We start from the raw sequence: 72,089 nt of genomic DNA, 5'->3' as shown, positions 1-72,089 counted from the left end.
TCCCATTTGGTTATTTAGTGACTGTGGTCCTTCACAGGGTGAGGGTCGGAAGAGAGGTTTTGAAAGGTAGCAAAACACATTCATCTAGAGATGGAAGCCAAATGACACCAGTTGTTTCTTTTTTGTGGGTGAAGTTCATTGTACTCAGAGGCCAGTAATCTAACAGACAGGTAACTAGATCATTCAAGATCACACAACCAGTCAGCGAGGAGCTGAATAGCCTCCAAATTAGCACATTCTGTGAGAGCCTGGCCTTGACATGACATGACATGAGACAGACAGCGGTTTACTGCACGCCATTGGCTCCTCCTTCTCCCCTCTCCGGTACCTGGGTGATTTATGACGATGTATTGCTGACAAACTCATAGATAAGTCATGGAAAATGAGGCCACGAGAGAACAGTTTTGGCACAAATTGGTATTCAATACCACAATGACAACAGCATATATGCGGAGGAACCATTCATCGTTGAGTCACAAGTGCTTAGTTTAGGACACAAAATATAATTGCAAACAAAATGGCGGATGTGTTCTATATGAAATGAAGATCCACAAAGCATTCACTGCTGCAGTGTGTCAAAGATATTGAATTGTACTGTAATTGCATTTATGTAGTGTTTTATTACCCCTGACAAAGTGTTGAAGCACCTTTTCAGCGAGTAGCACGCTTCGCCAGAACCCTTAAAGGATTAGTGGTGAATTAGTATAGTGAAAAAGGAAAGTAATTTGAGTGGTGGATATGGTATTATGTTATTTGGATTGAGAAGGATAGTTGAGGGATGTTTTGGAGCTCATAGCAGTAGTAGCAGGCTTGGGATAAGTAAAAGGGAGGGGGAAGAGTCAGAGGGAAGGGTTTAGAAAGGCTAGTTTTGGGGGTGCAGAATAGTAAAGAAGGTATGAACAAGTTAAGAATTAAGTAAATGGATATTTCTAGAGTTAGTGACTAACCACATTTGCTGACTAATGCTATGATTTTACTCATGACAAGACACTTATGTATTGAAACTGTAGTTGTATCTACATGGTTAACTAAATGTTTGGCATATTCTTCTGTTTTGCTGTATTACCACAAATAGTACTTCCATTGCTTGTCATTTATAGAAGCTTTCTTAATGCATTTGAACTACACAATTTAAAATACTCCATGTTTTGGAATCTTGTTTCTTTGCAAAACACATGAATAAAACATAATTTTGTAATTACAAACGTCGTCATTTTTCTAATGTGTATAGCACCAATATCTTTAAAATACATTTCTTTGCAGGACATAATTATCTGTTTCTAACCACGGTTGAAATTCAGAAGGCCATTAAGGTTTCCATGAGACCATACTCACCAATCTAGTGATTAGCGAAGTTATAAACCACAACCAATGCCCTCCTTTAGGTGGAATCTATAAGTGGGTGGAACAACCTATGAATATTGGGACTGCATTAGATTGAAACGTAGACAGTTGGTCCAGTATATATAAAACCTGCTGCTAATAGATTAGAACTGGGAAAGTACAGAGAATGTGGATCCAGTCTACATAGCCTTGACATCAGGGACATGAATTTGTAATCTCTGGTTTACATTTATGAATATATACAAGGATATTATAGATCAGCCATTGGCTGCAGGTTTCTGCAATTTGCATCACACACTATTTTAAGAGTGTGATCACAAGCTTCATTCCAAATTGTGGAGTTAATTTCAAAGACTGCTTCCTTTTCCCGTGCCTTTAGAATTCTCTCCTATCACTGCAACATCTGCACTAATATTTCATTGCACCTCCTAGTGAATTTAATAAATGTTATTTTGCCTATTTAAAAAATACTACCTCATGTAATAAAAAGACACGAGAAGCTATTGAGGCCACCAGTCTTATATATTGTGATTTTGTGAATATTTACTATTTAGAACTTTTTGATAAAAAATGATGTCTTCAGATGAACTCTCCCAGACAGTTTTTAAAGGATTCCCCCACGTGATGAAGTTTTTGTACTACAAAAACCACCACATCAATTAAGGTGCAATTACGGATACTTTACTCACAAACAAATATCCATCACTTTTTTGGGAAAGTGTGGGAAACTGTAGTTGGACAAAGGCATCATATTAATCTGCTGCTACAAGAATAAAAACGGAAAGAACAGGGAAAATAAATATTTCAACGTCAAACAAATGAATATGAAATGCTGCTTCAAAAACAGAAAGTACACCGAAAATAAACACCATTCCACAATAATCAAAATGAACCAGAGACTTTTTTCTCCCCCCCTCCAGCCCCCACCCCCCACCCACATGGCTCAATCAAGGAAACAGATCAGAATGTGTGTGTGTGTCTTTGCGTTCAAGATAGTTTCAATGTATGTCTGCAGCTGAAAAGCCAAGGCATGGGGGATGAGGAGGGGGCTTACCTAATTATTCCTGGAAGCTTTGGGTTGTCTTGGAAACCAGCTGGGAAGGAGATCCTAATGCAGAGGCAACAGTGAGCCACGAAGATGAGGTTGAAAATAGAACACAAGGTGAAAGCAGCCAGGGTCAAGAAAGACAACTGGATCCAGTGAAAGGCAGCAGTGATGGCATAGAACTCTGTGGAAATACAGCCTGCATTACGACGGTGCTGGTCCATCTTTATTGACAAAGTTCACGGGCATTTCCTGATGTGCATGCTGCAGTCTCTCTGATTGGAGGACAGGCATTGAAGACTAGCCACATTTTGATTGGCTTATTTTGCCCTGACCTGCAATCAGAGAGGCTCCAGAGATGTAATTATTACAAACCTAAAACAAAACATAAATGTTTTGGATTCGAGGCAGCAGTGAGGCAGGTGAATGGGCAACCCCTTTTCAATGACTCAACGCCCCCCCTGGGGGTCGCGCCCCATAGATAGAAGACCTACGTATTATTAGATGCCGAAAAGGCTTTCAATTGCGTAACATGGGGACTTCTGTGGGCAGTGTTACGCCATTGCAGGTTTAAGCAAAAATTTGTCAAAGCATTGCAAATGCTATATCGTCAACCTGTTGCTAGAATTTGTACAATGAGTTTAGAGTCTATCCATGTACATATCACACGGGGGACGAAGCAGGGATGTCCCTGTTCCACTTTACTGTTTTCTTTATATATAGACCCATTTTTAACAATGTTAGAATGTAGCACTAGGATTGAACCGTTAATCTGGAGGCAAGAACAATATTGCGTCTTTGCGTACGCAGATGATGTGGCAGTAGTAACAACGAATCCGGCTACCGCTATGTCAGAAATAGAACTACTAGCAGCACAATTCGGGGGGTATCAGGCTACAAACTGAACGCTTCTAAAACACAAATTCTATGTGCTAATATAACGGGATTTGATGACCAATGGGTTGTGAATGAGGCCGTATATTTGGGAATTACGCTACTGGTTTGCTTGGGGGCATTGGTTTCGGTCAACTGGACATGTCTCTTGAATGGAGTGCGTAAGCAATTGGATCACTGTGAGTGTTTGCATTTGTCCATGGTTGGCCGTTGTAATGTCCTTAAGATGTTGAACCTTCAGAAAATGTTATACTTTTTGCGTTCAGTGCCATTGGAGATTTCTCGTGTTAATCTTGCATTACTACAATCTATTTGTGCTAGATTTTTATGGGCTCAGGGGAAATCACGGAGGGCAATGCGATACATGATTTTGCCTCGATTGCAAGGGGGATGGGCCATCCTGGACTTTGCCTTACACTATTATGTGTGCATATTACAACATATGAATATATTACTGACTGGGGCAGAACCGACTTGTATTGCCGAAGCTCCTTCTATCTATCAAATGCTGTTGGGTAGTGATGCTAAAAATTGATTGTTTATTAACCTCGATATGATTTATTATAAGAGAACTAGATTTAAGGTTCTGAATGCTGTTTATAAAGTATGGAAGGCTATTAAAAAGAAGTATAAGATAGAAAAGATATTGTGGTATACTCCGTTAACTGCTACCACTCTTCTTACATCAATATTTCAGGATCGACTGGTTGATAGCTGGCGTGCAAAAGGGGTTCATAATATCGGAGATTTATTTATTAACGGAGATTTAATGTCTTTTGATATGTTAAAAGAGCAATATCACCTATCTCGTTCTGATTTTTTAAATACTTGCAAATCCGGGATTATTTGTTTAAAGCCCGATGGAAAATCGTAGCTAACCCCCTAATTGAGGCTGTAAGGAAACGTGCACGGATAGGTACACTCTATACTCTACTATTTGATACTCTGGGAAATGATCTAGAGGTTCAAAATTTAAAATGGAAAAATAGGCTAGGGTGCCTTGGCACTCGGGTTCGAAACCTCTATTGCATTGGCTGAGAGATTGTTTATGTCAGCTAATCTTCATGCACAGCATTACAAGACAGTTTTAATCTATATTATACTCCAGCGAAAATTTCTAAATGGGGGGTTCTAATGATGGGAAGTGTTTTTGTTGTGGCGGTAGTGATGCTGATTTGGTACCTGTATTTTATTCTTGTGGGCATTTAAGATTTGTTTTTGATCAAATAGAGAAATTTTTAGTAGAGATCTTGGGTTGGCCTTTACAACTTTCAGTAGCACATGTATTGCTGGGGGTTGATGAGGTATCGGTTGAGGATCAACTACTCCATAAATCTCGGTATTTGATTTTCTTAGCTACAGCAGTGGCTAGGCTTTGTATTGCCTCAATGTGGTTGCAAAAGGATTCCAGATTTTTCTCAATGTTTAATACTGAATTTAGTCTTTATGCTTTGAAAGGTAGATGAAAAAAAACTGGGCTGTGAGATCTGGGGCCCAGTGGCTGTGCATATGAATGAATAAGACCCCTGTGTATATTCTTTTTTTTTCTCTATACGTTTGTTATTGTCATATGTATGTATCTGAATCTATGGAAATATGGTTTAATGTATTGTACTATGGTGTCTTTTTTTCTTATTTTGCTAATGTACCTTATTTGTGATTATGGATTATGAATAAAAAGATTTTTAAAAAAAAGTAAAATGAATTACTTGTGATTATTTTACATTTCCAATATTTAGTTTAAACAGTTTTTTAAATCGCATAGTTACCTCTCCTTTGTATTAGTGTCCTTTTTGGAAGTGTTTGTCACAGGCAATCAGTTTCATTCACAGTAAAGTGCAAGGTTTTTATTTTTATTTTTTTTAACGGTTTCTGAAAAGTGCAAGTCCATATTTCATACATTACTTATATTAAAAAGTGCTAATGCTTTGGTCTACATATGTCAGTTCCTCATCTGATCAATGTTAACACCTTTACAGTACTAAGCGTTTAAAGTGTAAGTGCTTCACAGTATATTACACCTATAAAAACCAAAATGGGTTTCATATACTTAACTATACACTCAATACGAAAAATATAAACACAAATTCATATAATTTCTTTCTGACAGTGGAAATTCGTTTCATGATCATTTCCTCATAATAAATAAGCTAGTGTTTATTTCAACTTCTAGACTTTTTTTTTTAAAAACCTCATATATTGCACCATTCACTTCAACAAGAAAGGCGGAAAACCACATTTCCTTCTTTTAGCATATAGTGATCTTAGGCTCCCTATTCATACCATATAGACTTAAAAACCATACTCATATATCAATGCAGCCACTCACATTCATTCAAAAAAAGTCCAAAAAAACATTCAACAAAAGAACATTCAATTAACTCTTTAAAAACAGAGCAAAGACTTAATTGGAGGAAAACATTGCAAGCCATGTTGTTAACATATAGAACTACACCTAACTCTGTGCCATCAGTGTCTCTTTTTGAATTACTGAGAGGGAAGAAGGCTGGTTGCAAGTCAGTGCCATGGTGTTTGAGGAATGAATGTTCCAAAAACACTGAACTGGAGTACAAGAAGATTAAGAGAGCTGTAGAAGCATACAAGGGGAGTACGAAAAAAAAGATGGATGAGAAAAGAGATACACCCAGTAAACGGTCTCAGGAAAGTGGTGACTAGGTGAGAGTGAAACATGGTGTGAATGTCAGGAAAGGAACATCCAAGTGGTCTGATCCTGTGAAGATAATCAAGTGTTTCAGGAATGCTGAGAAAGAGCAGGATGGAAATGTATGGAATTTATCTACAGTATCTTTGTGTAACAATTGCAACCAGCATGAAGAGGTGTTAGTGAATAAGTTTTGCCATAAAGAAGGGGGATGATTTTAGATGACAGTAATGTGTTCTTGGAAGTTCCTATTGATTCGGATGCGAGAGTGGTCTGTGGAGATAAATGTTCTATGGAACACTGAGCAGTGAGAAAAAGCATGGGGACTTGATGTACGCCTGCAAAGGTAAATGATTATTCGATAAGATAAGTTTAAAGATTATTTGTTATTGTAATTTGTGAAGAATCTAGTAAAATATGTGTTATTTTACCTCAATGATGCTTGTGAAAGAAAGTAAAGAAGGTATATGGGAGCTATATTTCAATGTGCTATGTTTTTATGTAATATTATATGCAGTTCATTTGTGTTTTGATTATGGTTTATTTTTTATGTAGTTTAATAGCAGTTTAATATGTCCGGTAAAATATAAGGGAGGTGTGGCATTCTCTGCATGAGCTTGTTTGATTCCATAATGTGAGCTTGTGCAGAGCATGCTACAAGGAAGAAGGTTAGTGGGGGGGCGGTGAAGGATGGTTCGTAGTGGCATTGTGAGGCTCCTGTTATAATTGTCACATCTTGAAATAAATCTTCACAACACCTGATTTGCGTCAACCTGTTTGGTTTGTTGTGCACTTTTACTGCCTCAATACGCGTACCTAGATCCTGGTTGCAAAGATGGGATGTGGAGGTCCATGCATCAATGTCACTCCTGCAGTCAAGGGAATGCTTTGGTTTCACACATGTGTTGATGGCGATGCCTTGGTTTCTGAAGACGAACTTCGGAGTCATGATGCATTGGTTCTGAAACCGAGGTGTTGGGTTTCTCCACGCTTGTCAAAGGGATGAGTCAATCGTCCTTCTGTGGAAGCAGGGATGCATCAGTCAATGAGACAGTTCTGGTGATGCTGTTTGGGCCTCAAATGCGATGCTCTGATTTTTGCTCCTGCAACATGGTCTATGCGCCTATTGTACTTCCGCAGACAGGAGGTATGGCAATTTAAGTGGTGCAAGAATCTGGGTTAACTTCCAGTAACCCAGGCACAGGAGCAGGGGTAGAGACTTTGATTTCCCTGTGTTTCAAGAATAGGAGGCAAGCCAACAAGCATTTGGAGCACACTTGGATAGGACAGCAGAGTAAACTCTCCTTCAGCAAAGTAAGAGAGTAGCAGGCCGCAAGGCAACACAAGAGAGGCCTTCCAGGTCAGCAGTCCATAGATGAGTCCCTTAAGCATCACAGAAGTCCTGACAATATGCAGTTGTAGATCCAGAAGTGCCTGATTTGAGGGGGTCAGATACCCAGTGCGTATACCCAAATGAGCCTTTGAAGTGGGGGTGACTTCAAAGAGTGGTCTTTGAAGTACACAAGTATCCTTTCAACCCAGCCCTGTCTCCAGACCAGCTTCGGGGGTAAATTTGTGCTTTGTGTAGAGATAGGATACTACCTATTGAGTGTGTGAGGTCCTCCCTTACCTCCTGCCAAGGAAGACCCATCAGAAAGCAGACGTAGGTAGATGGATATTTAGATACACTTAGCCTACCTATGTTTGTGGCAGTCTAGAGGAAATGCAAAAAGTGTAGCTGTCACCCACCCCAGATGTGTAATGAAGACAGGCTGCAAGACACACAGAGTTATAAGTGGAGAGAAATTTCTACTTTCTAAGAGTGGCATTTCTAAAACATTAATGTTAAATCGACCTTCACCAGTAGGGAGGATTTATGAATACCATTGCAAAGATTTAAAAGATGAAATTGCTGTCCCTTTCTACTCAGTAATTTCAACTTGAACTAAAAGTGTATTAAGTAATCCTCACTCTTACGTTATAAGAGGAGAAGGCCTCACAGTGTTGATCAACAAATTTAGTTTTTTGTCACTACCAGGATATGAAAACATAAAAGTACATGTCCTAAGTTTTACTTACACAGCACTCTGCCTTCATGGGAACCTGGGACCTAATTTAGGGGTGACCTTTGTGTAGTAAAAGGGGAGTTTAAGGTACAGCAAGTAGTTTTGAATGCTAAGTCAAAGTGGCATTTAACTGCACACACAGGCACTGCAATGGGAGCCATGAAACATGTTTTAAAGGCTACATATGTGGGTGGCACAGTCAGCGCTGCAGGACCACTAGTTAATTTAGGTTTACAAGGAATTAGATTGACCTAAAGAGGGTCACATACAAACATTTAGATAGGGCACAATCCTGTACCTATCCCAAGAATTGGAAAAACCATAGGTTAAGGAAAGAAAGTGAGTCTAGAAAAACGTTTAACAGGCAAGAAGAGTTTTGGAGCCAATTGTCGCTTGCGAATTAATAATCAATCTTAGCAAGTCTCGACATACAGTGTATACAGATTAATATGCAAAATAAATTTCATGCAACACTGTTTTCAAGCGTCAACATTTCGATCCCATGGCTCCTAATGAACCGGGATCATCATCAGGACTGTTTTAATCACTGCCTGTTTCCAATACGAACGCCTGTGGAAGTAAACGGGAGAAAAATTAAAGAATAGCATAAGGCATCCGCCTGAAATGCTGAAATAAACAACAATAGCAATAGCGAGGTCAATATGTGGCTGTCTGGCCACTCCTAATCAGGACCAGTACTCAACCAGCAATTTAGTCCTTAATTGTGACTGAACTGCATGCAGTACTGTCATGCAAGTGTGGGCCAGCTCGGGGCTCGGTGAAAGTTGCATCATCGTGAAGTCGAACTGGTTTGATCACATCCATGCGTACAATTTCAGATAAAGTGAGTGAGCGGAGTGACCAAGAATGGTGCAGTGAGTTGGTGAAGGTTCAGTGACTAATTGGCCAGGTTTCAGCGCAGTTCGCCGATAAACTAGAAGGTGACACGAGACGTCGGCGGAAGGTTCGCATTGTGACTTGGTGCAAACGAACATTATCAAAATGAAACTGTGGTGCTCGTGAGATCGGTGACATTTCCCTAGGCACTCAACGATGGTGCGTTGTGTCCGTCTGGTATTTGTGGTTTTAGTTGCGACAGGATGTGGGTGGTATAAAGACATGCCGGGTGATTGAAGAGGATTACGGCTGAAGTGAGGTGGCATGGTTTGTTTTATTCGGCGGTGGGTAGTTTGTCAGGGGAAGCACTAACCTGCCAATTTCCAGGGGTTGGCTTGGTCCGGCACTGTTGGGCATGAGGGGTGTTGCCGTGCCCAGAATTAGCGGTGCCTGAAAAACGGTAGTTACATTATGAAATCAGGCTAGTCCGGATGTGCAAAGAAAACAAATGCCGGGGCATAACCAATTACCTTGACAGGGACGAGTCCGGTTATAAGGACGTAAAACCACGAGTCTTCCTTAATGTAGGGGCTTGGATGTAGGAGTATGTTGCTCCTTGGATTGAGTAACCGCTTGAGTCCGCGGTCTCGATTGCAGAATTGGGGGAAAAGATATTAGAGGCGAAACTGGGGCAAGTGAGGTATTAACCTAGCGTTATGGAGGGGCAGGGTTGGTGCTTACCTTACTCCACAGTAGAATCGGCGGTGGGTGGAAGGTGGAAGGTGGAGACACGATGGTCTTGCTCCTCTTCTCCGACAGCGTGAATCCGCTGTTCAAGTGTTGCTCAGTTCCGGGTGGCAATAATTGGTGAGTTGCCTAAGATTGATTACTAATTCGCAAGCGACAATTGGCTCCAAAACTCTTCTTGCCTGTTAAACTTTCTTCTCGACTCACTTTCTTTCCTTAACCTATGGTTTTTCCAATTCTTGGGATAGGTACAGGATTGTGCTCTATCTAAATGTTTGAATGTGACCCTCTTTAGGTCAATCTAATTCCTTTTAAACCTAAATTAAATATTCCTCGCCCGGCTGGGCATGGAAGCTGAACTATAGTACTTATTGTGGTCTATAGGTTTATTTGTTTGTCTATTGCAATTCCCGAGGACCCTTGTTCTCTCTAATAAGCATATTACCCATGGTCCAAAGGTTTTCTCTGGGTTCCCTTGTTTATGTTAAAAAGACTTGAGCGCAAACGCTGGTTTGCAAGGTCTCACATCCCGTCCAAACTCCTCGGTTTGGGTCCCCTAGTACTTACTCTTCTACCCCACCGTTCTTATACTTACCCCACACGGAGAAATCTCCCTCCCTCCCTCCCTCTTCTCTCTAGCGAGGCAATTATGTCAAACCTAGCTCCCTTATACACAGACGATTATCTCAAACACTTGTGCTCTGGCCCTTCTTTGCTTTCAGATAATGCTGATATTTCCAACCAGATCAATACCCCAATACCAGAACAACTAGAAAAACTTAGGAAGAAGCAAGTCCGGTTGCAGCTAATGGTATTGATGCTGACGGACTACCTTAAGGCAGAGGTAATTCCCTTGGGCCTTCAGGTTCGTAATATACCGGGTATCTTTACAGATAACCCCAAATATACATCAAGCTTTAGCTACATAGGGACTACCTGTTCCCGCCATTGGTTGGCATTAGGTATTGACACCGCAACCGAAACATTAAAATCACTAGAGACAGAAATCGCCGATATCCTAAAACAAATCGAGGATTCTAATACATAGACTGAAAGCAAAAAACTCATAGAACAGGTAGATAAGACCGTTGCAGAGTTTTATAGAATTGAGCAGAATAAAAAATCAAATAAAGTTAAAAAAGACATAAAATCTTACAACATTGATGCAACCTACCCCTACCTGCAGAAAGACTTCTATACCAACAAGTCATATACCAATCCCCAACATAATTGACCCTGGGGAAGATACAATAGGCGGCAGAACCTGGTTGTGTTTTCCGATACCTCCGCTGAATCATCTGACAACTGAGACGCAGGCGAAGGCTCGAGTACATCGAGACGAGGGGGCGCACACCAGAATTCCAACTCTTTTTTACAGAGAGGCCAGCAAGAACTGCCACAACGGGGGCGGGTCAAGAAAGATCAGAGATGGTTCAACCCTCCAGGGGAGCGGAGGACCAGGAACAACTACTACCAATGTTAATGCCGAGCTCCTCGCAAGTTGATACAATCCCCATCTTTAATCTTACCACTCACTTGCTGGCGCAAGACGAACTCTCCCTCCTTAAAAAGGGCCTGACCTTTGTCCCACCGGTAGCACCCAATTTCATGGAGGTTCATACCGAGCTCCTACGGTTCTTCAGGCGGGTCCGCCTGAAGGCATTTTTTTCAAATTCACCCATCGCCTGAAATTAAGGCACATACTCCTTTCCGCCCCCCTCAACATTTTTACCATCCGCAGGTTTGGTACCACCAGAAGTGATTACGTTTGAGAAACTGGTCCTTAAAGACCTCTCAAACATGAAACAACAAAAGAGATTCATACCATATAACATCACACTAAAGGAGAAACAGGCCATCAGTTCCCTTAAAACCAATGACTCTATAGTTATTAAAAGTGCAGACAAGGGCGGTGGATTTGTCATACAGGAACTTGACTCTTACACTGCCGAAATTCAGAGACAATTAGACAATAAAGATCATTACCTGAGGTTAGCATCCAACCCCACCAAGGTGATTCAGGAACTGATACGGAAAGTAACAGCAGATGCAGTATCAGAGGGTTTCCTGACAAAGAAAGAATTCAACTCTAAATGTGAAAAGCCCCAGGACCCCGGCAATCTATACATTACCGAAAATTCACAAGAATATCACCAGCCCACCAGGCCGCCCGATTGTGTCAGCATGCGGTTCAATCCTGGAACCCTTAGGGGCATTTGTTGACTTCTTTATAAAAGAATTTGTCCCTCCCACAGCTTGCTATGTACGAGACTCCATGTCCATGATCAATTTGATCGAGCACCACCCCTTCAACCCCACTACCGATACCTTGTGCACCATGGACGTGGAGTCTCTGTATACTAATATCCCGCAAACTGCGGCACTTCTTGTTATACAGAAGACTTTGGACACACGCCCACCTCCTCATGCTATTCCCACGTCATTCATCTGTCAGTTACTGGAACTTTGCCTTACCCGAAATTTCTTTTCATTTAAAGGCCTCTTTTATCAACAAATAAAGGAAACTTCTATGGGTGCGATTTTTGTCCCAAATTTGGCCATACTGTTTATGGATGAAATAGAAAGGCAAGTCATCTTGGTACCTTCTAACCCCTTCTTCTCCGGTGTCATTATGTGGCGTAGATACATTGATGACATCTTCATGATATGGAGATTGGACACCAATGCTCTACGCCACTTTATGCACTGGATGAACAACAACTGTTCGGGCCTTAATTTCACCTCCACATCTGACAGTTTTTCCATAAACTTCTTGGACTTAACAATTTTCCATCAGGAAGGTGAACTCCTCACACGGTTATTCAGAAAACCTACTGAGAGAAACACGCTGTTAGAATACACCAACAATCCTCCCAGGGCACTGAGGGATTCGCTACCATTTTCTCAATTCTTAAGGATTAGGAGAAACTGCTCACACAAGGAGGACTACTTTAGAGAAAGTGCCATTCTGGCCAATAAACTCAAAGACAGGGGCTACCCCAGGAAAATTGTAAAAAACGCCTTGAAAAGGGCATGGTACCGCCCACGAGAAACATTGCTTGTCCCAAACCCAAAGAAAAATATGGACAGAATAGCATGTGTAACAACTTTCTCCCCCCTCTCTAATAAACTGAGGAAAATTATTTTAAAACATTGGCCCGTGATTAATGTAGGTATTCTAGAAATTGAGCGACCCCTATTCGCTTTCAAAAAAAGTAAGAATCTAAAGGACCACTTGGTCCGAGCAGCGCTCCCTAGTCCGAACCATTCCTCTACACTTGAAGCAGCATGGGGTCTGTCCCCCATTGTTGGACATGTCAAGTGTGGTGGATGTACTGTGTGCAATTTGACCATTGAAGGTAAAACACTAGTGTTCAACAATATTACGTTCAAATGTATCACTCTCACAAACTGCAATACAAGCAATGTAATTTATCTCATCCAGTGTCCCTGTAATAAAATCTATGTGGGTCAAACATCACAAAAAATCAAAACCCGCATCTGCCAGCACAGGAGCTGCATCAGGTGCAGGACACTGAACGCCCCACTGGTAGAACATTTCACGGAAGGAAAACATGACGAAGATGACATCCGCTGGACTGTTCTTAAGGCACCGAAACTACCCCAAAGAGGAGGCAGCATGACTAGTCTACTAAACAAAGAGGAATTGAAGTGCATAATAATGCTGGACTCAATCCAAAATGGACTAAACGGGACAGAGGATTGGACTTCCCTACTCTAAATTATGCACTTTTCTCTGCATATCATGTCAGCCTAAAATCTTATGCAGTTTCTGAGCGAATAATGACATTTAACTTTTAAACATTCCACTGCCGCCTGCATGAACTGGATAATTGATATTACTGCACGGAGTACATTAGGCCTCTTTTCTAAGTACAAACTATGAGTGAGCCTAAGGCCTTGAATGTATTGCTGCCACCACTGTCATACAGATATTCTTGTATAATCCTATGTGTATAACTGCTGGGCACTACAGGCCATCCCCTTCACTTTTTTGAGGACGTATCTTCACGCGGTATTATAACCTATGTTTTAACACCTATTACCCAATCACCGGGTTGCGCACAATAATCACAATCACCTTACCACAATCCATTCATTCCTAACCCTGAACCTTGCCTTGTTCGGTTTTAGATTGGGCTTTAAACCACTCCATCATGGCCGCCACAAACGCGACTTGAATGGTTAGTCCGTCTTCAGTGTTAGCAGATTCAATCCTAACCCTGTACCTTGCCTTGCCCGTCCCCAGATTGGGCCCTAAACCACTCCATCATGGCCGCCGCAAACGTGGCTAGAATGGCTAGTCCGCCCTCAGTGTTGGCAATTCACCAATTATAGCCACCCGGAACCGAGCAACACTTGAACAGCGGATTCACGCTGTCGGAGAAGAGGAGTGAGACCATCGTGTCTCCACCTTCCACCCACCGCCGATTCTACTGTGGAGTAAGGTAAGCGCCAACCCTGCCCCTCCATAACGCTAGGTTAATACCTCACTTGCCCCAGTTTCGCCTCTAATATCTTTTCCCCCAATTCAGCAATCGAGACCGCGGACTCAAGCGGTTACTCAATCCAAGGAGCAACGTACTCCTATATCCAAGCCCCTACATTAAGGAAGACTCGTGGTTTTACGTCCTTATAACCGGACTCGTCCCTGTTAAGGTAATTGGTTATGCCCCGGCATTTGTTTTCTTTGCACATCCGGACTAGCCTGATTTCATAATGTAACTCCCGTTTTTCAGGCACCGCTAATTCTGGGCACGGCAACACCCCTCATGCCCAACAGCGCCTGACCAAGCCAACCCCTGGAAATTGGCAGGTTAGTGCTTCCCCTGACAAACTACCCACCGCCGAATAAAACGAACCATGCCACCTCACTTCGGCCGTAATCCTCTTCAATCACCCGGCATGTCTTTAAACCACCCACATCCTGTCGCAACTAAAACCACAAATACCAGACGGACACAACGCGCCATCGTTGAGTGCCTAGGGAAATGTCACCGATCTCACGAGCACCACAGTTTCATTTTGATAATGTTTGTTTGCACCAAGTCACAATGCGAACCTTCCGCCGACGTCGCGTGTCACCTTCTAGTGTATCGGAGAACTGCCCTGAAACCTGGCCAATTAGTCACTGAACCTTCACCAACTCACCGCGCCGTTCTTGGTCACTCCGCTCACTCACTTGATCTGAAATTGTACGCATGGATGTGATCAAACCAGTTCGACTTCACGATGATGCAACTTTCACCGAGCCCTGAGCTGGCCCACACATGCATGACGGTACTGCATGCAGTTCAATCACAATTAAGGACTAAATTGCTGGTTGAGTACTGGTCCTGATTAGGAGTGGCCAGACAGCCACATATTGACCTCGCTATTGCTATTGTTGTTTATTTCACCATTTCAGGCGGATGCCTTATGCTGTTCTTTTATTTTCCTCCCTTTTACTTCCACAGGCGTTCGTATTGGAAACAGGCAGTGATTAAAACAGTCCTGATGATGATCCCGGTTCATTAGGAGCCATGGGATCAAAACGTTGACGCTTGAAAACAGTGTTGCATGAAATTTATTTTGCATATTAATCTGTATACACTGTATGTCGAGACGTGCTAAGATTGATTATTAATTTGCAAGCGACAATTGGCTCCAAAACTCTTCTTGCCTGTTAAACTTTTTTCTCGACTCACTTTCTTTCCTTAACCTATGGTTTTTCCAATTCTTGGGATAGGTACAGGATTGTGCCCTATCTAAATGTTTGTATGTGACCCTCTTTAGGTCAATCTAATTCCTTTTAAACCTAAATTAAATATTCCTCGCCCGGCTGGGCATGGAAGCTGAACTATAGTACTTATTGTGGTCTATAGGTTTATTTGTTTGTCCATTGCAATTCCTGAGGACCCTTGTTCTCTCTAATAAGCATATTACCCATGGTCCAAAGGTTTTCTCTGGGTTCCCTTGTTTATGTTAAAAAAAGCAGGACCACTAGTAGCATTTAGTGAAAGGCCCTGTGTACATGGTATACCACTTTACAAGGGAGTTACAGGTAAGCCCGGGTGGTAAATTCCACTCCGCTTGTGGAGTTTGCAGAGTTTACGCACTCCGCGGAGCATGCAGAGCTTTTTTCCTCGCTCATGCTCCCCAACATCAAGTTGCATATCATGAGCGAGAAAAATCCACCTCCCGGTGGGATTTCTCAATAAGGGCGGTCGTATTTCTCAATGCTGGTGGTCGCACCCGCTCGCATTGAGAAACATTCTATTTGCATTGAGAAAGTTGCAGCTCGGGTAAAAAATCTACTCAAGCGGCAGAATAGAACCAGCGCCCCATTGCGCTGTGAATGATTCTGTTAACGTTGATATTCCAGCGCAAGACAAACACCTGGCCTTGAAAATCAAAGCGAACAATCATTATCAAGTGCACTCCGCTGCTTGAAGAACTTTGCTTAGCGCAGCTGAGTTTTTTGGTCATTTCGTGGAGTTCTGCAAACTCAGCCCAGGCTTACTTACAGGTAAACTAAACTCACCAATGTCACCATGTTTAGGGGAGAAGCACATGCACTTTAGCACTGGTCAAAAATGGAAAAGTGTTTAGACACCTATAGTCAACAAAAAGAATCAGCAAAAAGAGGAGGTGAAAGGCTAAAAGTCTGGGGAAAGACCACCCTAAGGATGTCATGTCTAACAGGCATGTTTGGTGGTTTGATTTTTGCTCATACTAGTTTGCTCTATCCTGGACACATGCCTTTTACCACATACATAAATATGCACACACCTGAACTTATGCATTCTCAGACCCATTAACTTTCCCACACAAACAATCTCATACATTCACAAATATGCATGCACACAGACACATCCACACCAAATTGTGCAACACATGCACTAAATCAATAGCTAACTAGAATATATACTTATTTGTTCCTTCCGTACAGGTACCTGTTGCTGCCTTTGCTTCCACTGTAATTGAATGGTGCTATGCTTGTTGACCCAAATCTTGTTGGAGAAAAGTTGACTTCTTCAGATAAATTACATCCGCATCCATGCTTTTTAGCTTGACCAAATAAAAATTATTTCCTAATGATCTCCTACTTGCTAACAATCTTATATAACTATTTGGTGCACAGACAAAATATCGACTCCAAAATATCGACTGGACATAATATCGAGTTTTAAATATAGACTGGACAAAATATCGACTGGACATAATATCGACTACAAAAATATCGTTTTTCAGGTAAGTGAAGTAATATCGACTGTATAAAATATAGATAGCAAAAATATCGAATTTTTAATAATATGTAATATTTTATAGTGTATTTTTATGTAATAATATGTGTGAAAAGTGTGTATTAATGTTATAAAATATTTTATTAAATGAATTTTGTTTTTATAATAATTGCGTAATGTAATTCTGTAGCGGGTTGTGGGTTTATAGGGGAATAGGGTGGGAAGTAATTTAATAATAATTAATTAATTAATATATGTTTGTAAATATTTTTAATTAATAATTAATTGATAATTAATTAATATTAATTAGTTAATTAATTAATATAATTTTGTACATTTTTTGTATTCGTAATTAATTGGTAATTAATTAATTGTAATTAGTTAATTACATTAATTAGAGTACATTTTTAATATATATAATTTTGTGTTATTGTTAAGTAATTAATTGGGAAAAAATAATATTAATTATTAAAATAATTACAGCTAATGTGCTAATATATTTACTTTATTGTTATTGTTAATTAATAATTAATTGGTAATTAAATAATATTGATAAATTTTGGGTAAAGGAGTATTTTTAGGGTTCAGTGTCAGTTTTGGGTTTTTGGGTAAAGGGGCATTTTTAGGGTTTTGGGTCAGTTTTCAGTTTTAGGGTAAAGGGGTATTTTTAGGGTTCAGGGTCAGTTTTTAGTTTTTGGGTAAAGGGGTATTTTTAGGGTTATGGGTCAGTTTTCAGTTTTTGGGTAAAGGGGTATTTTTAGGGTTCAGGGTCAGTTTTCAGTTTCTGGGTAAAGGGGCATTTTTAGGGTTCAGCGTCAGTTTTCAGTTTTAGGGTAAAGGGGTATTTTTAGGGTTCAGGGTCAGTTTTGGGTTTTTGGGTAAAGGGGTATTTTTAGGGTTCAGGGTCAGTTTTTAGTTTTTGGGTAAAGGGGTATTTTTAGGGTTCAGGGTCAGTTTTGGGTTTTTGGGTAAAGGGGTATTTTTAGGGTTCAGGGTCAGTTTTCAGTTTTTAAACGATATTTTTGCAAATCGATAATGTGACCGTCGATACTCTTTGGAGTGGGAATAGTATTTTTTACACTTCTGGTATTGTACGGTAATATAATAGTATCTTATTTAATTATAGTATGTTATTATATATATATGTTTTTACAAATATGATTGTAATTTTTTTTTATTAATTTCATTTATTATTTAATTATTATAATTTAATTTAAGTATTTTTAAGTATATTTTAGTAATTAAATTTTAATATTAATTTAATTAAACACTGTTTTTAACAAAGTCGATATTTTTTATAACTATATTATTGTAAACAATATTTTGTACTCGATATTTTTGTACTTACCTGTTTGTAGATACAAACTCGATATTTTGACTGTCGATATTTTGTCCACGATATTTTTGCAAGTCGATATTTTGTCCCTCGATATTATTTCAGTGATCCAACTATTTCTGTGTGGACCATGTAACATATATTTTACATAATTATCATTAGGTGTATTTTTACCCAGCATTTGAAAGTCCCAGGGTGGGACATCCTACCTATAGCTAACCCAACACATCATATGTATAATATCCAACTGTATCATGTTACCTCCTATTCTACCCCCAGCACACCTTGAACACAATTCTTAGATTCACAATCCTACCTTCTCCAACCTCTCCCCCTACGTTCAATTCATAACAGTACAATTTTATTTCACGTTGAACATTCTGCAAAATTATCTACATTGGGGTGGGAGGTTAGGAGTGAATGGTGAGGTAATAGGAATGAATTCCATGTAGGCTGATTGTATACCATGGGTGGGAGAAAATATCCTAAACTAATTGTATTGGAAGCTAAATGGTCCACTCAAAAGGGCAGTGTTACTGAGGCTACATCCCATCATCTGGGACACTGTCAGATACTAGTCATCCAGGAATATGGCCATGAATGCATGTTTACTTTCTTTAAAACATGTGGGTTTTGATATTTGGGAGTTGACTATTAGATTTGATTTATTGATAGCCGTCATTTCACAAAGTGATTTCTGTCTTCTTTATCCTAACCTGCCTAGATTCCTTTGACCAAAATCATTAAGAGGGTCCTAAAATGACTCTTGCACATGAAAGTAAAGATCACTATCCTCAACTTGATCCAATGTAGCCTCCAATAGAGGCCAGTATCCAGATTTCAAGTTAGCAAATCACTCCTTTATCTGAAAGGCACTGATATTGGAGTGGCCAGTTTCACAAGTACTATTGCAGACTGCAGGACTGTCTCTGACAGTGGGTCAGGTAACTGGATGCTGTCCAGATCGTCCCACACATTGCCCATATGAAAGACATTTATCAATGGAGGTACTGGAAAAAACAATGACTATAAGGTCTTCTTGTGGGGCCAATGATATCTGTGGTTATCTACTAATGTACCCTCCCTCAGCATTACCACCATCAACCTTAGTATCCTGTATGGCACCTGCGAATTTATGTGCGTATGACAAAAAATACTTCATGAATCTTTATCAGGTAGGGGCCTCCTCCATGTGAGCCACATTAGGTAATGAGGAAACTTAATTACTAAGTGTCCTTTGAACATGTGGAGAGTCGATATCCCTGTATTACTTGTCACCTCCTCATCACAAATTCACTCAGAGACAATTTATCTGTTTGACCAATTCTAAAAATTGTTTTCAGGTGCAGGTAATATTTTGGTTTCTTGTCTTATCTTCCTTCTGTAGCTGTTCAAGCTGTATGTTCCTTGTCCTGACATTCTTTGTCAGCTACTATTCATTATCGTATATCCATATAACCAGCACGCCAGGACATTCTGCTGCTATGTTCAGCATTTACTCCGCGTGAGTTACCACAGCCCTGCCCAGGGTTGAACTGATCCCTCAAGTCATGCTACATTCATTGGATAGTCTATATGTATCTCAAGAGAAAGAAGCAGTGACAGTGAGCTAATGGGGGGCTATATACTGATTCTTCCCTAAGGGTATATACTGTTCATCGCTTGTAACTTTTCCCCTTTGATTTTCCTTGAGTTCTGCAGGTACCTGTATTAATGGTTTCTTCCTTTGAATTTTACAGAAACACTTCTTCTCCCCTTTCATTTCTCTTCAGATTCTTTTGAAATCACATGTTTCTTGCACTGAACTAGTCTTGGGCTTTAAATTCTCTATTGTTGAACCTAAATGCATATTTGAGTTATCGATCCTTGAAGCCTGCTAGCAGTTCTCTCATAGTAGTTCATGATCTTGACCTTCTATGAAAAGGAAAGACAATATTCCTTTTTGCAACCTTTTTCCTAATGCTGGAGAGTTCATCTAGCAGAACTGTTATGGGTGCTTTGTCGATTTGTTCTGGTGGTTAGAGTGTTGCGGCTCTTAGACTTCATACACATGTTTCATCTATGGATTTGTGATCTCCGTTTCCTAAGGATAGCTGCAGCCTTTTCTTACTATCTTCAAAGCTGCACCACAACCTTATTGTGGACCCCAGCTGCAGCCCCTCTTAACTACAGGCATAATGCTAAGGCCCATGCCACATCCATGGAAGGATCAAGGACCCAAATCCATGCACTCAATACGTGCAGCTTTTCATAGCACTCCTTCGACTGCCAACCTTACTTGAAGATCAGTGATATTACATCAAAGGTGAACGAGCGAGACAAAGAGTATATAGCAGCGGTTGTGTATCCGAATATCATTGACAAAAAACACAAAGGCCCTCATTTACAATATGTTGGCGTTGGGCAGCACCGCAAACTTTCCTGTTGCTCTGCCTACATCAAAAGAAGAGAGCAGGAATACACCATTTCTATGAGACATGGTGCATTCCTGTCCTCTTTCACAGGGTTAGCCCACAAATGGCTGCCATGCGCCAATGGAGGCACTCTTGCACAATGATGCAAGGGTGTCTCCGTTGAAATCAGGTTGTTTTATAGGGGAAGGGACACCTTCCCACACAAAAACAACCTTTTCGCCACCCCTAGGGAGGTGTAGACTTTTGACACATTCCCAGGTTTACAGCATGTTGTGAATCTAGTAATGAATCAAATGCCATGGGTGGTACATGGGAAAACCCACCTACTTGTGTTGCGTTGCCTCACACCATATCTACGAGGCCATGAAAAGCCACACAGGGTGGCTTTATGTGGCCACTCAGATATGGGTAAGGCCAGGGCGCTGCCGGCACGTTAACACCTTAGCTGCTTTGGAACGTCCAGCTCCAGTGCTGAACGTTCCATTGCGCAGGTGCAGTTGGAACGTCCAACGGCCGACGGCAGCACTCCCGAGGTAGTGGTGCCGTCGGCCACTGGTATAGGCGCAGCGCTTAAGAAGTTATGAAAAGTGAAATTCCGGTGGTGCAGTGGGCTTGTAAATAAATCACAAAGTGAATGAAGGAATGCTTGAATCAATCTCAGCCACTGGATATCATTCGGGACACTTTCAAATCCATACTTTTTCGTCCACTGTGCCATTCTGGACATCATTTAGCCAAGTTCAAATCAGTCCTGGTCCTGCTTCAATACTAACAGTCCATTCCGAACTACCAGGCCCTCATGTCCCTTCAAGATGGGGTCAACTTAGGCCCCCGGAGTGACTTATAGCTTGAGCTCCATGGTTAAGTGACCATAGGGCCCACACCTGGGCATCAACACCATACTTATGACATCTACGGCATCAAATAACAAAGCAATGGAGGGAATGGTTGAATTAATCTCAGTCACTGGTGATCATTCAGTCCGTAGGCTAGTTCATAATTTTTTTAACCATTATGCATCATAGATTGGCAATTTCGATTTTTCGACTTTTTCTACATTTTTGCACCAACATAGATTTACTTGAATCATTTTTGTTCACTGCCTTTTGACTGTACTGTTTCATATGAAATACGTTTAGCGTATGAGAAATAATAGCTGGACTAGCATGAAGACTGTCCTTGTAAGTGGCGTGCAGGGTTTTGGTAGAAACTGTTCTGAAATGCGCAGTCAGATTAGTCATGGGTAAGGTACACAAATCTACAATTGATCACACACCAGACGATCAGTAGTTGCCTTCTCCTGTTAGCCTTGGAGAAAATGTGAGCCATGTGATATCAAAGGGAATGCAAATTCATTTTACCATTTTATTATCGCTTTTTTAAATCTCTAGGTACACCCTATTACACCTGTATTTCAGTAAATGATATTTATTACTACCTCATCTTCCTATAGCTCACAAAATATGTACCAGAAATGAAAGGACATTTGTCAGAAGGTGGATCAGTCTGTACCTTAGAGTAATCTCACTCACTCATCTTCATAAATGAACTAGCAGCACCCATTATTTTCCTTTTACAGAGTACCCGCTTTTCACAGCTCCAAGTAGCTCTAATCACTTTATTAAAGCTGTGTATTTACCTCCAGCACTTCAGCGTCGAGGCCCTCAAGTGTTTACACTTTGGTGACTGTGGGACATATTATCAAGAATGGCGTTAACAATTATCGCCGGTTTAGCTGCAGAAAATTGTTGCTAAAGCAGCGATAATGGGCTTGATAATACGCTCTTGAGAATTCCAATAGAAGTCCATGTTTTGGTGTGAGTATGGAAGTCCATGTTCTGGTGAGAACATGGACTTCTATTGGAATTCTCCAGGGCATATTATCAAGCCCATTATCGCCGCTTTAGCAGCAGTTTTCTGCCGCTAATCCGGCGATAATTGTAACGCCGTTCTTCATAACATGTCCAAAAATTCTTTATTTCGGCCATTTAAGACCATAACAGATCATAAAAACATTTAAAACACATCAGACACACAATTATTGTGTGTCTGATGTGTTTTAAATGTTTTAAATGTTTTTATGATCTTTTATGGTCTTAAATGGCCGAAATAAAGAATTTTTCGATTGGATTGGATGACATGTCCCTGTGTTAGATGAAGAAGGAGCATGAGTGCTCGAGTACAGAACACTGGCTTTCTCCAACTCTTAGCATATATTGAGGAAGGCAGACCTCCATTTAGCAGTTTATCATTTTTCTTGGGATTGTGTGCTGTGCTGGAGACTCCTTTGAGCTCACGTATACCATTTGTCCTGTAGGTTTTGAGTGCCACACGGCTTGATTACATAAGGTCGAGGATTGTTCGTAGTTTGTTGCATCACATCAATACCAACACCCTGGAAATCGTTATTATTTGACGAATGTGATAAGTAAAAGAAGTTACTGCACATGTCGCAATTGGCCACTCCTAATCAAGAATCTGAATGCAATAACATTTTAGAGAATGCACTGTACAGAAATGCAGCAAAAGCGATGTGTGTCTTTGTTCACCCATCAGCCGTCCTTCGATTACATGTGCTTTATTCTCTGTCCTTGACCAGGAAGAGGTATGTCACAGGAGGGAAGCAGACAGTGATGTCGATGAACTCAGGGGTGCACTGCTGCAGACTCCAAAGAGCACAGTTGAATCATCCCTGCGCACACTTTACTCAGTGCTAACAAACAGTAAAGTGTTCAGAGTAACCCATGATAACAATGCACAGAAGCATTCAAGGACAGGACAATGACGTCAATTCAGTTTTGAAGATGTATTTTATAGTTTCGCCCACCGGTCTTTCAAGTACCAAATACACATGCATGCAGCGAAAATAAAAATCAAATAGTTACAATTTTTCTGATTCTCAAATGAGGGAAAATTAAGTTTTTAAAAAAAATCATGAAGCAGGATGTGATTTGGGTGTAGACCAGGGGAGAGGGGTGACAGGGAGCAAGGAAGAAAAAGATAATAGGGAAGATGGGGATTATTTTTTCCTTTACTTATAAGGAGCTCTTGGCCACTTAAAAGACGTCCTCAACTTTCTGTGTTTCCAAAAAGTCGCCAGGCTTAATCCAATCCAAAAAGAATCCCACTCTTAAAATGATCTCATCGGTTTTTGCACCACGAAATGATTTATAATCTACACCCACTAATCATGCTTCACATGACAGCTCTGCATAAAAATATATTTATTCTCTTCCGAACCATCTTTTTAATGTACTTCTTAGCCACGACATATTCTCTTCCACCTTTGGTACGGAGATATCGGCTGCTTGAGCTCTGCTTTCCTCCTGGTTTCCTTCAAACTTCTCTCTTGCATTCATCAAACTAAGTTTGAGGTTTCTGCTCAGCCGGTTTTCTTCCTCTTCTGAATGTTTCAGGTACTCCTCTTTTTGTTTCTTCACACGCATATGCACATCGGCTTCTCCTTTCTGTCCTTTCTCTTTTTCTAGTTGGTCTTGATACTGGTCCATGAGGGCCTTTTCTCTGGCCTGCATTTGTGCTCTCAGTCTCATTAGCTCCTCTTCATGCTGCTGTACAAGTTTTTCCACCTCCCTTTGATATTCCTCATGGTACTGTTTCTTCAGCTCTATCTCCTTCTGTTTCACTATCTCCTCTGCTTGGATGTACATCTCATTGGTGTAACACCGGCCATCATTGCGCTCCACCATTCCATCAATCTTTGCAATCAGCTCAGATACTTGCTTTTGACTGTCTTCTCCTTGGAGCCTGTTGTTGAAGGCACAGTATCCACCTCCACACGCCTTGATCAGCGCCTGGAGACCTGTCTGATCTTTATTAATTTGCTCTTCTATGGTTAACTTTTCATGCTCTAGATCATCTTTTCTGGTGAACAACACAACCATGTATCTCATCGCCTCTTTTCCAAATATATCTTGGATCTTCTCGACGGCATCCTTTTCTTCCAGGGTATACCGGCCGGCCTGTAGGACCAGCACGATAGCGTGAGGTCCAGGGGAGGACACTGCAACACATTTTGCAATCTCGTGCGCAGTTTCTTCATGACGCAGGTTTGTGTCAAACAAGCCTGGGGTGTCCACAATGATGATCTTTCGGTCATTAATGTAGACTTTTTTTCGGGCACAAACCGTTGTAACTGAATTTGTCGATGAGTGTGACAGAAACCCTTTCTTGCCAATGATAGTATTACCAGTGGCACTTTTCCCAGATCCGGTTTTACCAACAAGGACAATTCTGAGTTCTGACTTCCCACTGTACAAATCTTTATCTGTATCATCTGTTGAAGACAGAATAAAAACAATTACAATACTTTGATAGTGTGTGAAAGAAAGAAGAGTGTCTGTATGCACAAGTTTAATATGACAAACATTTAGATATCAGTCACCGTTAACATGGTTACATGTTTATAAAAATACTACCATGTTCTGAACAGTCAGGAGAATATTCAGAAGATACTTTGAAAGGCCTGCAAATAATGCACTGACGTAATCCAATCTGGACATCATCAGAGACAGTACCTCAGTGGTCTTAGCTGGAAATGAAAGAGCGTGCAGGAATTATTTTAGCCATGCATAGGATGGCAAAGCATACACCAACCACATAGATAATTTGATTGTGGAATTACATTTTATTATCAAATGTAATCATTACAGTTTTTGCAGAAGCAGCTTGGGAATCTGGTAGAGTCACCCCTATAGGCTAGTGGACATTTATGTTTAGAACAAAGTCATGTCCAAAGCTGAGCACTTCTGTCTTCTTTGTGTTGCACTTCAGATGCTTGCGGGTCATACATTTGAAGACAGCTGAGAGACAAGGTAAAAAATGGCTCCCAAATGAGGGGCTCTCCTTTGCTAAAAGCAAAGAAAATCTGGGTGTCATCTGCCAAATGATTCCACCACCTTGACTTGGGGGAGAGACAAATAGATATTAAACATAGTGAGGCTAAGTGCTTAGCCCTGGGGGACTCCGGCTGACCCCCTTCAGCTATCAGAGGAATAGAGAGGTAGCCAGACTTCTTGACTGCTATTCTCAAGGAAAAACGTTAGCCATTTCTAGGAATTGTCTCTAATGCTAGTCTCAAAGAAGTGTGCAAGCAGCCTGGCATGTAGGACCATGTTGAAAGCAGCTGACAGGTCCAACAATACCAGGACTGCCCTACCACCCACATCAATGGTACTTCTTATGAGATCTGAGACCTCCACCAAGCCAGTCTCAGGACAGTGCCTAGATCTGAATCCAGTTTGGCTCAGAAGAAGAAGCTCATTAACCTCTGAGTAATTTGCAAACTGATGATTGACACATTTTTCGGCTAACTTAGAAGGCCAGGAAGGATCGAAATTGGCCTATAATCGCCTGGAACATCGTGGATGTTAACGATTGTGTTTGTTCTGGACAGATCATTTAAGTTGTTCAGTCTTCCAGAATTTATCGTGCTTGTTGGTGTTAAGGTCGTGCAGAAATCTAGAACTTAGGTTGTTGTTAGCCTCTCTTTTTTGGTCCCATAAGTGTTTTCTGTTGTCGGTCTTAGTCTTTGTCAATTTGACTTTTAAAGAGTTATCATTAGAAGCGTTTTTGTAAGCGCAAAGGACTTGGGGCCACATGTATCAACAGTTGTAATAGCGATTACCTAATTGCGATATTTAGCGCTTCTTAGGGTGTCACAAATCGACCTACCTCATTAATAATAATGAGGTAGGGCTAAGCCTGGGCGGTAAACTTCACTCTGCTCGTGGAGTTTGCGGAATTTCCGCAGTCAGCGTTACGTGGAGCTCATGGATTTCCGTTGGAGCAGAGTTTTTTTCTTCGCTTGCATTCATCAACATCAAGTTGCCGAGCGTGAGTGAGGAAAATCCACTCTTGGCAAGATATTTCCTCATTCACGATCGTCAACATCAAGTTGGCAAGCGCGAGCAAGGACAATAAACCTCCCGGTGAGATTTCTCAACTCGGGCGGTCAGATTTCTCATTGCGAGTGGTCGCATACGCTCCCGTCCGATTGCGCTTAGAAACCATGTGCTCGCGTTGGGACAGCTGCCGCTCAATTAAAAAATCTACTGGAGCGGCAGAAAGGAAGCAGCACCCACTTGCGCTCTGCATGGTGCCATTAAGGATGATTGCACAATGCGGACAAGCATCTGGCACTGAAAATCACAGTTAACAGCATGTATCTAACACTCTCCGCTGACAGAGTTTTTTTTTGCACTTCGCGGAGTTCCACCAACCAAAATAGGGTTTGATACAAGTAAAAAGCCTTTTTTTGCATTTGCAAATGGGCTGATTCGCAGAACACAAAAATTGTTGATACATGTGGCCCTGGTTTACACTACTTTTTAATTCTTTTGTTTTCTATTAACTATTAAACAAGCAGCTCTATGTGTGTTACTAATACTTCTTCCTGAAGCCGTTTGGTTGGAGACAAATTGTGATGTAAACTGTTCCTAGACAGTGTAGGGGACACTCATCTTTTCCAAAAGGGCTGTGAGACTTTGGCTAATTCAGACATATCATGTTCTGGAAGACCATTTCCATCTCTTGTTGTTTGCCGTGTGAATGCTGCCTTGTGTTGCTCCTTCTGATTTATGGTGTCTGGGGAGAGAGCAAGGCATAGTTCTTGCAAGTAGGCCTTTGTACACAAAACCCATAAGCCAGGAGACAGTTTCAACAGATAGGTGTAAACTTCATGAAGGGTCCCATCAATCTATTGTCATCAGATGTTGTCACAATCTCTCAGCCCACAGTTCCAAAGCATTCCAAATGACCTAACATCATTCACCTACAATGGTTACCTACACACTACAGGTTTAAATATATACAGGCATTTGCGATGCCACAAATCTCCCTTCCTTACTAACCTTAACAACAACATAATTTATGATACAAGCATATACATTTGAGAAGCAAATGAATAAAGGAAAAATTAGATTTTCAATAAGGAGTCTGCTTATTTTACGTACTCCTTTAAGTAAGCAGGTGGGGTAGAGCTCCTGCTAGACCTTCTGGGAGGCAGCTCTGGGACACCAGAGTTTACTGAACCCTTCCAGATTATGTCATTGCTGAATCCTGCAACACCAGAGTTTACTGAACCCTTGAGGATTAAATCATCCCTTAGCACCACCACCCTGTTCAAATTCCATATGTGATAGTCGTCAATCTTAACTGCACTGTTGAATACTTTAGTAACCTGCATTGATTTGAAGAAACCTGCAGAACCTCCTTTCATGAATGGTTTCTGAATTATGACCCAGTCCCCCACTTTTTCTAATGCAGAGTTAGCCCAAAAACGCATATATAAAAAACAATAGCGCTTAGCGCTCACTGTGCTATCCCCTCAATCCCTATGTTTTTGGCACTTACATGTCCTAGGCCCTTTGCCCACCCACACAAGTGAGGTATCATTTTACTCGGGAGATGGAGGGGAACGCTGGGTGGTAGGACTTTTATGACGGTGCGGGTATTCAAGACAGAAATGTGGGGAAAAAATATTTTTTTAGCTAAATATGTGGTTTGCAGGAGATTCGGGGTAGGAAAACGTTGGGGGATCCATGCAAGCCATACCTCCCTGGACTCCCCAGGGTGAATAGTTTTTAGAGATGTCTGTGTTAGGTAGGTTTCCCTAGATGATTTCTGATCCAAAATGCAGATGCCACAGTTGCAATACCAGGTTGTTTTGTGATAGGTAATTTTGAGGTCCCCAAAATACGTTTTGGGCCCTTTCCTGCTGCGAGCACTTGGTCCACCCACACAAGTGGGGTACCATTTTTATAGGTAGACCTGGGGGAACGCTGGGTGGTAGGAAATTTGTGTCTTGCGTGGACTTGAATTGTGGTGACCGAGAGAGGTGCTTTGGAGTTTGTCGATAGGCTTATTGAGTGGCCGCAAATTCCTTTAAATAATCGGAGGATAAGTGGTTTAAATACATCCAATTTAAATTACGGATTTCTACCCCTTCTTAAACCAATGGGTGTGGAGCAGACAAAGCGGATTTAACAGGCTATTTGCCAACACTGAACAAGAACCTAATTTTTCTATACGTCCTGCAGTAAGGATCATTCGAACTCAGCCTTCCGAACCTACTGAATAAAGGAACACAGTCCTCTGTGCCCATTGAATTAAGCATCAACGATACTGACCGGCAATATTTAGGTCGCCCCTGAAACAATACTGAAGGGTCTTCAGAAATTATTATTTGTCCTGAAGATGGTCTCATCGATTCACCAATAGAGACGAAAACGTCGACACACGCTTTGTCTTATCTGATTGTTAGATCAATCTTAGCAAAGAAGAAAAGCGTATACAATTGTTTCAAAGAAGTGTTTTGATTTGTTCCTATGATATATGCTTCTTGTAACATTGTTATTTATTCTGTACCCTTTTTAATTTCTAAAGTGTATTAAATACAAACTTTTTCATATACACCCGCACTATTTTTCTTCTTCAGTTTGATCACATATTGTGACTTATCTAGATTAATTGAGTTTTTATTGTTACATTGTTGTACCATTGACCTAAATTGTGACGGGTCACCAAATAGAATCACTCGCCTCTGTGCTGTTAACTAGTACAAACGAAATCCCTTGAAGGTATCTTCACCTTATCATATTCCTTGCCCAAACCCTCAAGGGTATATTGGGTTGCTCGCTTTTTTGTTACCCGTACTATACAGGGCGGGGGACCATCACTGGATTTCTCTGCCCAGGAATGCAATGTGAGGCATTATATCATGAGCAGGAAAAATAAACAATGTCCTGGCGCACAGAGAGAAAAATAGCTTCTTTTGTATTTCACAAGCAAACTCCATCTTTGCAAGTTTGTGAAATAAAAAATACATGCTGAATACACATAACACCATGCACCTTCTCACCATTCAACTCTACATTCAGTGATTCCTCTGGACTGTTGGATACACTGAAAACACATGACGGCAGATTTACTAGACTCTCACGCAATGCTGCACAGCAGGTAAAAAACCTGCTCTGTGTTGTGCAAGAAGAGACCAGGAAAGCGCAATATATTTACTGAAATATGGCACTCTCCTTCCTTCTCCCTAGCACCGGTGCTGAAATTAGCTGCTGTGTGCTACGCACACACCTATGCAACATAGTGCAAGGGAGTCTGTTTGAGTCTAGCATAGGTTTTGTACTGGAAGGATAGCCTTCCAGTACAAAACACTATGCTCAGACTAACTTTAAACTGTTTCCCGCTTTGTATGTGTGCTGTACAGTGCAAACACATGCAAAGTCAGAAAAGGAAGAAGAAATGTATGCATTTCTTATTCATAGTGCCTAATTGAAATGGGCACTATTTTCTGAAGCCAATCCCTGTCTACTTTTTTCAGTACATAGGGCCTAGTTTCACAAAGCTTTGGTGGTTTCATGGCAATGTCCAGGTACCACCCATGGTACATCCTTTTGGGAATAGGAAATGCAAAGCAGCGCTATCTTATTCTCCGGTGCACATGTTGTTTATAAAAATGCAGCAGCTGAAAGGTACATAGGATTACATTGCGTGTTCTGACTTGTAGTAAGAAATAAGGAAGTAACTGTAAGTGTCTGTGCCAATTTTTTGAACAAGAAGATTTGTTAAACGATTCTTTGTCGTGATGATACAAGACCCATGCTGTAGTGGCCCCGTTAACCCCCAGAGAAGACTCGGACTCCGGAGCTGCTTATCGGTACTTCCTTTATTCTCTCTCCTCACAACTCTACTGCCTTTTTTCTATATCCTCTTGTCCCTGCCCCTTCCGCCTCTGCCTGCCCTGTCTGAACATCAGGGTCAGGCAAGGCGATACAACACCTCCCCCTTTTGTACAGTAAAGATTACTGTCCCTTAGAGTTCTTCAATAAGACGGACGGGTCATTTGGTAATTCGTCATGGCCGGCTGGCTCGCGCCTGTTCAGGAGGATGGAGGTCTCTGACATCTTCATGCCTTGTCGGGCTGGAATGCTCTCGATCGCTGCATTCTCCTTGGCTCAATGAATCAGTGCCTGAGCCTCGAGCCTGGGCTCGGTCGTGAGTTGAGGGATTACATTTTTTGAAATAAAATATGTTTCGGGTTATTCGTTTGTTGGCAGCCTCAGCTCTAACCATGGTCCCTTTTCGACTGGAGAGTCGCAATGGGTGTGTGAGGTATCGGCTGTCTGCTTTCGTTCTACGGTCGCGCTTAACCGTCACCCAATCTCCTTCCTGAATGTCTGTCTGTTTGGCATGCCTGCGTTAATCGGCATAGTCTTTCATTTTTTATTTCTTGTCGTGATCCAGCTTCACCAGCGTATCATGATCCGTAGTCACAGTTCGAGATTGCATGACAGCGTTTGAGGTAGGTAGACGTGTGCGAGGAACTTGTCCAAGCATCAGGGTGGCCGGACATTGATTTGTGGTACTGTGTGGTGTGGTGCGGTACGCTTGCAGTACTTCATTCAAGGCTTGTTGTACGTCACGACGAGCGAGTTCTGCATGCTGGACTGCCTTCTTGAGAGTCCCCATAAACCGTTCCACCATGCCATAAGGGGGTGATTTTCCTATGTTTGAAATTAACATGTTTTGCGAATTCAGGGAATTCGTGACCATTGAACGGTGGTCCATTATCTTACTTTACTCCGGTGGGGATTCCCCACGCTGCAAAGGTCTCATCAATGACGGGGATGACGACAGTCGTTTTGGTGGACGGTACTTGATGTGCGACGGGAAAGCGAGAGTACTCGTCCATGATGACGATAATATATTTGCCCGATTTCAGTGGGCCGAAGAAGTCAATAGCCACTTGCTGCCACACCCCATCTGGTACTTCAGACATCTGCAGGGGAGCTGGTGGTTCGTCACGACCCACTAGTTGACATGAGACACGGTCTTTACGTGTGGCTTCCACCATTTGATCCAGTAAGGAAAACCAGACATGTTCCCGAAGTGATTTCTTGGTGGCTACTATTCCTCTGTGTCCCTCGTGGGCCAGGTTGATGATTCCTTGTCTCAGTCGCTAAGGAATGACTATCCTCCCTCCTCTTAGCAAGAGACCATCCGTGCTGATTGACAATTCCTCCTAGACATGTCGGAATGCTACCAGTTCCTGGGCATCAACGGTTGTGTCTTGATGGTTGTCCCTGAGATGTCTCCATGAGTTGGTACGGATTCGGCCCATAACGTCCTGAATAGTGGGGTCTTTTTTTTTCTTTGTGTCCTCATATATGCCACCAGAAAGTAATTACTCTGAATAGGCGCTCTTCAGGCCACTGACACAAACCTTCCTATTCCAACCCTCGTGTTTGTGGATAGCCCATGAAGATTGCCCAGAGGTAGGGTTGTTACCCATCCAACTTCCTGTCGTGATGCTGCTTGCTACACAGGAAGGACAGGACCACAAGACCTCTGGCATAATCATTGGACCTTATAGTTTATTTTTCACTCCATGCATTTAGGGCTGACCATAGGTTTACAGACTTTTCTCCACCGCATAACATATCAAATTTACTCACCACCATGATGTTTTTAAGGCAATCTGCAAATGTCGGAGGGAGTACCGATTTCCATGCTTTACAGATCTCTCTTCTAGCGATCACTATTACATAGAAAATAAACTGTGATAAATTGCTATCAAGAACATAATCCGATTGGAGACCAAAAAGAACCAATCTGGGGGTACATAGTATTTAAAGTGCAAGTACATCCTCCAAAAACTTACACACCTGTTCCCAGAAATTACATATATTAGGACATTCAAAAAACATATGAATATCATCCTGTAACTTGCATCTGGGACAAGAATATTTAACAACAGACATCTTGGAGAGTTTCGCAGGAGTCCAGTAAACTCTATACATAGTATACAAATGATTTCTTCTTAGATTAGAAGGTTTGATTATTTTCTGAGACATAGTAAAAGAATCTGTCCACAGTTTCATTAAATTATCCGAAATCTGGAGCGTTGAGGGGTCCCACAGTTTAATAATCTCTGATTCCAGATTATCCCTATTATCAAGTAGAATTTTATACAATAAAGCCATCTCCCCTCTCCTCACTCTAAAATTATTAATTAAATCCCACAGGGGACTCTCATCCTCTACATCTCAAGTTTGGCTTCCCCACCAAGCTGACAATTGATAAAACTTAAATCTTGTGAGGGTACCCTCGGTTAAACTAACCAAAAATTCCCAATTTAGTGCTTTTGAGGCATCTAGAAAGGTTTCTTAATCTCCTTTATCACGGTTTCCCAGCTGATCTTGGGGATTTCTTCTAACTTCTGAGTCAGTTGGATACCAATATATCTCATCTTAGACTTAGCTTCTGGAATAGAGACTGGATTGTTCCAACACATAACATCTGTTTTGTCCCTATTGATGCTGTATCCTGAGACAATACCAAAATCATCAGCAAGTTTGAATAATCTAGGTATTGCTTCAGATGGATTTGAGGTGTAAAGAAGTAGGTCATCAGCATATAATGCAGTCCTAATTATTAATTCTCCAATATTAAAGGGGATAATTACAGGGTCTTGTCTTAAGGCACAAACAATTGGCTCAATATATATGTCGAACAGTAATGGAGACAAGGGACATCCCTGCCTTGTTCCTCTATAAATGTGCAACCAGTCAGACAGACCACCGTTTACCAATATCCTTGCTCGCGGGCCCCTATATAAAGTTTTTACCCCATTGATAAATATCTCTGGGAAACCGAATTTAGACATTGCTTTCCAAAGAAAGGGCCAGTTGACTTGGTCGAAAGCTTTGGCTGCATCTATTGCAACAATGGCAAGAGGCTTCTTCTTTTCTATACATAATCTATGGCCCCAATTACTTGAAATGTAAGTTCATTTAAATGGCGACCAGGAATAAATCCCCTCTGGTCAGGATGAATGATAGTTTTAATAACGTTTGCCAATCTACTAGCCATAATTCCAGAGTAAATCTTTAAATCAGAATTTAAGAGTGAAATGGGTCGATACGACTCAATTTTTACCGGATCTTTGTTTGGTTTTGCGATTAATGAAATTGTTGCATCTAGCCAAGAGGACGGGATTTGTTCTCCCTGGATGAAAATTTTATTAAATAATTTCTGTAGAGAAGCTAGAGTTTCTTCTGTATTGTCCTTATAAATCTCTATTGGGAGCCCATCGGGGCCTGCAGCTTTATTTCTTGGCATCTTCTTTAGTTGCGATCAGATCTCTCCTTCAGTTATTTCCTTTGCCAAAGAAACTATGTCTGTATTACTCAGCTGTGGCAGATCCCTCAAAAACGACAAGTTTTCTAATTCCTCATCCGACCGATTAATTTTTTCCCGATAAAGTTCTTCGTAGAAAGATATAGCTTCCTTCTTGATCTCTCCGTCTTCTGACAAGAGTAGGCCAGTTCCGCGCTGTATCAGCGATTTAATATTATTTCTAGTCCTCTCTGTCCTGGCTTTCCACGCTAACAGTGATCCACATTTCTCACCATACTCAAAATTACGTAATTTGCTAACTTCCCATTTATTTTTAAGAATTTATTCAGTTCTTAGTCTGAAATTTGTTTGTAACTCGAATAATTCCTTTTCCAGTCTTGATACATTACTTTGATCATCATGTATAGCAGCGAGGAGTTGCTGTTCTTTTAATTTAATCAAACTGAGATCCTTATTATCCTTTTCTCTGGTAAGCTTCCTAATTAGGGTCATTTGAGAGCCGTATATTCCCCTTAAGAAAGATTTAAAAGTATCCCAAACAATATAGTCCGGAGCTGATTCTTGATTAAACTAAAAAAACTCTAATATCTGTTCCTTAATTTTAAAATTAAAGTCTTCATTTAACAAAATAGTCCTATCTAATGTCCATCTATATTCTGAAAAATACTTTTGAATATTAATGTTCATCTCAACCGCTGAGTGATCTGATAATCCATTAGGAATATAAGAAATAGAATGAGTATTTGCTAATAATGATCGATCCAACAAAAAAAATCTATTCTCGAAAACTGATAGTATTTTTTACTATAAAAAGAATATTCTCTCTGAATACCGTGTTTAACTCTCCACACATCACACAACATATATTCTTTCATAATGTTCTTCAGCATTGAGAGGGATCTTTTTGGACAATTGTATTTGGCTTTTGAGGTGTGATCAACTGCAGGGTCTAGTAGTAAATTAAAATCACCACCCAACACTATGGGGATTGTAAACTGAAGCATATAATTTTCTAATTTCTGTAGAAAATAAGGATTATCCTCATTCGGACCGTAGTAAACCCCACATAGAAACTTAACGGTACTTATTGAGATTAGTGCAGCCAGCCACCTTCCTGAGTGATCTGTAGCCCAATTGTGAACATTAATTCCTTTATTAGCACTAAGTATCATCGCAACACCTCTCGTTGTACCAGTTTGCTTTGAACAAAAAACGTCCTGGACCCATTTATTCCTAATGAAAACGTTTCTACATTCCTCAGCTTCCAAATGGGTTTCTTGTAGGAGAATTATAGAAGCATTGGTATTTTTCAGAAAATGAAATACATTTAATTGTTTCTTACGGCTCCCTATGCCATTCAAGTTCCAGGAGAGGATCTTAGTATATCTAGATTGAGGCATTGTGTATTTCTGCTCTTCTACCTTTTAAGGCCAGCATAGAGCGCAATAATCTATGAAAACTTATGAATACTAAAGAAAAATACAATTTTGTGACACATGAGGACTTTTTTATTTGATTTTTCCCCTCCCCCCTAGGAACCCCCCCACCCTCCCCCCGAGGAACCCTGCCCTCCTGGTTGGCGTAACTACGCATTAGGAGGCCCTAGACCCCTGGAGCCGTGCCAATATAGAAAGATAGAAATGCAAGTCTCTTATTCTGCATAAACATATTTATTTATAATTTTTTTTAATTTGTATTTTTTTCCCAGTTCCCTTTTTAGCACACCACAGCACCCTGCAATATATATTTTTTTTCCTCCACCCTCCTCTCCCCCCTTTACAACCACACACCCCATATCACTCTTAGTGAGAATTTAACAAGATAGTACTAGTTAGACTACTTAGTGACACTTAGTGATACATAGTGAAACAGCCCAAATTAATCTGTCTGATCCTTCATCTTAGTTAACACTGCGTCCACTTCCTCAGGGAAATGGCACGTGTACATTTTGTTATTCCACATTATTTTGAGGAGTGCTGGAAATTTCATTTGCACTTGTGCCCCCATGGAGCGCAACTCAGGCATTCTGGAACCAAGCTCCCATTGTCTTTGGGTTGTCTTACTACCCATATCTGATCATATATGGTAGGGGTTGGCTCGATAATGTAGAGAGGTGCGAGAGAGGAATCTGGTAAGAATCAGCTCTTTTACGCTGTAAGTTTGAAAGTATACTAGAATCTTCCTGGGTGCTTTTCGATCAGGGTGCAATTTAAATGGATCTCTGTGGACCCGCTGAATTTCTGCTTCCAAATCAATGTCTGGGCGATCCTTTAGGATGTCTTCATGTAGCAATCTGCATACAAATCCCTTTAAATCCTCTACCTCAGCCCCTTCGGGAATTTTTAAAATCCTCAAGTTGTTACGTCGAGTCTGAGTTTCCAACCTTTCCAAGTCCATTGCTAAGGTGCGGTTCTGAGCCTTTAGGGCTACTATATCTTTGGAATTCATTTTGGAGGATTCGGTAAGAGATGTCACCTTTCCTTCTAGGACGCTAGTCCTAGCATTAATACCCTCTATTTTGGCCTCTAAAAGATCGAATCTATCGTGCAACCCCCTCTGATTTTTTTCAGAAATCTCAAATCTCCCCAACAAGTCCTCTCTCAAAGTATATAATAGAGAACCCAGTCTTTCCTCTGCAGTTCCGCCTCCCCCGCTTGCCCAAGCTCCCCCATTCGAGTAAGAGAGTGGGCTATTATTTTCCACACTTGGAGTAGGCTGTAAGGGAGAGCCAATAGATTGAGATGAAGGCTCCGTAGTATGAGCCCTTTGATCACTGCTCTGGAGGCTTTCGCTAATTTGTATACTGTTACAATTAGAGGGAGGTTGTACAGCCACCCCTGGTATTTCTTTGAGAAGTCCGGAGTCCAACACTGCATATTTATTACTCAGAGGAAAAGCAGCTAAACAGGGGGAGTTCATAGTCGTATTTGATTTATCACTTTCATTACCTATGCGATTACTTGTAGGATTACCTGTAGGATTTCCTTCTTCCGGTAAATCATTATCATTTTCTCCAGCTACAAGGTTCGTTTCTTTATCAACCTTATTCTTGGAGGACACTGCTTGCTACATAATTTTAAAGTAGCTTTTTAATGAGGGAGTTCCTCTAAGTGGTTGCATTTGTTTTAAGCCTTTAGATTTTCCTCTTTTAGCCCCCCCTTCCTACTTTGTTTGTGAGGTGAAATGGGCACTGGCCCAGCGCTTCCTCCTTCAACCAAGTCAATGGGACTAAGGACACCTTTTTTCTTAAGCTCTTATTTGGAGCGCAATTGATAACGATTTTTTACTACTATTTTGTTACCACTATTGATGACAGCCTCTTTAGTTATGGTATCCGAAGAGCAGGATGATGCAAGTCCCTCCGCTGTTGTTTCTCTTCTGCAGGTGTCTTCTAAACCGAGGATAACTTTGTGTGACTCAGGCACCACCTTATCTGCCTCCATACAAACAGTCAAGTCGCTAGTAGTACTGGTCACTAAGAGTGAAACCCAGTGAGTGAGTGCAGCTGCTCGGTACCAGAAAGCAACTCTCGAGCGCAACCATAAACTGTTGCAGCTTACCTGCAGATCGGACTCATTCCAGGCTCGTACACCGCCTCTACCGCCTCTGACTTTACCTGTTGTCCCCGGTCTCAAACCCCCACCGTCTGGTTTGCTCGTTATCCGATATAGCTGACCGGAGCACGGCACCTCCGCATACCACCGCTCTTGCTTGCATTCACGATCTCGCTCTCGCATTGCAAAGACCGCCACCGTGCAGGTCCTAGCGCCTCTGGATTCCGTGCGCCGTATTCGGCGTTCGGCAGGCTAGCAACTCAGAAACGAGACAAAGAAAGCAGAAAAAAGCTCAATAACTGCTTAGCGGGTCCGTTTAACATAGCATTCCAGCTCACCAGTGTATTAACTGCCGCCGTCGGTATTCGAAAATCCTAGAGACCATGTCTGAGCTCATCTAGGGCGTTCAGGGTCGGAGCCTCGCAGCAGCCGTTAGCCTGCCGCCGCCATGTTCCTCTCCTTCGAATAGTGGGGTCTTGACTAGATGCTTCACAAATGGCTTCCAGCGGTACTGCAGGAGGGCATGCACTGTCGATGACGAAGTGAATGTATTCTTCAGCTACAGAACATCGCTCCAGGGTATGCAATTATGGGTGTTGTGACATATAGTCCGCTGGGTTCTCTGCTTTCCCGGGCTTATGGACAATGGTTTAGATATAGTCCTGCAAACGTACACCCCAGCTTTCTATGCGCGGGGGCATCTTCGCTCGTGGGTTGTCAAAGATGGTGACAAATGCTTGGTGGTCTGTGATGAGCGTAAAATGTTTCCTGTATACTAACAGGTGGAAGTGCTCACAGGCCCATACAACCGCGAGGCTCTCTTTCTCGGGTTGCGAGTAAGCTTTCTCCGTGTAGGTGAGACTGCGACTGGCATAGGCCACCACATGACGTTGGTCTGCTTCTTCGTCCTATTGTGCCAGGATGGCACCTAGTCCAACCGGACTGGCATCCACTGTGATTTCAGTTTTCCATTTGGTGTCAAAGTAGGCTAGGTTAATGGCAGAGCTCCCAGCTTTCTTGATTTTGTTGAATGCGTGTTCACACGCAGGTGACCATAGGAATTGTTGGCCTTGGTGGGTGAGTTCTCTGAGCGGATAGCTGATGGTTGCATAGTCTTTAATGTAGCGAGCGCAGTAACTCGCCATTCCCAAGAACGAGCGAAAGGTCGCTGATGTCCTGTGGTTGTGGGGTGTCCGCAAGGGCCGACACCTTCTCAGGATCTGGTTTCATGCCATCTTTGGAAAAGATATGTCCATAGAATTTCAATATGGACTTGTGTAATTCACATTTGGCTGAGTTCAGGGTGAGGTTGGCATTGAGTAATGCGTGGCACACTCGGTCTAATGATTTGTCGTGTTCTGTTTGATTTTCTCCGAAGACTAGAATATTGTCACTATAGTTAAAGGCATTTGGGATGCCTTGGATCACTTGTCGAATGGCTTCGTGAAATATCTCGGCAGCAGAGGATATTCCAAAGTTTAGGCGTTTGTAGCGGAACAGGCCTTGGTGAGTGGTGAAGGTGGTGTTGTAGCGAGACTTCTCATGCAGTTCCAGTTGGTGGTATCCCTTGTTGAGATCCAGCTTCGAGAATACGGTCGCTCCATTGAGGCGGGCAATCATATCGCTAATATGAGGTCCGGGATGTCGCTCTCTTTCAATGGCTGTATTTGGCGCGCGCATGTCCACACACAGGCGCACCTTATTGTCTTGTCCTTTCTTGGGCACTACCACTACGGGCGATACCCACAGAGTGGGCCCTGTGGACCGTTCAATGATGTCCGTCCTCAACAGGTCTTGTAGTTCGTCGTCCACTGCTTGTTGCAGGTGAAACTGTACCTTCCTGTGGTGTGTGCTATAGATGACACTTGTTCGTCGATATGTAGCTTGACTTTGAACTGGTTGAGCTTCCCAAGACCCTTGAAGAGGTTCGGGAACTTGCTGACGATGTCTGGGGAATCATCTACCATGTATAGAAGTTCGACAAGCTTGAGGCCTTCTGCCGTCCGCAGACTGAGAAGACAATCTGCTGCGTCCGGACCTTCAACCACATGGACGTAGGCTTAAATCTGACGGTCTTTATAACCTAGGGTCATGAAGAACCGTCCCAGGCACGATAGCAGTTTCCTGGACATCCAGGTATAGACTCGAACAGCTGTTGGTTCCAGTTTCGGTCGGGGTTTCATGCTTTGATATTCCAGGGCACAGATGTAGTTCAGAGACGCTCCTGAGTCTAGTACAAACTTGGCAGGATGATTTCCTATTTGAATGTCCAGTTTCGGATATTTTTTCAGTCTGTCAAGATCTCACACCATGCATATGTATTCATCACTGTCCTGTGAGACAGGCGTGGGAGACGATGATTCCCGGGATGTTGACCTCTGGGATCTGTATGAGCTGGCTGATTGGACGCTCGACCTCAACGAGCTAGATGAGCGGCTTTCTCTTCGTTTGACCGCTCTGGCTTGGTGACGAATGTCTGAGTTTGACTTGGTTGCCCTTATCTCTGATCTTCATGTTTGACAGGTTGCTTCGAAGTGGTTTTCTCTACCACAGCGGTGGCACTGTTGTCTGATGGCAGGGCACTGTCCTGAGTGGGGTAGTCTTGTCCGCACCTATAGCATTTCGAGGCTGGTCTGTTTGTCCGGCTGCTTCGAGGTCAATTGCGCAAAGACGTTCCCCGGGAGGTCTGTGCGGATCTTCCTGACTTGCGGTGATCCGACCGGCGCTTCGGGTCGGTGTGAGACTGCATTCGGAATACTTGCTCCTCTTTCTCAGGCTTATTGGCTTCCATCTTCTTAGCGTGGCCTTCTGCTTGATCGTTTATGCACGTTAATTCCTCTATTTCTTCAAGTGTGTAGTGTTTTTTTAACAACCGGCGGCGTAATGATTCTTACTGGCATCCTGCAATTATGCGTAGCCGCAGCGTGTCTTCTGTGTTGAATGTGTCGAATTCGCAATATCGGGCTAGGAGTCGAATGCGAGCAATGAAGTGGCACATCGGTTCATCTTTTTCTTGCGACGCAAGGTTGAACGTGTACCGCTCGTAGTCCAAGTTTCGCTTGTGCAGAAACTTCCGATCTAGAGCTCCTTTCACGTCGTCATATGAAGTGGCGCCGACGGCAGGCAATTCTTTGATGATTTGTGCAATGTCCTTCCCTATCAGGTTTTGCAGCGCTATCAGCTTCTGCTTGGGGTCTTGTACTTGAGACCCTGTCATAAAGTCCTCAAAATCCTCAGCCCAACTCTTCCATTTGGGCCCCATGCTGTTCCCTGACGTCAGCTCCAACGGTTCTGGCGGACGCAGATACGACACTCCCAGTAGCATCGGGTGTGGTTGCTGGGATTGTATGGCTTATCCCATGGCTGATGGGCGTGAAGTGTCAGGTTCTACTGACATTCTAGGCACGGGTACAGGCTTTCCAGGGCAGGCGGTGCTTTATTTGCTGAGATTCTGGTGATTTTTAAGGTATTTTGGAGGCTGCCTGACTTCAAAATGTCCGCTGGATAATTGCCAATGTAGTTCTATGTATGGTGCCTGACTTCAAGATGGCCGCCAAAAGGGACATGAGTCTCTGTCCTTACAATGGTTCCGGTTTCTTTTTAGTCTATTTCTTCAAGGGTAGTCAATACTTTAGACATGGACTCACCCTCTGGCAGCTCTAGTCTTCCTGGGATGGTGCTCACACAGCGCTCGCCTCTCTTCGCAATCTCGATTGTGTTTTCGTGCTCTTTTTCCATTTCGGCGCTCTGAGAAGGTTGTTCTCTTGCTGCACGATCACAGCAGGGGGGCAGCAGCAGTGGGTGGACAGGATTCCACCCTCATCGCCAGTGTAGTGGCCCCGTTAACCCCCAGAGAAGACTCGGACTCCGGAGCTGCTTATCGGTACTTCCTTTATTCTCTCTCCTCACAACTCTATTGCCTTTTTTCTATATCCTCTTGTCCCCGCCCCTTCCGCCTCCGCCTGCCCTGTCTCAACATCAGGGTCAGGCAAGGTGATACGACACATGCATACAACTTCCCAATTTTGTCTAAAAAGTTGGCAGGACTTCTGTCATATACCAAAGTTTCAGCTACATATTCATAAAGTCCTTAAACGTGCAGAGAGAGACAGTACCACATCACTGTGGGAGTGGGGGAGAGACAATCAAGGCAACACAACATCACTCTTGTCCCTTCTCCGTAGTTAATTCTTGTATACTAGAACCTGCTGATATCAATGCCCTATGACTAATTATAGTAAGTCACGAAATGCTTCAACTGACCCAGGCCAGCCCTCATCTGCCACAGAGAGCAGTGGCCACACCCCAGGCCCTCTTTACTGCACAGGAATCAAGGTCCTGACTGTAGGGTATCTGATTCACTGACTCCTCCTCCGATGCTGCAGCTTGATGCTTTTGTGCCAGATTCTACATCCATTCCCTCCTGGCTCTGAGTACAGGAAGTGATGAATGGGCAGAGCCATCAACACTGACGCTAATGTATTCGGCTCTGAGACACCTCAACAAACTACCCGCACTGCTCTGTGGCACTGGTCCCAGGTCTCCATTGTGGGCCAAGAGCAAGACAGCACCACAGCTCTTGGAATTGAAAATGAGGCCGAGCCTGCACCTTAGCCTACTGAGGTTCCATTGCTCCCAGGTGACTTGTGCTCACCATCCCACAGCATGTGTAGGCCCACTTACAGGATCAAAACTACTTTCTCCTTCGAGGAGGAACTAGCAGAGTGCCTTCTCCAAATCGTCTGTTATGGGGTTGTTGAAGAGGTTCCTACATACATTATGCCCATCAGCATTCGGTACAATGCCCTTTCATAGCACCTCTTGCCGGGGACCTGGTGGAAGGTGGTGTGATGAAAGCAACAGTGTAGCCATATTGTCTGCATCTCCAAATGGCTTTCAATTGATCTCTGCCCCACCTCTGTCAGCTGCTCATAGATCTAAAATCAGCCCCTTCCTGTAGGATGGATCCTCTTCTACCAGTATTGAAAGGACAATGATCACTGGGCCAGTTCATGACAACTCTTCTGGTTTGCATCTACTGCAGGATTCTCGGCTCCTGCTAAGCTCCATCTCCAGTCTTATAATTTCCCAATCACTTTACTTTGCAAGAACATGTTCAAGATTGAGAATTGGCAAGGTGTAGTTTTTTTTTGTATCTGTGAACTATCTTCTCATGGTGCTGTCTCATGCTAGCTTTCATAACGACAATGCTCCCGATTTGATCACATTTCCAAAGATTGTGTGCCTAGTATCACAAAATTGACATGACAAAATTCTGGAATGTTGTTCACCTATTAGTATTAGTTACTTGCTTTCATTGAAAAGTAACAACATTACTGTTCTGTTGAGTTACCTGCCAACACTGATTTCAAGGTCAGAATTAGATGACCTGTCAGATGTCAATGTCTATTTCTTAATACATTTTAAACAGATTGTTGGTGTAATGGTACAAATGCTGAATACTCAGAGCCTGCTTTACATAAATCATAGGGGCACATGGCAAGGGTCACACACGTTCTTGTAATGGTGTGCCTGCAATACTTTAGCTCATAGATGCTGATTTACACCAGGCTCTGCAGTTATCATCTGGATGAGTCTGTGAGAGCAGAGACTGTGCTCAACATTCCATACTGACTCCCTTTAACCCTTTTGATGCTGATGACGAGCTCAGCTCGTCATCACCCACGGGTGTCGTGTGCTGATGACGAGCTGAGCTCGTCATGGAAACAGCAAAATGGTAATTCCCAGCACAGGAGGGGGAAAACGCCTAGCAGCCAAGGTGTTAAGTCAGTGGGCGACTCCCTCTGCTTTATTACTAAGCAGTCTATCTAAACCAAGCCCCATGAGTATAGCGAAGCAATGCTTCTGACATCTGCAGACTCCTGCCCAGTCACCCATGGGAGAGCACCCATCAGTGCCAAGGCCTTTAATTACATTCCAACCTCTAAGACAAAAGTGTAAGTCTACACTTCACTGATCATGCATTTCATGAGTGATGAAATATGAAGTCTGCATTACAATGTGAGACATTTCTGTTCCCTGCCTGCATTGCCAATTGCACCGTCCCCCGTGTCAGCCATCTTTGAGTTGAAGACCACAAGTGTACAGCGGAGGTGTGCTAGGTGTGTTATGTGCCCGGGCTAGGTCCATGTAGCGAAGCTGCTCATTTCTTACATTGTCCTATTTTTCACAATAACATGTCTGTGACCTTTGCAAATATTTGCGTGTGTGACAACGTTGGAATTAATTTCTCTCAACTACTTCTGTTTCTACACCTTGCTTAGAATAGCTTTATCACAATGCCTCAAACACCATGCACAAGGCCTCTTATACGCACTATGTCCAAATGCCGTTCTATCTTCATCCACGGGGTGACAGAGCTATCTACATATCCAAAACATCACTAATCTATACGTGCATCGCAAGGCTGCTTTTTATTATAAAATAATGAGCATCCCAAAAGATTACCAGAGAAAACACTTCAGCTGACACAGAGGGTCCCTGCAGGCTGAGACTTCACCACACAGCCGTCTGACATCTTTTGAGGGGTGTCCAGTTTGTGACCAACATAGGGTCCTACATTCACTCCCACCCGGTAATGGGGTTGGACTGACCCTTGGGGGAATTCTTGGCATTACACCCACATACACTCTAGGTACCTTTAGAGTAGGGCTTACATAGTAGGAGTACACCTGATAACTATCTTGTATTTTATGCCTGCATATATACACTGTCTCAGCACCATGGCACCACTGTATCTACTATTTACTCTCCTGGTTCTAGTAATCACTTTTATCTGCTTCTGTCTACTGATTAACGCAGCACATGTATCATATACAAGAATAACAGGGCTTCAATAAATACATTCAAAACGTCATGCTGTATATTCTCTGTATATTTCTCTGAGAGCAAGGAAGCATGGGTGACTGCGCGAAAGGCTTTGTTCTGTTTTTCACGATCCCTGAGGGGTCAGGGTTGTCATGTTCAGTGGTTGCCAGAAACCATTCGCTCTTTGTCTAGGTAGGGGGCTTGTAGTGGCATTGTGAGCTAGCTGGTCTCTAGGCCAACATATCCTGCAAGGTGCATGTAATCAGTCTTGGTCGCTTGAACTTTGTAGTCCGGGACGAGTTTTTCCATTCCCGTATGTGAGGTCACAACTCAAAAAAAAACAGCACTCATGGCTGATTGGTTGGTCTATCTTGCATAGTGTGATTCAGTTGACAATTGAAATTTTATGTTATTGTGCAACTATTTGTCCTGAAGATGGTCCCAAGGATCCATGTGACCACCAGGGACCGAAACGTCGACGTGTGAACACCGTTTTTGCTTAAATCATTTAATTTGATTTTTGTAGATCCTTTGAAGATGTGCAATGCCCATTTTGAACATGGCTATTTGTAAAACCCATGTATAATGCGAAAGGTGTTCCTCCTACCACTCAATATTGTTTGAAATGATTGGTAATTTCTGTTGCCAACAATCAATTGACATAAGATTCATGTATTATTAAAGAACTTGATCTTTTTTGATAAACTGTTGTTATCATTCAAGCTCCTGTGAACATCACTAATTAAGTGTTCATGGATATGACACAATCAAACACTAAAGTTATTGTATGAATGACTCCTTTAGGGATACTTTTTGCTATTGTAATCAGTCTATGCACCTCAACCAAAGTTTATGTTGTCCAACAAACGTACAGGTCCTACAGAACAGTGGGAACTTCACAACACGTGCAGACTTCAACACGTCCCCAGCTGAAAGTGGAATGAGCTTAGATTTGTTTCCTGTCACATCTCATTCACGCTTCCGAGGGCATTTCTTGGAACAAGGCTAGATCTACACATACAATGTAATTCCCACACACAGCGCATTTCGTGAACGCACGCTTTCTTTTCGAGAATTAGTGCATAATGGAACTGTGATTGTTTTCACATGTGCTAGTCATGATCAGAAAAAGTGTTCATAAAACGGGTCTGTATCTAGTATGCATTGCTTTTGTATTTCATGGCTTTTCGCAGTTGGGCGACAAGGTACCGACAACACAATTTGCTGTATATTCTACCCCGAAAACAATGAAGAGACTTGATCCACAAAAAGGGAAACAATACCAGTCACTAGATTACCCGAAAGGGGTGACGTCAACAACTTCAGTGCTTTCGATTGCTTGACTCTCTGCGTAATCGGTGGAGGGCCTGGGAGTGGATGGACGACCATCGTTGGAGGGAGTGTCTGGATGGCCATCGTTGGAGGGAGTGTCTGGACGTTCATCGCCGCATGAAACTTTTCCCTTAACGCTCTCACTGCAGAGGACAATGGAAAGTTATACATAACACTGTGGTCTCAAGAACAATAGTATATGCAAAATGTATTTGACCGTTTAGAAACAGAAATGCAGATTTCTATGATGGTTGCTCTCAAACTTCCCTGAGATTAAGCTTGGAAATGAATATATGTACATTGTATGAGCAATTTTATGTCTGGTATCCACTTTTATATTGTTATATTTTGCTATATTGTTTTATTCTGTACTTTTTTGGCTGTATGTTCAGCCGAATAAAGTTGATTTGACTATGTACATTTGTAACGTTCATGTGTATAGATAGTTCACCGTGAAAATGGTGTGAAATCTGTTAGAGAAAATATTATGACGATTTGAAAAAAAAACACATTGTGATTGTTAGGAAAAAAAGAAACAGTATTTTAAGTGTATTTATCTCCAAGGAGAATACAGAAGTGTTCAGTCATGAAAATTGTACAGTAACGCCAAGATGAAAAGTGGGGTGGTGGGAGTGGAGTCCCCCTTTTTTATAGCCATGGCGGAAACGACCTCCAAAACTATTGTGAATGCCAACACGCTGACAAATGTTTCGGTTTTCAAAATATTTCAATATTTTGCATGCTTTAGTGGCAACCTGCTTAGCTGTGTGCGGGTATTATTCCCGGATTCCACTTAAGTACTTGCTAAAGTTTACTTACTAGTCTAACTTGAAACAATCTCTTTATGTCTGCATGCAATTCACCAATATCCCACAGATAGCGAAAGAGACATCACATGCGCTTTGACCTCAATGACGTCACAATAAGAGACATTACATGCCCTTGACCCTGAATTTTCACCGGAAGTGATGCCACATAAGTTTACCCCTGGTACTGATGATATTGCAATAATTAACCTTGCTGAAGTACCATAGTAAATAAATGAATAATATAACACAACACAAACACATCTCGAAATGCGACCTTTCTAAAGCTTGCTGGCATGATACTAGGGGAAGATTTACTCGTTTGTCTGTGGGTTCGTCTGAAGCGGACATAGTGCAACAAAAGACATAACAGCACTGAAAGCCTAAATTATTTATACCACGGATGATTTGATGCTACTACACAGATGATCAGATATGAGCCAAACGTCTTAAGTCACATAAAAAAGATGAAGATTCAGAGGATGGGGGTAAAGCACCTTTGTAATACCTAATGAGGGGTGTTCACTTTGCCATGATGCACCACTAGAAAATTAGTCACCCTGATGAAAATGAGTGCTCACAGTTCGCCAACTTTGATAGAAAAAATTGATACTTGTATAGCGCACTACTCACCCGCAAGGGTCTCAAGGCGCTTGTACGAATACCGCTGTGGAACCATCCTGGCTTTCCCTGTGAGGCGTCCAATCCTGGGCACCCCCAAGGTGGAGGCCAGGCATCCTTAGCGTTGTGGGGGCCGTTGTGGAGATTAAGCAAGCTATTGCCCAGAGTTGCAGAGTGGGACTCCATGATTGAAATAGGCACCGAGGCGAGAATTATCAGGTCTGTGGAATTTTTTTGAGCCCAAGACCCGCCGAGGCAGGGAATTGAACCCTGGTCCCGGGCTAGACCTCTACATCAGGGTCTGCCGATCTAACCATTGAGCCACACTTCTCCACCATTGAGCCACACTTCTCCACCACATAGCACTACATACGAAGAGAGGTCATGGATTGCGGTCCATACCAATGTCAATCGCGGGAGACTTCCCCCTGGAGGGACTACAGGCTCGATGAGTACCTTGGTAACCTGTCCAGTTTACCCTGTGCACGTATGGTGGGTGGGTGGTTTAAGTAAGCAACTGATATAGATACCCAAAAAGGCTGGGGGTGAAAAGGGAGATTGAAGACTGTTGGAAAAGAGCAGACAATCAAACATTGGTAACCCCAGGCCAACATAGAGCCCAGACAACAGAAATGGCATCTAAAAAGGGTGACATCACCCATCTGCTTTTGAAAGAAGTTAAGCAGATTTGATTAGGAGAGATACATGACAACATCTCCAACATGGTTATCATTCAGATACAAGGCTTGATGGCAGACATGACATCTGCGTACTTTCATGTGGCAAAAGAGATCCAAGCCATGTTGTTACAAAGGAAGATGATATAGTGACAATGAGAAGAGAGATGAAGAAATCCCATGAACACCAGGCTACAATGGAGGAGGATAATAAGGCAAAATAGGACATATGCATGTATTTGGAAGATCGATCCCACAGATATAATAGATAGCTACGTATGTCCAAGCAAACAAAGAATGGTCGCATGTCGTCCAAAACTGCAAGAGCTGTTTAGCTTCGTTTGAATGAAGACCAGTCATAAGAAATCCTCACCATTCGGGCCCACTGGGTGGGCACCCCGAGAGATGCACTGGGTATGCACCCCAGAGGAATTATTGCAAAACTGGGGTAATCGCAACTCAAAATACAATAATGATGAAAGCTAGGAAGACTGGCAACCTAACAACTTCACTTTCAGAGACCAAACCATCAACCTTTTTCAAGATATCTCACAAAGCACCTTAAACAAAAGACAAATTCTCAATCCAATAATGTTGGAACTGTGCAGGAGACAGATGTGCTACAGGTGGACTTTTCTGTTTGCTCAATGGTTCCAATTGGACTCTAAGGCTCAAGTGGTTCAAATATTGTAACAATCTTAGGAGAACATTGGACCTTCAAAAGCGAATCCCCATATGCATCAAGAGAGGTGGAGCGGCAGACAGGGAAGTTGACAGAGAAATGGAAACATTTGAGCACATTGGGACGATGACCCTGTAAATGAAACTGGCAAGATAGAGCATATAGACTTCTGGACTTGGTATCAATCTTTGCTAATTTGTGCCTAAGATCATTGAATAGCTCAATTAAATTAATAAACTATGATACTAGAGGGATGAGATGAAAATCATCATTTATGTTTTTCAATTGTGAAAAGTATTGTACCATTACAGCATATTTTATCCAGACTCTTGAGACCCTTGAATGTCAAACCTTCCTCTTACGGAGGCTAGCGCATGAAAATCAAGTGGAGGGAAACGTTATGGTTTTGTGGGAGACTAGAGGGGATAGCAGATTGTGATGCACTTCATCACTGCGTGTGGGGGTGTATATTCCTGTGGAGAGATTTAGTTGACATGCAAGAAGGGAAGGGGAGCAGAGCAATGGGGGGATTGACAAGGGTGGTCCTAGGGAGGGGTGTTAAATGAAGTCATGCAGAATTTCAAGTTTTTTGATTTTAAGAGACACATGCCAAGATATGCTGCTCTTCGAGGAAAGACTGCAGTTTAGCTGAACTATGGTAACGGTTTTGTCATGGAATTTACTGTTTTTTTCCCCCAGTTAAACAGCATAAGATTTGAAGGAAGGTGAGGAGCATTCTCCCTGATGTACTTTGTTTGCAGGAAAGCCATCTTCCATCCACTGATGTCCAACTTATTAAAAATAACTGCTATACTATTCAATATTTTGCTGAAACAAAAGCTAAAAATGGGAGAGTCATGATAGACCTACATATATATAGAATTTACCCTAAAAGAGATTGAGGGAGGCATAAAGGGTCTTACCCGAAATAAAGCCCCGGGTCCAGATGGAATCCCGCCAGACCTTTTTTTAAGTAACATTGAATTATGGGGCCCGTTAGTCACAAGAGTTATAAATGCAGCCATTGGTACAATTATAACCACGCTCATGGGAGACGGCTATAATAGTATCAATTTTTAAGAAAGGTAATACGGAAAGCCCCCATTGTTACAGGCCCATTTCTTTGATTGATGTAACAGCTAAAGTAATGGGCAGGGCAATCCTGAACCGCCTTATGAGTTGGGAATTTGAAAATTGTATACTGACGGAAGTACAGTATGGCTGTAGGGCTGGCGGGTCTACTACAGACCAGTGTAACATTGAATTATGGGGTCCGTTAGTCACAAGAGTTATAAATGCAGCCATTGGTACAATTATAACCACGCTCATGGGAGACGGCTATAATAGTATCAATTTTTAAGAAAGGTAATACGGAAAGCCCCCATTGTTACAGGCCCATTTCTTTGATTGATGTAAAAGCTAAAGTAATGGGCAGGGCAATCCTGAACCGCCTTATGAGTTGGGAATTTGAAAATTGTATACTGACGGAAGTACAGTATGGCTGTAGGGCTGGCGGGTCTACTACAGACCAGTGTTTAAATTTATATTTACTGGTCACGAAATATACAGTGGCCAGTAATGAGAAAGTATATTTAGCCTTCATGGACCTGGCAGTAGCTTTCGATTGTGTAAATCGTTTGAAGCTGTGGGCAATATTGTCGGACCTGGGGGTTGATGCACGTCTTATTCATATCTTGAGAACACTTCACCAAACCACTACTGCAAAAGTGAGGTGTAATCTGGAGGGTGACCAGACAGAGTCCTTTAAGTGTACGAGCGGGGTCAGGCAAGGATGTATACTTGCCCCGTTTATGTTTTCTATTTATATTAACGGGCTTGAACTATTTTTTATTAATTTGAAAGTGGACACACCTAGAATAGGAAGTAGATCTGTGCCAGTCCTGCTTTATGCGGATGACGCGGTCCTCCTGGCCCAAACGACAATGGGACTGCAGCGTCTGATTGACGGGTTCGTCGAGTTTATGACTAGCCTAGACCTATCCGCCAATCTGACAAAATCTTACGTAATGGAGGTGGGCCCAAAACAGAAGGGAACATTTTTTAATTACAGAATAGGCGCTACATGTCTGGCAAAAGTCCAGACTTTTTTATATTTGGGCATCTTATTTGATAGGAATTTGAATTTCAAACCACTGGTCAAGGCACATGGCAATAAGTTAGCAGCTAGCTCAGGAGTGTTAATGAATTTTGGACGCAGACTGGCCGTTTGGGCCCCGGAGCAAATGCTGACTATGTATAACTCTCACTCTTGCTAAAGTGGTATACGGCGCAGAGTTATGGGGAATGGTAAATGTAAATAGCTTACAGACGCAGGAAAACAAGTATTTAAGGAGGCTTTTGAAAGTTCCAAAATGTGTATCGTCATATATAATACACAAGGAACTTGGCTGCAGGTACCTGTAGGACAGGGCGAGGAATAGACCCCTTATGGCTTGGCTAAAACTATTGTTGAATCAGGAAGCTAATCTGACCCAGCAGGTAATTACTGACTACATGGGTAGAGAGAAAGGTATGTCTATTCCCTTGCTGAAATATGTAAAAGAGGCCCTGGAGAGCATTGGATGTGGAAACCTGTTTGCAAATCCACAGAGTATTGTAAAACAGGACCAAGCCAGAGTAAATGATAAGCTTTACAAACTTACAGCCACGTCACGAGAATCTAGGGGAAAAAACAAGCAGACAGTACAGGCTTATATGACAGTGAAGTCCTCCAGTGGGCTGGAGCCCTATCTCTCCCTTGTATACAACTCGCATGACAGGTTTTTATTAACACGTTTTAGGCTCAACCTGTTTCACCACCTATTAGCTGAACCCGTGGGTTTTACTAATGCAGTTGAGTCAAAGGGTCCCTGCGGCTGCGATCATAGATCTCCGCAGCACACGCTTCATTTTGTATTGTTATGCCCATTTTATCAAATACCTAGGCGCTATTTTCGAATACATCTTTTTTAAAAGGCTAATTTAAGATCAGCGAGAGATGCCCTTGTTTTTTAAAAAGAATGTAGAGATCCCCTAACTTTATTTTGTGTGATACATTTTTTAAGATATTCATTTAGACTGAGATCCACAGGCTGAAAAATGGAAAACGAATTTGACACTGAAATGGGTGGAGAGAAAAGGATGTTCTTGTACATTGTAGATTTCTCTAGTTTTTAATGAATTGTTTGTATATTTTAAATACTGTACTTTTATGGTGTTGTTGAAATGCCGAATAAAGAAAATTTTGAACTTTGAACTTTGACTGGAGCAGCAGTCATTTGTGCCAACACATCAGGCAGCACAGCAGTAAAGAGGATCTGCTGGTTTTGCAACACAGTAGCAATGTCATAGTGGTAGGCAGCCATGTGGGAGTCCTAATTCTGCTCCATGGTCTCTAAGGTTGTTCTGATTGCCCCCATCTCTTTGGACACATCACTGGTGCCACTTTTGAAGGGCAGTTGTTGATGCCTCTACCTCATGACACTAGCAATGTCAGCCGGGGACTGCTGAAGGACACAGAGTGGATACTTGGGGCCTCTGATGAGAGCAGTGTTATCCCTATTAGGATGGAGGCACCCACGGACTCCCTTTGGGTGGGTACCAGGGTCTCCATCCCGGCTGTACCTGATATGCAAGCTCCTGCTGGACTCCTATCACAGTCCGTTGGAAGGTAATCTGTGACCAGGAGTTGTTGGAGGGTGTCATGGTCGATGGATGTCATCATGACCATCCTCACTGATGTCCTGGACAGGGTGCTGGCCAGGAGGTGAGGGTTCATCCTCTGTAATGAGATGGGGAAATGCAATTGGTGATACCTTTTACATGGTAACATGGTTGAAGCAAGTGCACTACATTACACTTAGAGTTCCTCATTGATGCTTAGGACAGCTGTTATTAAGTGTATGAATTGCAAATAGCACTCTATTACCCTTTCAGATGACTGAATCTCTGCATTTTCAACACTACGACTGTGTGACAACTCTGAGTGTATGCGCTCTGTCATAGTAGTCAGATTCCAATCACTGTCGCTCATTCTATTTCCTCATGACCAGAGTTGGCTATCTGAGTGCATCCTGCTGAACACCCGCTCGGTCCACAGACACGCCACCGAACTCTGGGATCTACTCGACACTACATCACTGGACGTCGCCTTCCTTACTGAAACATGGATGAACGCATCATCAACACCCGATATCGCCATAGCCATCCCGGACAATTACAAGATCATCCGAAAAGACCGCACCAACCAAAAAGGAGGATGCATCGCCATCATCCATAAAAACACCATCAAAATCACGACCAGCTCCAACGATAACCTTACAACCGCGAACACCTCCACTTCCAGGTCTACATAAGTTTCTCTATATAAGTTTAAGTTTATTATGTTTTTGGCTCTCAAAAGAGGGCCACATAAAACAATCACATAATTCTACACCACTACATACAATAAAAAATCACAATAAAAGCCGAATAAAAGATCACATCTTTAACACTGGCCGAACAATCTTCAAACAACATCTCTAGGTATCATTAATAAATATCTAAAAAACCCTTAAAAAAGTTAAAAATTTTGAGCAAAACATTTCATTAGGTGGACAATAAAGGGCATGAAAGAAAGTATTTACATTAAGGATTCCTAATTGTAGACAAATAGATTTTAACCATTTAGAGCGCAATGGACGTAATGCAGGACAAATAAACAAAACATGATTTTGGTCCTGCACTGCCTTATTACAAAGGTTACATACTGGAGATGTCCCATACCACTTTGCTAAAAGTGAATTTAGAGGAAGCAAATCATGTCTTAAAAGGTACCATAGCCTACGGACTCTATGAGGGATATTCCAAGAAACGTACTGCTGGGCCTGCTTTACTGAGTACGTGCTTAAAAGTAAATCACCACCCTTCTTTTCGTGTAAAGCAGTCATATTCAATTTAAAACAGAGTTCCCAAGATGCATATTTCAGCTGAGACTTTAGTTGAGAAGGAGAAAGTAAGAACAAAGTACTTGCATCCAACTCTAACATTGTTACCGCTTTTCTAAAGTTTTTTACTATTAGTGAAAACTCGTTTAAATTGCCCAGTAGTTCGTTTTTAATATATGCCCGTAAGGAACCCGATTTACCTCTGGCCAAACAGGCCACCCACCTTACCAGGGCAATCAACCCCTGTGCCCAACAGCTCCGAAGGCCAAATTCCAGCCTGCATGCAGGCACGGAGCAAGCTGTATTAAGGGAAGAAATTCTTCTTTAGTAACTTTCCTTCCATTAACTGCAAAAAACCCCAATGCCTTAACTCCACCAATTCTATTCCATACAGCAGAGTTGCAGGGATTTTTGCTCTGTATACTTCCAAAAATCAAGCAAAGTGTCTTTTTCCTGTAGCAGAATACAAGTAACATAACCCCATACCATGAGCCAATGCTTTACGCGAATTATGTTCAATATGGGGTTTCTCACTTAGGTTTGCCGAGATTATTTTACCTAAAAAGGTGTAAGTTTTAACCACCTCTAGTGTCTGGCCTCCTATAGCCCATCCGAAGTTTTCAGACCTACATTTTTTTCTTCCAGAAATGCACATGATTTTGCTTTTGGAAGCATTAATCTTCGTAAAATGTGCTTCTGCAAATAAATGTAATGCTTGCAGGCGGTTGGAAAGGGGCGACCACTCGGTCCCCCCGAACGTATGGCTGAGTGCCTCGATCCCCCCGGGAAGCCATTTTTGGGCGGGAGGCGCGTCTCGGCTGGTATGCCCGAAGCGGCGTAGCCGGGGCGCGCTTTTTCCCGCCCTAGAGTGGGCTGGCCTAGACACCGACGCAGCCAGCCACGCCCTCGGGGCAGGCAGGGGCGGGTTTTCGCCCGCCCTGAAGACGGATAAAAGAAGGCGCAAGACCAGAAGACGTCCTCTTGTTCTTGTGCTCCGAAGCTGCACCTCCTCGCTACACGTGAGCTCGGGACGGAACGAAGAGCCAATTTTGAGCGTTTTGATCTTTTTCTTTGTCTTACAGATACTTCCTCGGAGAGATGCCCAAGAAAGGCGCAAAAAGAATGACGACCGACCAGATGGTGCGGGCCCTTTGCAAAGAGGTGTCCGACATAAAGAAACGGTTGGCGGAGCGAGATGGGGAGGAGGGTTCGGGCCCTGCGCCGGCTGGAGGGAGACCTAAGAGGCCGAGAAGGGTTCCAGCCGGTGGAGACGCCCCGGTTCCCTCTGCCCCGCTCGAGGCGCCGACCCCAGTACCGATCGAGGGTAATCCAATCCCTGTTGTCGTCACCCCGACATCCAAGGAGGACATGCCCCCCGAGCTGGCAGCACAGCTAGCAGCATGGTTGGGGGATAGCAGTGATGGCGCCACGGCTGCCGAGGCACAGGCGCTGATAAAAGGGCTTCGTGAGAAGAAAGAGGCAGCTAGAGTGGCTGCACCGTTGGCGGGGATAGACAAGCCGCAAGCGGCAGAAGCTGCGTCCGGTTCAGGTAAGCGGCCATTGCCGATTGCACGGGACGAGTCAGCACCCTCTCGTAGAGAGAGATTGGGACAACATGTGCCTTTAGCTATAAAGGAAAAGATCTGGGCAGGGGAATACGTGAATATATTTTCCTTGCTTGTTGATCATTATGATGTGGAGCATGTAAAAAGTCAGAAAGACCTAATGCATCCGAGTGTTTGGCGCGCAAAAATGGCCGCCTTTAAGGTAAATGAGAACATTGGCAACTGGGGCAATGCGTGGGGTATTTTTACATCGATTTTGGGGGAACGTAGGCCCGAGTTGCTTCCTGAGTTTCCCGTTTACCAATCACGAATTATGGGTTACTCGACAGCGTATCAAGGTAACCATTGGTTTTGTTATGATAATCTGTTCAGGAAAGAAAAGGAACATAACAAGAGTTTGACTTGGGATTGTTACGATTCTTTAACATGGGATAAAATGAAAGAATCGGGAATGTTAAGAACGCCATTGGTCGGGAGCAATGTTGTTGATTACTCCCGCCAAAATGTGGGGTCGCCCTTTCGACCAAGTACGAGCACCGACGACCAGTCGAGGCCCGCAGGCAATACAGGGAAAAAGGGTTTCTGTTATAACTTCAACAGAGGGAAATGTACCAGACCTCCGGGATCGTGTAAATTTAGACACGAATGTAGTACGTGTGGGTCATCCCATCCTGAGTCATCGTGCAGAGCCAGAACAGGTGAGAATGGGGGTAAGGGAGGCGCCAAACAGGTCTAAGCTAGGCCGAGGGGCGCCTTTACCGACTCCGATTGATACCTTGGCAATGATTCCCTGGCTCAGCGAATACCCGGATCGGACTTCTGCCGGGGTGCTGCGGAACGGTTTTACACATGGTTTCCGCATCCCGGTAGGGGACTTTCAGGGTGTAGGGATGTGCAAAAATCAACTTTCCGTTTTACAACATACATCCGTAGTGCAAGGGAAAATTCAGAAAGAGGTTAGCCGGGGACGGGTCGCCGGCCCGTTTAGTGTACCCCCGGTACCGGATTTCGTTTGTTCTCCGTTAGGGGTGGTCCCCAAGAAGGACCCAGGTGAGTTTCATTTGATTCATAATCTGTCTGCTCCACATGGTCTTTCAGTGAACGACGCAATTGATCCAGGAGTTTGTTCGGTGCGATACGCATCGTTTGATGAGGCAGTAGCCATCTTGAATCGCCTGGGGCCCGGGACGTTGATGGCGAAATCAGATATCGAGTCAGCGTTCCGGTTGCTCCCGGTACACCCAGACGATCAGCGTCTTTTGGGATTCGGGTTCCAGGGATCATTTTACATGGATAGGTGTATGCCAATGGGATGCTCTATATCATGTGCTTATTTTGAGCAATTCAGTACTTTCCTGCAATGGGTGTTCACTAAGAAAACGGGTTTTCGAAATGTGATGCACTACCTTGACGACTTTTTGTTCCTTGGTCCCGCCGGAAATCCCGAATGTGCCCAGGCCTTAGATGAATTCTGTGTGTTGATGGGTCATTTTGGCGTGCCGTTGGCACCGGGTAAAACTGTGGGTCCCACGACTTGCCTCGAGTTTTTGGGGATCGAGTTGGACTCAGGGGAGGGGTGTTTCCGTTTACCAGCTAGCAAAGTGTTGAAATTCAGGACAGCCCTCCGAGTATGTTTGAATACACCCAAGGTTACACTGCATCAGTTGCAACAATTAGTGGGGAAGTTAAACTTTGCCTTGAGAGTAATCCCAATGGCTCGCCCCTTTTCCCGCTCCATTGCCCAAGCGATGGTTGGCCTAAAGGAGGGTCATCATCGCACGAGGTTATCGGCTGAGGTCCGCCAGGACATGCGGATATGGTTAGCATTCTTGGCGGACTTCAATGGCCGAGTCGTCTGGAACAAGCCAGCCGTGTCCTCGGAAGAGCTTGGGCTATGGACAGATTCAGCAGGAAGCATAGGTTTTGGCGCCATCTTCGGCACGAACTGGTCTGCTCAAAGATGGCCCTTATGGTGGCACGAGAAGGGGCTAACGAGTAATATTGCTTTCCTTGAATTATTTCCCATTCTCGTGGCCCTGAGAACCTGGCCAGAAGGTTTCAGAGATCATTCTGTCATTTTTTGGTCCGACAATATGACCGTGGTAGAATGCATCAATAGTCAGTCAGCCCATTGTAAATTGATTTTGAGGCTGCTTAAAGAAATCGTCCTAGTATGTATGCAACTGAACGTGGTATTCAGAGCAAAACATGTCCCAGGGGTGATGAATCAGGCTGCTGACGCATTGTCTCGTTTTCATATGCAGGCTTTCTCGGGTTTCCTTCCTTCAGCGGACCCGGAGCCGGCACCCTTCCCCGAAGCTCTCTGGTCTCTCGGTGCCCCGAACTTCGTCACCTCGTGGGAGAGAGTCTAGCACCCAGGACAAGGAAGGCATATGAAGGGGCGTTCCAGGCCTATTTAGCCTTTTTGGGGGCAGAGAGAGGGGGTCTTTGGGGTCAGGAAGAGTGGGTAGTACTCTTTCTTATGTCTTTACACAGGGCTGGGAAATCGGTGGCTACGGCCCAAAGGCATCGTGCCGCCATTTCCTTTGTCGCCAGGGCCCATGGCATCCGGGACCCAACAGCGTCTTTTACAGTACAAAAAGCGCTGCGTGGGTGGCAACGCCTAGAGGGTCGCAGAATAGACGTGAGACGACCGATAGGTCTAGACAGGTTGTCCCAGTTACTGGCCACACTCCCGAACACATGCTCGTCCCCTTTTGAGACCTGTTTGTTCCGGACTGCATTTACGCTGGCGTTTCACGGGGCTATGAGAGTTAGTGAGCTGGTTGCAAGGAACAAACAGGATGTGACGGGGGGCTTGTGCAGGGAACATGTTCAGATCAGGGGGGATGCGATGATTGTCTCCTTTCTCAGGTCTAAGACTGACCAAGATGGGAGAGGGGACTGCACGATCATTCGCAGAAACCCCGAGTCATCCATGTGTCCGGTACAGTGCTTAGAAGATTACCTAGCACAGAGAGTGGCATCATGGGGAGGGACATTGTTGAGGCATGCAGACGCCACCCCGCTGACGAGGTTTCAGTTTCAACGGGTGCTTGCAATGGCCATTGCCGCAGCGGGCTTGGACCCGGGCGAATTTGGGACCCACTCCTTTCGTATAGGGGCTGCCACTGAAGCTACAGCCAGGGGTCTTAATGTGGAACAGGTGAAACGTGTGGGGCGCTGGTCCTCCAATTGTTATAAGAGGTACGTGCGATTGCACATGTTGTGAAGCTGTAATCATGTACTCACGCCTCTTGTCTTTTGTTTGTTTGCAGTTGCACAAGCCTACGCGGCAGGGCAGACTGAGCAGTCAACCCAACACCAGGCCAGCGGTCGCACGTCACCGGCTGTGAGGAAGGAGGTGTGGGTCGTGGGCCACTCATACGTGAGACGGGCCGCAGACGTATTCAAAGCAGGTGACATGATTCACGTACCTGGGGAATACGGGTACAGAGTGTCCTTCTACGGAAGGGGCGGTCTCTGTATTGACCAGTTTCAGGAATTTTTTGAGGGCTTGTTAGAGCGGATGAGGTCACCGCCGTCCATAGTCATAGTGCATTTGGGGGGCAATGATTTGGTCACCACCGGTAGACGACTTCTCCTGGAGGCTATGCTTTCCACGGTAAGTTGGTTAGCGAGGAGAGTTCCGGGGTGCCTAATTGCGTGGTCTCATATGATCCCACGAAAAGTGTGGCTGGGGGCTATCTCGATCCCTGCCTTGAATCATTCTGTTAGAAAATTGAATAACAAAGTGAGTAGGTTGTTCCGTTCCAAGACATTGCATTCGATCTCGCATAATTGTATTAATGATGACAGTATGTATCTGGGGGATGGTGTGCATTTGTCGAGGGCGGGGAATGAGTTACTCATAGGAGACTTCCTAGCCTGGTTAAAATCTTTAAAACATGACCTTTAGGTAGGAGTTTTGTGGGGGGTCCGGATAGCCGGTCAACTATCCGGACCTGTGGCGGTAAGGTCATGATCGGTGAGCACTAATTGGTAGATCCCTATGAGTGGGCGTCACCCAACACGGATGGGAGCGCTCGGGAGAGGTGGCCATTGGCCCCTCAGTGGGGAGGCGGTCCCGTCTAAGGGCGGGACGCCGGAAGTAAAGGAAAGGCGGTCAAGGCCCCTTCCTTTGTAGGAGGGGTTACAGCCCCCTCCTGGGGAATTTCCCGGGGCCAGTGTCATCTGCGACGGCAGATGCGGTAAGTTGTGTGGGGTGGGGAGAGGTCAACGATACCTTCTAGATACCACACACAAGTGTTCGAACGACCTTTAAATGGCGTCGAGTCTTAAGTGCCCCCGTCAAGTCAAGGGAAATTGTTAGTAGTAGCACTTGAGGTAAGCCTCTGTGCTGTCGCCCCTCCCAAGTGGGAGGGGTAAGTCTGGTTAGGGATCTTGACACCGGTTATGACCTTGCCGTTGGCCCTTAAACGTTAGGATGTACAATTTCAGTGTTCTTAGAGAATGTTTTTGTAGGATGCTAGTTCGGCTAGGAGAACCTCTGTATTAGAGATTATGTTAAGGTTAGCCAAACTCGTAATGTGATAATGAAATTGTACATAACATGAAAACGTTTAATGTTTTAATTTTTTGTTTTAATAAATACGGCCGGGATGGTCACTCCATCCCACATCCAAAAACTTTAAGAACTGTTTCCGGTTTCCCTCCTTTTGGGAATTGTGTTGAGAGGGGGTGGCGGGTATCTCAGCCATATAGACAAGCCCTTCGGAGTTAAGTCTAAAATGAGGATATCATCCGCATACATTAAAACAGAAATGGATGAACCTCCAACTACCGGGGCTAACCCACCACATGCAGCAATGGAAGCAGGTAGGTCCGCAGTATATTATGAAAACAACATGGGGCCAATATACACCCCTGTTTTAATCCATTCAGGGATGGGATAGTCTGTGAAAGACCCCTTTCTCCGCCTTGTAGCACCTTACACCAGGTATTCGAGTGAAGGGATCTTACAAGTTCCAGTAGCTGTGGTGGCATACCCAATACAGTAAGCTTTCTCCACAGCATCGGACGGTCCACCTTGTCAAATGCTGTGGAGGAGTCTATGAATGCCGGATATACTCCACCTCCTCGCACTCGTACGTATTTGTCCACAATCACTTGAAGAGCTGTTAAATTATCAAGTGTACCATGCTCTTTACGGAACCCAGTTTGTTCCAAAGGTAGAATTCCATTTGCCTCCACCCAATCAGTGATTAATATTAAAAGACACTTAGCAAAAACTTTCCCAATAGAATCCAGTAAAGCTATCAAACGGTAGTTCTTGGGTTTATCCCGCTCTCCCTTCTTAAATATGGGTATTAGTATACTTCCCCTCCAAGATGTAGGAACTGATCTCATTAAGAAGCAGGCTTTAAACAAAGGAAAAAGAATCCTACTCCATGAAATGACATCCTCCTTCAGTGCTGAAATGGGCAACTCGTCCGGACCCATTGCTCCGGAGGAGCGCATACTCTTGATCACCGAAGCAATGGATTTCTCAGATGGAGGATCCATAGTATACCCACTGTCCAAAACAAGGTCACAATCCTCACCCTCTACGCCATTAGACGCATACAAATTCGATATAAATGAGATCCAGACATCTTCAGGAATAGAGATGGGAATAGGGGAAGTTCTTGCACCACATCCCTTACCAATTATGGACCAGAAGTCTCTAGATTTACCATAGACAGAAGCCTCCCTTAAACTAATCCAGAGTGAGTCTTCTTTTTCTTTTTTTAATTTTGCTCTCAGTCTGGTCCCCCTTCTTTTTAGTAAGGATAACTTATTAACATTTTCCCTGGATCTAAAAAGAAACTGTTGCCTCACTAGTTTATTTATTTCTTTATTTAAGGGTAATAATAAACTAGGAACAAAATTCACTTTCCTAGGATATCTTGGCTTCTTTGCAGTCGCAGTAAGCTTCTTCATAAAGTTTTCAAAATGAAAGAATTCCATACCCTGCCATTCTTTTAATTCAAGTAAGGTTTGTGCAAGAATGTTTTGCAAATCCTTCATAATAGTAGGGTTCCAGAAACATCTGCCGGACTTACAAAGAAGAGAAACTCCTCTATTACTTAAAGACCAGGAATCATTGACCGGAGGTTGTAATGAAACAGTTATACTGGTCACGTTATGCTCGCTCATGGGAGTTTGAGAAATCAATATGTCCTGAATAAAGGATAAAGTGTCATAGTCCGTAATTACATAGTCAAGGATGGATTCACCCTTAGGGGACCTATTAGTGAATTTAGCAGGTGTATCAGATGGCATCCTACCATTTACAATTAACCCCTCTAGATAGCTAAGTTCTTCTAACAGCATCTTTCCTCTTTTGCTAGTTTTTATTTTATTTGGAAAGATAGATTGGGGTATATTATATGCCTCTTCTTTAGACTTATTTCTAAACAAGTCTACGCTTGAGTTAGAAACTTTGCTATTCAAATCACCCACGAGTAGAATATAAGGGGGCTGGTCAAGCTCTAATAATTGTTTAACATAAGAAAACATTCGCTTCAATACAATACTAAAAACATCTTCAGGCGGAATGTATGCATTAATAATTACCAGAAAGTACTGGCTACCTACACTGGCTAGATTATTAATAGGTATTGCTTGAAAAAGGTTACTTGTGTCAACATAATGGGAAAATTGCCATTGTAGTGAATTAGGCATGAGGCAGGCAATTCCACCTTTTGCGTGACCTTTTTTCGATGACGTAGCTGCAGCCTCAAGCACAAAATAATCTTTCCCCCCGTATAGAATATTTTTACACCAAGTTTCTTGAATGCATATCACATCTGCATTCAGAGAAAATAGGAAATCAAGTTTCTCCGGTCTATTATGTAACCCTGCTGCATTCCAGGATAAGACTTTTAATTGACTGTTAAAGATGTTGAAACAGTCTTGGATTATCCGTAATATTATTAGATAAAAATGTCTGGAAGCCAGTTCCACCGATGATTATCCTCAGTTGTAGGAACAGTCAGGTTCAAAGGGATAGGTAGTACCTGGGAAACCATAAGTTTACCTCTAGAGACCCAGATTTTTAAATCTTTATTGTATGTGGACGGATCTTCCTGCCTAAAGCCCAACTTTGTGCCCCCTCTCTAGGGTAAATATCCTTTCCATTATGGAAAAAGGGTAACACATCAATCCCTCTACATTGAAACGATTCCGCCTGTTGTAGTACAAGGTTAGCTATTATTTTAGAACAGAATTTTACCCGTACACGTAGCCCATTTTCAAACCTTACTAAAGAAACCAAGTCAATGTCACTCGACTGAATAAGTTTTAAACATTCAATATCCTTAAAACAATTAAGCAACCTGTTTAGGTATAGGTCAGAGTCAAATAAGGGCAAAAAGTCCAGAGTCAAAGTATCCACATAAGAATTAGGGGCTTTAAAATGTACAGAAGGAGAATTTGTGGCAACAACAACCGGCAGCCGAAAGATAGGCGCTGATGGGTTAAGTGTCCCTGGTGCAACAGGAATAGTTCTTGTCACCTCTTCGATTGAAGCTATGGGCACTAATCCATTATCCTCTTGACAAGGGGCTCCCGCAACATTGGCATGAACATCAAGAGGACCTTCGACTACAGAGCCAGTAGTGCAAACAGCAGCCTTATTAGAAAAAGTGTCCAATAAAGAGGTATCTTCAATATCTACAACATCAAGCACTTCTGTATTTATATGTTTTTGAAAAATAATTTGCCTCTGTCTTTTCTTCTTGTACTTACGAACAGGTTTCCTATTTTTCCCTTTGTTCTTTCTGCTTTTTTCTTTTTCTTTTCCATTTACATCAAGATTCACTTCAGGCTCTTTTTTATCTAGGTTGAAAATTGGGAATAACTCATTTCCAGCGTTTAAGTTCACATCCACCAAACTTTCTTCCTTTAAGAAAGGTTCTGATTCCTTCTTACAATTTGAAACGGATGGAATAGGCATCCCTGAGGGCTCATGTTTGTCAACCACTACTGGCGTACCCGCAGGCGCATTTTTTAGCAGTAAATTACTGCTATCCAGGACATTCTGCAAAACAATCTCCGGGGGGTGGGGGGTCTACCATTTTCTGTGCTTTTTGCCAGTAATACTTTCAATATCTGTGTAACTGAGTCCAAGATGCAATCAGAGCTCCCAACAAATTTGCCCAGTAAAAACAATATGGAAGCCAGTAAATGTTCTAGTGCTATCAGGGAATCAGAGATAGGTTTATCGTTTTTAGGGAACCCAGAAGCAGTGAGGGGGCAGATACCGGATAGATTAAGTGGTGGAGTCCTAGAATCATTTTGCGGTGAAAGAATGTCATTAGATGTTATAGAGGGAGTACTACTATATAGCAATAATCCTGACGGCGTGGCTCCATTTGTTGTCTTACTAGGATCATTGCGTTTCAGAATTCTATCGTCCATGTAGCAACCACACAATTCAAGATCGATACTGGACAGAAAAGACTCTCCTTTTATAGCCACGTCCGGACTTTCTGCAACTTTAAGAATGTTAGGCAGAGGGACTTTCGTATCTGCTATCATATTATCAGGATGCTCTCCCCTTAAAGTATCTACTGGGAGATTAGCATCAGTAGTTATTGACAGGGAAGGCAAGTTTTTTACAGAGGCTGGCTCAGGTTTGGGATATTTCTCCACATCAGGCGGTGCATCCACCAAAAGCACCATCTCAGAACCAGCAACTACCGGGACTGCCACAGTCTTATCAACAGGTTTTTCCCATAATTTCAGTAACTGCATCTGTCCCTTCAATAACACACTATTGTCATGTTTATTCCTCAGGGGGTTAGATCTGGTTTTTATACATGACCTCCCCCCTAGGACTCTTCCAGAGCGTAATTTCTTTGCTGTCATGATAAACGGAAAAGTAACCAACCAAGCAGCAGGCTATTGCACAGAAGATATATATATAAATAACAATAACTAGTCCATAAAATGAATCCTCAGAGAAGTTTACAATAGATACTCGGCCAGTATTCAGAGATATCTCCTTCAAAGTGACACACCTCCAGTCACTGAAATACCTAACCTAAAATGAAAATAACAGGGCCCAGCCCAGCCTACCTCGGCCACCGAGGGCCCGCCCTTTGCCCGGGCGCTCCCGCGCGCTCCCGCGACGCGGGTGGTGCCGGTGGTTTTGAAGGCGCCACCGGGCGCTCCTGCATCACTTCCTGTCCCCGAGTGCTGGAGCACCTGGGAGATGTAGTCTCCCTCCGCTCGGCGGCCGCGTATGGAACTGCGGCGGCGGGAGGGAGACAAGTCGAGCAAGCGGTGAGGTCTTCGCAGGTATCGTGAAGAGAAAGTAAATGTCAAAAGTCCCTTCGCTAATAGAATTACAGGTCCACACCGACCCTAGAACCACACTCAGAGGCACCCTCATCTACAGGCCTCCAGGAACCCGTAAACAATTCAGCGAAGACATCACCGACTTCATCAGTCCACATGCCCTCGCCTCCGAGAACTACATTCTATTAGGAGACCTCAACTTCCACCTGGACAAGAAAAACGACAGAAACACCACCACCCTTCTTGACAACCTGGCCAATCTCGGCCTCAAACAACTTGTTGACACCCCCACCCATGTAGCCGGACATACGCTCAACCCAATTTTCACCTCCAGCAAACACATCTCCTTCGATCGCACCACAGCTCTCCACTGGACGGACCACAGTTGTGTTCACTTCAGCTACAAAACCACCTCGACCCACAACCCCCCACAACCTATCCCCCGAAGAAAATGGAACAAAATCACCACCGACCAACTCCTCACATCGCTCAACCAAAACCCACCCGCCCTCTCATCGGACCCAAACCAAGCTGCCGTCAAATTCAAACAATGGATCACTCACAGCGCTGACGAATTAGCACCCTTGAAAAACCATCACACCAAACAAGACAGTAAAAAGGCCCCCTGGTTCAACGATGACCTTAAGAAATCCAAAAAGCTATGCCGCACTCTCGAGAAAACATGGAGAAAAAACCCAACCACCGACAACATGACCACCTTCAAGACAGCCACCCGCACAGCCCACCAGCTGATCCAAGCCACCAAGAAATCAGCACTCAAGATTCGACTCAACAACAATGCCCATAACAGCAAGGAACTATTCAACATCGTCAAAGAATTCACCGACCCCACCGCAGCCTCAAACGACATCACTCCCTCCCAAGACCTCTGCGACTCGTTATCCTCCTTCTTCTACAACAAAATTGCCGACATACATAACAGCTTCGAAAACAGTTCCAACAAACAATCCTCTCCACCCCCCCAGAACCTAAACCGCCCTCTAACAACCTCAGCGCCTGGAACCCAATCACCACCGAAGACACCATCCGCCTAATGAACTCCATCCACTCTGGCTCGCCAACCGACCCCTATCCCCACCACATCTTCAACAAAGCAGACTCCATCATCGCACCCCATCTCCGTGATGTCATCAACTGGTCCTTCATCTCTGCCACCTTCCCAGAAAGCTGGAAACATGCCGAAGTCAGCGCCCTCCTGAAGAAACCCACAGCAGACCCTCCGAACTTAAAAACTACCACCCCATATCCCTCCTCCCATTCCCGGCCAAAGTCATTGAGAAAGCCGTCAATAGCCAACTCGCTGCCTTCCTCGAATCCAACAACTCCCTTGACCCCTCACAGTCCGGCTTTCGAGCCAAACACATCACTGAAACCGCCCTCATCGCAGCAACAGACGACATCCGAACACTACTGGACAACGGAGAAACAGTGGCCCTCATTCTACTCGACCTCTCCGCCGCCTTCGACACTGTTTGTCACAGCACACTCATACAACGCCTCAGCAACATCGGCATAAAAGGAAAAGCCTTGGACTGGATCATCTCGTTCCTAGCTGGGAGAACTCAGAGAGTCCGACTTCCCCCGTTCAAATCAGAGGCCACAGAAGTCATCTGCGGAGAACCACAAGGATCATCACTCAGTCCCACCCTCTTCAACGTTTACATGAGTCCACTTGCTTCCTTCGCACGTCAACACAACCTCAACATCATCTCCTACGGAGACGACACCCAGCTGACCCTCTCCCTCACCAAAGACCCCAACACCGCCAAAACCAATCTTCATGAAGGCATGAAAGAAGTAGCAGTTTGGATGAAAGACAGCCACCTTAAACTTAACTCAGACAAAACGGAAGTGCTCATCCTAGGATCAACCCCCTCTGCCTGGGACGACTCATGGTGGCCTTCGGATCTGGGCTCAGCACCCATACCCACGGACCACGCACGTAACCTTGGCTTCATCCTAGACTCTTCACTCTCGATGACCAATCAAGTCAACGCCGTCTCATCATCCTGCTTCAACGTACTTCGTATGCTCAAAACATTCTTCCACTGGATCCCCGCCGAGACAAGAAAGACTGTCACCCACGCACTGGTTACGAGTCGACTAGACTACGGAAACACCCTCTACGCCGGAATTACAGCCAAATTACAGAAAAAACTCCAACGCATCCAAAACGCATCAGCGAGACTCATTTTGGACATCCCTCGCCAAGATCACATTACCGGCCACCTGAAAGACCTCCACTGGCTTCCCGTCAACAAGAGATTAACATTCCGTCAACTCACCCACGCACACAAGGCCCTCTACAAACTAGGTCCCGAATGCCTCAACACTCGACTATCCTTCTACACACCCACCCGCCAACTGAGATCCTCCAATCAAGGCCTCGCCACAGTTCTGCGTATCCAAAGATCCACCATGGGAGGTAGATCCTTCTCCTACTTGGTGGCCAAGACCTGGAACTCACTCCCCACTCACCTCCGCCTTACACAGAACCACATCTCCTTCAGAAAAGAACTTAAAACCTGGCTATCTGACAAATATTGAACCCCCTCCCCAAGCGCCTTGAGACCCTCTGGGTGAGTAGTGCGCTATATAAATTCTTGACCTTGAACTTGAAGGGTGTCACACATCGTTTCAATTGACTCGTGTACTTATATGTATACATGCCCACTCTTGTTGTTCCAAATTTGCTCCTGGCAGCCGACTGACTGTCACACAGTGATGGGTGCCTGAATATACACTGACTCCCATGTGCCTACAACACCTACATTATGCATGGCCATCTCCAATGGGCTGACATGGTAGGCTCTTATAGAGTGATATGTGTCAGGCAGCACCCTAGATGGTAGGAGTGCTGGGAATAGTGACATGTCCCTACCCAGGGGAATGTTCACATAGAAATGGTACAACACAGCGGTGCAAGCACTTTAGTTGTGCCCCCTGGGTCAGATACTGAGAATTGATGCCTTGCACCTTTTTACTTTGAATATGGCCAATGGTCTACTTGTGTATAGGACTTGCAATCACCCACACACCCAGTAATATATATGTAGGTGAGAGACGTTCAGGTGGTCCATACTATGGCAGCTGACACCTGTGTGATCTAAGCCTGCATGCCAGAACAGCTTCATACCATGTAGTGTGATGTAGGTAAGTATGGACATGAGTCTTGAAATGCCACTATGTGTAGGTACTACCCATAGCCCACATATACCCCACAACTCATGTCTGTTTTTTCTCCTGTGAGATACCAATTGTTTGTTAGGAATTTGGAGGTTAGTTTAATGTGCATTGGCCCAGGTGAGACAGAGGGACATCTTTCATAGACATGTGGTGCAGCGCAATGAACTATCTTGCTGAGCCAAGCTGTGTGAATATGAAAGTGCAGGGTTGCACTGTGTTAATGACAATACAATGCATCCCTGTGCGTACCTTTCTGCTGTTGTACATTCAGCTGGCTAGTACCAATGTAGGTACCCTTGAACAGTTAAAACAGGAATGTGCATTATCTTGTAGAAACTGAACATTGCTCTACCTTTCATTTTGAGGTAGGATAGCACAGCTAGAAGGCTTGCAAATGCCCATGAGCCTTCCATTGATGTCATGTCTTCATGTCTGGCCATGGATGAGCCAGGTGGCTACCGTTTGTCCTGCAGACAGTGCCACAGAGTGCAGGGACGGAGCTGCATGGACTGCACAACTTACTGTGGTTCCCCACATTGGCTTTTGTTGTGATTTACCCTGGTGGTGTTGTAGCTGGTCATAGTCAGCACTGCCCCATCCCACAAGTCCAAGCATTGACTCCTCAGAGATGACAGCAGTCACCTGCTCCTTCAAGATCCCTACCAACCCCACTACCAGCTAGGATGACCAGCCTTAGTCCCAGGGGAAGAGGAAGAGGAAATGCAAGTTCGGTCAGGAGGAGAATGAAATACTGATCACAGAGGTGATGGAGAATTCGCGCCGCAGTGATGAGGTTAAAACTGGCACATGGCCGGATCTAGGAGCACCAACCAAATTATTGGATGTGAGGCCCCAGAAGCATACAAGTATTTTTTGGCAAAACTATACAATATATACGATATACAGTATATGCTGTCTGAGGGTATGCTGACAAACGAGCCTACGCACAAGAGAACACATGTTGTGGTTAGCCAGTAGCACCCAAGCCTTTAAGCTGGCATTTCTGACTTTCAGCGCTGAAAACCTGAGATCCGCTTTACGGTCCTGGCAGTTCCATCCACCATTTTTATAGTATTATATCATACTAACACACCAACTGAGGGGGCATAGCCTGGGAGACAGCAGGTGTGCTCCATTACTCTTCTACTCGAACCAGTCTTCTTCCGCTGTCTCCCATGACCTTTTCATGAGAGGTAAACAAAAAGTGATGGGAGGTACCCGCAAATCACATCTTCCTATGAAAGCATAATGCTTGAAATGTTCATAGAATTTAATGAGAAAGCACATTTTGCGCAAGGGAAGACAGGCTAACTTTGTCCAAGAGGCTTCCTGTACTTTAATATAGCACAATACAATCCTCCATGGCGACATACATAGACTGACACCACACATAGGGCAGACGCACATTATCACAAATAAAGCAAGCCCTTACCGGACAGATGTGTTTGTTCTGGGGTTGACTGTTCATCTGCCTGCAAAATAATACATCTTTCTTTAAAGTTGAGAGTATGTGAAACAGGTTCTGAACATGATGAAAATTGTTGCAGCATATTCCTAACAGACATTAAAACATCTGGCAACTGCTACAGTGAAAATAAATCCTTCCAGACCATTACAAGTAACAGGTCATGCAGAATCCTGCCCTGTGTGCGCCATTTGAGGATGACGATAGTTCCACATCCTCTGAAGTTTAAAAGTAATTGTTTCAGTATTCGCAAAGAGAGGACTCAGGGCCATATATAGGTATCAGAATTGCGATCGCAAATGCAGAAATTTGCAGAATTTTAGCGTTTGCGATCACAATTTGGGCAGTGTGCTATGTAGCACACAAAAACCCACACGCAAAATAAGGAACCCAAATTGAGATTCCTTAAATCCAATTTAGGAAGCACCCATGTTGTGCGATTTTGGCTTAAGGAATTGCAAATTACCACCAACTTCAGGTTGGTGGTAATTTGCGATTTCTTTCAAAAATGCACTTTTTTGCATTTTTTAAAGTGCCATGTGGCGCACATACATGCTCTTAGCACAAGTATGTGTGCCACATGTGCACACATGTTTGTTTCAGGGGTGCAAAAGGGTGTCCTATTGACACCCTTGCAACCTTGAAATTGCATTCTCAATTTGCTATTTTCTAATTGAGAATGTCTTCCTAATTATTCCTATGGACCCCTTATCTTTAGTTCGCTCTGGAGGGAATAATTTAATAACTTCTAAGGGGAGGAGCATCTAGTTAACAATTGGGCGGCAAATGAGAGCGACAGTAGCAGCCTGCATTGGAAGGAGGAGAATGATAAAATATTACTGGGTCATGGTGCAACAGCCAGTCCGCACGAAATGGCTACTTTAGTGGGTCAATCTAAGGGGATGGCCCGATCATTGACCTCAGATTACTTCTTCTCATCTTGTCTGCATGATAAAGATACTCCAGCCGAGATTCAACCAGGTGTTAATATAGAGAATGCCGAGATAAATCCAGAAGGAATTACACTCCCTATAATATATCAGACTATTATGGCCCTAAGGGAAGAAACAAGAACCGAAAGCTCAAAAACACTCGGCGCCTATCGGAAACTCCAAAACTCGATCAGAAGAGTTGCCAAGTCATGCGCTGACTTCTCGTCAAGAATGGGTGAAGCAGAAACCAGAATCTCCCAGATGGAAGATGAACTAACCTCGCAAAAAAATCTCACAGAATCTATAAAATCCATTAGAGACGATACGGTGTGGAAGCTTATGGACATTGAATATTGCTCTTAGAAAAACAATCTCCGCATTTTAGGGATTCCGGAGGGGAAAGAAGTTGGAGACACTCGACACTTTGTTGTTGAGCTTTTTGATGAAGCATTCCCTGAACTAAAACATTGGGACTGGAAAACACAAATCCAGAGAGCACACAGTTTCCCCTTCAATGTTCATAAAAAAACTGGTGGTCAGACTAATCCTCGGCCTCGGGCCATCCTTATATCGCTCAATAACTTTCTTGCTAGGGAGGCTCTTTATGACTTAGCCAGACCAGATAGAATGCATAAGGGAAAGGAATATGATTTATTTGTGCGCCCTGACTTTTGTCAGGCTACTGTTGAGAAAAGATGGCTCGACGGCAACTCATTCCGGCATTCCAAGCCAAAGGGGTGCAGGTTTTCCTTCTTAACCTCGCAAAATTTAAAATTATTCTCAAAGGGCAAAAGCACTTTTTTGGTTCTGAGATTCAAGCTCAGTAATTTTTGTCCTCTATTAAGGTTTGTCATGGGGGTCCATTTATTTACGGTTTTCAGCACATAGCGGGGTAGGTACCCTATTGGATTAGTTCAGGAGCATTCATACGATATGACGTTTTAGATTTTCACTGTTTTCTTCTTTCCTGTAATCTGTTAACAAGGATAAGCTGTTTTGTAACCTATCCCACATTAGTTTTGATTTGAGGAGGGGTGAAGGTTCGTTGTGGTGGGAGGGGGAGGATTCTCTGCCCCACATCACCAGGGAATTAGTTCCCTTTGTCTCATGGAAGGGAGGTAATGGGAGTGGCTTTTTGGGAGGTAGAGGAACATGGGTGCGGGGGTGGGGGGGTGCGATGTGGAGCACATGACATGACCAATCTGTTTAATCAGTATGTACACCCTTTTTTGAAAGATTCATTCATAATGTTAAACTCAGCAGTGTCTAAAATCTTTTCCGAAAATTACACTGTAAGTCAAATCATTATTCTTCAATGTAATATGGAATATTGTTAGGGATAAGTAATGGATTTGTTCTATTAATATTTGCAGTCTTAATGATCACCAAAAAAGGGGGATATTTGCTAAAGTAATTAAGTATTTGCAAATAGAGGTGTTGTGTGTGCAGGAAACACACATCTCTTGGTGAAACCGCAACTGGCTCCGCGATACCAGTCTCGATCTTTTAGCATGCACGCACCAAGGGACCAACACACGTGGTGTTGCCATTCTAGCAAAGCATGGGGTAATTGTCTTAAGACGCAAGAAAGAGGATCAATTGGGACGGTGGGTGATCTTAGAGGGAGACATTAAGGGTTCTATTTTTACTATCTGTTCCATATATGGTTCAAATCTGGACGACCCGGCTATTCAGAATTTTATTAATATCGAATTAGCAACCTGGCCATCTCCTTTGGTAATATGTGGCGATTTTAATATTCACATAGAGCATAATTTTAACCTATGTGGCTCCATTCCATTTCCTGGCCGTAAGAAGAAGACGTTTAAGGCTTTACAGGGTATAGCGATGGAAAACAGATTTATAGATGAATGGCATAGACACAGATCTGGGGAACCAGGATACACCTTTTTTTGCTTAACCACATAATAAATTGGTGCGATTAGACTATTTCTTTTGTTCTCAACAACTGGCAGAAAAAGTTTATATTAATCTATTTCCGAGAGTCATTTCTGATCATAACCCTTTAATTATATGGATTCCATTATCCCGGCTTCCCAGGACCTCAAACCCATGGACGTTTGTTAAGAAATTGTTACTAGATACATCCTATTGTCAGCATTTGGCTAAATGAATTCTGGAATTCTTCAATATTAATAAGGGTATCGCCCCCGAAATTATTGCATGGAATGCATTTAAAGCCGCTTTACGTGGTGAGACTCTCAGCTTCCCTTTACATCGCCAGAAGGAGATTAAGGATATGATCCAGCAATGGATTAACGAATTGGCTTCTGCTGAGTCTGAGCTTATTAGGCAAATTGGTCTTGATCAAAACACGGTTGCAGGCCAAAATAAAATATCAGTTACTAAATAAAAAATATATTCATTTTACGCTGAAGAAATTGCTGCTAAATATGTCCAGCACAG

At 43.2% G+C, this 72,089-nt stretch overlaps 1 protein-coding gene across 1 annotated transcript; it reads right to left on the bottom strand.

The window, feature by feature from the left end:
* Positions 1–23,492: 23,492 nt before the first annotated feature.
* LOC147685069 (GTPase IMAP family member 4-like) lies at positions 23,493–68,731 on the bottom strand. The gene is made up of 3 exons (XM_086940950.1): positions 68,698–68,731; positions 45,443–45,619; positions 23,493–24,886 (listed from the first exon to the last, which is right to left on the bottom strand). Exons 2-3 carry the CDS (start codon positions 45,585–45,587, stop codon positions 23,817–23,819), a joined length of 1,215 nt encoding a protein of 404 aa, XP_086797076.1. The 5' UTR covers positions 45,588–45,619; positions 68,698–68,731; the 3' UTR covers positions 23,493–23,816.
* Between the last annotated feature and the right edge of the window lie 3,358 nt (positions 68,732–72,089).

This window comes from Lissotriton vulgaris, chromosome 10 (genome assembly GCF_964263255.1).
Source record: "Lissotriton vulgaris chromosome 10, aLisVul1.2, whole genome shotgun sequence".
Taxonomy (NCBI): domain Eukaryota; kingdom Metazoa; phylum Chordata; class Amphibia; order Caudata; family Salamandridae; genus Lissotriton; species Lissotriton vulgaris.
The sequence above is the reverse complement of the archived record's forward strand: the minus strand, read 5'-3'. Positions and strand labels throughout refer to the sequence as shown.

What these genes read in the sequence shown, in the direction of transcription:
- LOC147685069 (XM_086940950.1), bottom strand. Translation starts at nt 45,587, where the DNA reads ATGAACGTCCAGACACTCCCTCCAACGATGGCCATCCAGACACTCCCT. An exon ending in GTTGACGTCACCCCTTTCGG is followed by an intron (nt 24,887 to 45,442) that starts GTAATCTAGTGA and finishes TGTCTTCAACAG; the next exon opens with ATGATACAGATAAAGATTTG.